Source organism: Eimeria tenella, genomic scaffold, assembly GCF_000499545.2.
Source record: "Eimeria tenella Houghton genomic scaffold, Eth_scaff12, whole genome shotgun sequence".
Taxonomy (NCBI): domain Eukaryota; phylum Apicomplexa; class Conoidasida; order Eucoccidiorida; family Eimeriidae; genus Eimeria; species Eimeria tenella.
Window position 1 is genome coordinate 136918 of NW_013541485.1, and position 60948 is coordinate 197865.

At 51.8% G+C, this 60948-nt stretch overlaps 9 protein-coding genes across 9 annotated transcripts; 6 read left to right on the plus strand and 3 right to left on the minus strand.

Annotated features, from left to right (window-relative positions):
• Window positions 1-1648: 1648 nt before the first annotated feature.
• Window positions 1649-6814, minus strand: ETH_00026915 (uncharacterized protein; the record flags this gene model as incomplete). The annotated part of the gene is made up of 1 exon (XM_013373085.1): window positions 1649-6814. One exon carries the CDS (start codon window positions 6812-6814, stop codon window positions 1649-1651), a length of 5166 nt encoding a protein of 1721 aa, XP_013228539.1.
• Window positions 6815-7957: 1143 nt separating this feature from the next.
• ETH_00026920 (uncharacterized protein) lies at window positions 7958-13472 on the plus strand (the record flags this gene model as incomplete). Its single annotated transcript, XM_013373086.1, has 7 exons — window positions 7958-8403; window positions 8804-9005; window positions 9108-10794; window positions 11388-12061; window positions 12186-12452; window positions 12582-13009; window positions 13235-13472. 7 exons carry the CDS (start codon window positions 7958-7960, stop codon window positions 13470-13472), a joined length of 3942 nt encoding a protein of 1313 aa, XP_013228540.1.
• Window positions 13473-19581: 6109 nt separating this feature from the next.
• On the plus strand, window positions 19582-22162 carry ETH_00026925 (uncharacterized protein; the record flags this gene model as incomplete). Its single annotated transcript, XM_013373087.1, has 5 exons — window positions 19582-19807; window positions 20908-21011; window positions 21194-21303; window positions 21574-21738; window positions 21856-22162. The coding sequence occupies 5 exons, from the start codon at window positions 19582-19584 to the stop codon at window positions 22160-22162; spliced, it is 912 nt and encodes a 303-aa protein (XP_013228541.1).
• Window positions 22163-25111: 2949 nt separating this feature from the next.
• On the plus strand, window positions 25112-25882 carry ETH_00026930 (uncharacterized protein; the record flags this gene model as incomplete). The annotated part of the gene is made up of 1 exon (XM_013373088.1): window positions 25112-25882. One exon carries the CDS (start codon window positions 25112-25114, stop codon window positions 25880-25882), a length of 771 nt encoding a protein of 256 aa, XP_013228542.1.
• Window positions 25883-27410: 1528 nt separating this feature from the next.
• ETH_00026935 (actin-like family protein ARP6, putative) lies at window positions 27411-29162 on the minus strand (the record flags this gene model as incomplete). The annotated part of the gene is made up of 3 exons (XM_013373089.1): window positions 27411-27800; window positions 28069-28209; window positions 28314-29162. The coding sequence occupies 3 exons, from the start codon at window positions 29160-29162 to the stop codon at window positions 27411-27413; spliced, it is 1380 nt and encodes a 459-aa protein (XP_013228543.1).
• Window positions 29163-38855: 9693 nt separating this feature from the next.
• ETH_00026940 (uncharacterized protein) lies at window positions 38856-39815 on the plus strand (the record flags this gene model as incomplete). Its single annotated transcript, XM_013373090.1, has 1 exon — window positions 38856-39815. One exon carries the CDS (start codon window positions 38856-38858, stop codon window positions 39813-39815), a length of 960 nt encoding a protein of 319 aa, XP_013228544.1.
• Window positions 39816-45402: 5587 nt separating this feature from the next.
• ETH_00026945 (uncharacterized protein) lies at window positions 45403-46608 on the plus strand (the record flags this gene model as incomplete). The annotated part of the gene is made up of 1 exon (XM_013373091.1): window positions 45403-46608. The coding sequence occupies one exon, from the start codon at window positions 45403-45405 to the stop codon at window positions 46606-46608; it is 1206 nt and encodes a 401-aa protein (XP_013228545.1).
• Window positions 46609-46782: 174 nt separating this feature from the next.
• On the plus strand, window positions 46783-50062 carry ETH_00026950 (PPR repeat-containing protein, putative; the record flags this gene model as incomplete). The annotated part of the gene is made up of 7 exons (XM_013373092.1): window positions 46783-46900; window positions 47268-47431; window positions 48081-48215; window positions 48368-48532; window positions 48679-49414; window positions 49528-49715; window positions 49943-50062. The coding sequence occupies 7 exons, from the start codon at window positions 46783-46785 to the stop codon at window positions 50060-50062; spliced, it is 1626 nt and encodes a 541-aa protein (XP_013228546.1).
• Window positions 50063-51443: 1381 nt separating this feature from the next.
• On the minus strand, window positions 51444-60566 carry ETH_00026955 (uncharacterized protein; the record flags this gene model as incomplete). The annotated part of the gene is made up of 1 exon (XM_013373093.1): window positions 51444-60566. One exon carries the CDS (start codon window positions 60564-60566, stop codon window positions 51444-51446), a length of 9123 nt encoding a protein of 3040 aa, XP_013228547.1.
• Between the last annotated feature and the right edge of the window lie 382 nt (window positions 60567-60948).

The window sequence follows — 60948 nt, forward strand, 5'->3', positions numbered from 1 at the left end:
CGCCCGACTTCAGCAGAGGCCCTCAGACGCTGATATTACAGAGGAGTAGCAGCGCGGTTGAAAATTTCGAAGAAAACGAGGCCGAAAACCGGAGGACCAGTGCAGTGGTGGCAAAGAAGAAAGGGGCAGCACATCAAGAAGCGCCCACTTTAAGGAGATCTGTTACTCCTCTGAAGGCTCGTTGGCATTCAGAGATGGAAACAATTGCACAAAAGACAAACGATGAAGAGAAGCGAAAGGTCAATTCAACTACGGTGGGAGCACCTGGGCACTCATGTACTCCTGTGGCCCGTGTAGTTGCGGCAGTGGCATTTAACTGCACAGAATGGGGACATCTTTAGTATCTTTTAGTTATAATAAGCATACGTATGCTTTCTAAAGAAAGGGCCGGACACTCCTCTACAGGTACGGCTTGCACCCCTCGGCGCCTTTGCCAGCCCGTGCATGCTGGGCAGCGTTGATCCACAGTCTACCGCCTGTGGAGCTGGTAGACAATTCAGGCAATAGACTGATTTTGTCACTTTTCTCCAAAGGCTTGCAGGCTTTTGCTAAATTGCCTGATGCCTCTCCCACAACGCCGAAGGTCTTGACCATGCAGCCAGTCGCCGTTTGTTGCATAGTTGTATTGGCCAAGGGCGCGCCCTGCAGTGTACATGCTTGTTAAAGGCGCATCAGAAAGATATGCATGTCGGCGGAAAAATGGGGGACTCCACATTTGCGTAGAAGTTTGGGCCTTGGACACGCAAAAGATTTTTTAGCGCTGCAACACGTGCCAGAAGGCACAACATACGTTCTCGCTCGTGTTGCAGCGCTGAAAATCCTAGATATGAACGCAAGATGGTTTACGTTTTTATACGTAGATTCTCTGGGGTGTACGGTGCTTCACGTGTTCTTGCATTTGCTCTCAGGCATGGCCGGAATGCAAGGTCAAAGCTTGCAGCCAATTTGTTACTGTCAATCCAGCACCAGTTACTGTGCCTAGCAGTTAGAATTTGTTACAGGACTGGCCACACAGAGCTCGGAAGGAGGCTGTCAACGATCTGACAAACTGAGTGCTGACTGATCTCCGTACCTAGAGGTCAGACACAAACGGCGCCATTTTGGCTCTGGCAGTAGATCCAATCGTGGAGGTCTGAGCATTGCATCTCACCCACTTTTACTGCTGAATTTGTTTTATTTACGCAGATGCCGCGTAATCGAATACAGCGTTAAGGAACATGCATGCGCGGGAACTCGCCGTAGGGCGCCTGCCCACAACTCCGTATCTACGAGACAAAGGCGTTGAGATAGTGCAAAACGAAGACTAGCTATGTGGGGCGAAATGCCGTCCCAGCTGTTGGCCGGCGGTGTATCGCGGAAATCCCGGCCCACAAGCAGGCCGAGGTGCACTTCTGTGATGAACCCTTTCTTGTATGCACAATGTGTTCTACTTGGAATAGAACATGGGAACAGCAACTACTTGCTCAAATCCCCTCAAAACAAAAGAAGAGTCTTCGGAGCATGGGGGCGGGTGGAAAGGCTGCAGGGGAGGGCTTCTTGCATCAAACTAGTGGAAAGAGGGGCGCTACTGCCGTCCGACATAAAAAAAAAGGCAACTTCAATAAATAGAGTTCATTCAAAATACACGAAGTAAACAGTGTGCCTGGCGTCAGAGTCCGCACAGGGCGCCAGCATGTTGCTCTATCCAGAACTCGCAGGCTACGTCCTTAGCTGCCTCTTCCTCTGCTGCCTGAGCTTTGGCTTGCAAGTGGCGGAGACGCACTACTGCAGTGTATATACAGCTGACCCCTGCAATGGCTGCGTGACTGCCGGCGAGCTGCCTAGACAATATACGGAAACGGCATCCCAGAGCCTCCATCAGTTGCCGTGGCTTCAGCCCAAGACGCCGCTGCAACACCAACGGTAGAGCAAGAGGCTCTATGAGAGCTGCCCCTATGGCACTCTCATCGTCTTCAGAGAAGGCCACACTAGCTGCGCCTCCTGCTGCTGTTCTTTTTCCCTTTAGAGCCTCAGGAGGGGTCTCTGGAGGCAACTGCGCATCCTCATCACCAGAGTCCGCGAGACACCCCTGCGGCACCCGCAGCAGCAACTGCCCCACTTGCACCGTTTCATACGAGACTGCAGCAGCTGCTGATGCTGTGCACTGAGAGCCTCCAACGCTGCCCCCTTTCCGTCGCGCTGGCGCGCCCCCTGGTCGGCCGGAACGGCCAGTGGGCTGCGAACTGGTGCCGACGCTTCCAGTTCCCTTCGCAGTAGAGTCAGATCCGGAAGCACCCCCTCCTAAAGAGCCTCCTGAGGCAGCATGGGTGGCTCCTACTGCAGCAGCAGCGCGAGCGGCTGCGCAGGGTCTCGACTTGCGCTGCGCAGCCACTGCTTCGTTGTTGATGAACACTGCGGGGTTGAGGGGCCGGCGCTGACTGTCGAGGGGAGCTACAACCATCCAAAAGAGCCGTGCGAAACGCTTCCATGCTGCAGCAGCCTCTGTTGCCGGTACCGCATCCCCTGCTGCTGTCAAGTCTTGAGCATTCATTTCTCCTGCTGTGGTTTGTGGCTTGGCGGTAGCTAACGAATGGGGGGTGCAGGGGGGATACAGGCCTTGTAGTGTGGGCAAAAGAAATGAAAATAAAACGCTGCAAGGGTGCCTGAAGTCTACATACGGCGCGCCAGCACTGCGGTTGCTGCTGGTGCTGCTGCTGCTGCTGCTGCTGCTGCTGCTGTTGCTGTCCTTTGGCAGTGGTGGTGCTGCCGCGTCTGAAACGATACTCCCTTCGACTGCAGCCTTTGCAGAGGCAGGGGCGGCCAAAAGAGAGCTACTCTCGGCTTCTTGCGACTGGCCTTGTTGTAAAGGCCCTTTGTCCCTTGTTGAAATATCTGCTGTTGCCGGTTCGGCAGAGCGGACACTTTCACCACTGCTGCTCGAGCTATCACTGCCGCTGCACCAGCTGCTGCTGCTGCTGCTGCGCAGATTGCTCCTGTGTCTCGCCCAAGGCTTCTTCCTTCGCAGTCTGTAGGCACGACGGGTTCCCCACTGCTGTGCTGCTGCGTCCAACACCTCTCTACAGCTTCTTAGCTGGGATTCAAAAGCGCACCGGTGAATAGAATGCAGCAGGTGCTGCTGCTGCCGCTGCCTCCTCAGACCCTTCTGTAGCTGGCTCAGCTCCTCAGGGCTCAGAACTAAAGAACTCGCAGCATGCAGTATTGCCGCTACTGCGCGGTCGTCAGTACGCGTTTGGCTGTTACTTGTTTTGTCCATGGAGCAGCGGCAACTGCAGCTCTTGCTGCTGTTTGCAGTGTTCCTGGATGCTGCAGTTTTGTCCTGTTGTGTCAGAAATCCTAGTCCCCTTGAATAATCTTCGAGTTCATTGCTCAGTTGGTCTCGTCTTTGCTGCTGCTGCTCCTTTTCGTTCGACAATCCTTGAGAGCCCTCTGCCTCTGATGCCTCCACGCTGTTCTCGACGGCTGCATGCGTCTCGCTACGTGCATAGTCAAGGGCTTCACACTTAATAGGAACACTATGGAGGAGGCAGTCCTGCTGGTGGCGCTGTTGGCACTTTGCTTCCTGCTGTTGCTGCGGCTGGAGGACGCGCTGCTCCAAGAAGTCCGCCAGGGTTCGTGGCCGGAGTAAGTTGAGCTGCGGGTCTGCTAGGAGCTGCTGCGGCAGCAGCAGCAAAGGGTAGACGTCGTAAGTCAACGGTGGTGCAACAGGAAGGGGCAGCAGACAGGATGGGCTGTAGGGAGGATCACAGGGAGGCGGCGCGTAGCAGAAGGAAGGCCCGAAATTCACACAGCAGCTAGCACCTCCCATGAGGGAAACAGCCGGAAAGTACTCGTCTGCGAGGAGGCATCCTCCATTGCTGCTTCCCTCAAAGCAGCAAAGGCCAAGGGGCCTTCCGTTGACCGTGAACTGGACGTGAGACCCAACAGGAGCCTCCCGGAAGCCCTGAGTTCCCTTATTGCTCTCTGAAAGCCCCGCTGCGCTGCGGAGGAAGCCCTGGGCTAGCCTATCCACATCCATTAAACAAGATACTGCGTACGCGTCTCCTGCCGGCGCTGCTGCTGCTTCTCCACTTGTCCTTGCTGAAGCAGAAGCAGCACCGTGTGCTTTGGCTGCTGCTGGCCGAGAGCCTGCAGCTGCAGCTTGGGGCTGCTGCGGCTTCGGCTGCTGATCTTGGTCCGACTGCAGCAAACGAATGCAACAGCCCACGACGTCTCCCTCCTTCAAGGGTGGGAAGCAACAGGGCAGTTCTACCCCAGCCCAAGCGGCCTTTCCCCGTAGAGTGAGAGCCACAGAATCCCTTGTGGCCCCTAGAGGGGCTGAAGGAGGGTGCCTCCGAGTGCTCCAGCCTACCCGCAAGTCGCACTGGGAAGACGCCTGTAGTTGTCTCTGCTGCTGCTGTCGCAGCTGCTGCTTCGAGAGTCCGTCTTTGGATTGCAGCAGCAGCTGTTCCTGCTGCTGCTGAGATGGCACAGGACCTACTAAAACTTCAAAATAAAACGAACCTGCGGATGCTGCATGCGTTGCCAAGACGACGCCGCAGCCCAAATCAATGGAAGCCATTTGCCAAAAAGAAACTCCCTGCGGCCTCCCCATGCTGCTTCCCCCACTGCTGCCGCAGATGTTACTGATGCGGACACTTGGGTGTCTGTACTTTGCCGAGAGGCGAACTCGACGCATGGCTGCCTGCATCAGGGGCAGCGTCGAAGTCTGCGGGGCATCCATTCGGTCCCCTCTTTGGTGCGGCTGCAGTTGCTGCGAGTCCGCATCTATCATTTGAGGTTGCTGCTGCCGCTGCTGCCGTTGTTGCTGTTGCTGCGCCCTCAGCCATAGCCCGTCAGGGTCAAATGGAATATCCCCGAAAGCAAGGCCTACGAGTCTTGCCTTAACCGCAGCAAAATCTGCAAAGATCCTCCCGCTGCTGCTGCTGCTGCTGCTGCTTCTGCTAAGTCCCCCCTTGCTGCGGCCGAAACAGCGCAGAGACTTCCGCAGAAGACGAGAATCAAGCTGATGCGCCTCGTCCTGCAGCGGCCTGAGGCCCTTCTTGCGCGGACGTGGAGGATGATGATGGGGGGATGAAGAAGTGCCTCCGGCAGCCGGAGTTGTTGCATCTCTTCCTTGTCCCAATAGGCTGCGGGAAATGAGAGCCGCCAGAAGCGGCAACGGCTGCTTCTGCTGACAATGCTGTTGCTGTTGCTGTTGATGCTGCTGCTGAGGCAGCGACAGGCGCAGCGCTGGAGCTGTACGAGCTCTTGTACGCGCAAAAGCGGCGATACGCTCCAGGTATGTCTGCGGCCGGTAGGGGGCACGAGGATCAAGGGCTGTTTCCAATTCAGTTGGATCCCTCTTGCTTCCGGTGCTGCTAACTGCTTCCCAGCTAGTGGTACTGGTGCTGCTGAAGCTGCTGAAGCTGCTGTTGCCGCTGGCGCAATTTGGAGCGTCTGATGAGTCCTCTGTTGTGTTAAGGAGCGCTGCTAGTGCACAGGGGCTCGCAAGTGGTGTCATCAGCGCAGCAGGAGCCGCTGCTGCGGCTGTTGCAGCAGCAAATACGTCGAGGGCTTCTATGCCTTGGGGCGGATCCTGCAGACGCATAAGCCAGTCTGCCTCCATTCCAAGAGCCCTGCGGGGCCTGGGCTGCTTTGCAAGTTTCAGGTAAACATCAGGCAACAAATCTCCCGCCGCTATGTCGCTGCCGCTGCTGGCGCTGCTGTCGTCGGAGAAATGCTGTTGCTGCTGTTGCCGGTGCTGTCGACGACGGCGTAGGGCGGCACCTATCGGGGGCCCCTTGCTGGTGGCAACTGAATACGGGGAACCTTCCGCAGCGTGATGTTCCCTGGGAAGGTCAAATGCCAACTTCAAGCCGCTGCAGCGGCTGCACTTTGTGCTACTGCTGCTGTGGCTGCTACTGTGTGCAGGCGTGTTCCAGGTGCCGCTGCCGCTGCCACAGTGTTCCGTGCTCGGCTGCTCCTCGGAGCGGCTCTCCCTTTGCTGCTGCTGCTGTTGCTGGTCATGTCTTTGCAGACGAGGAGCTTTGTGAATTCGGGCTCCCAAATCGACTGAGACGGCTCCTCTTTCTGCCAGGCGCCTTTTCTCGGGGAGCCCCCGTGGCTCTCTCGGAAACCCTGCCAAATCATAAGGATTCAGAAAAAGCTCTCGTTGGGCAGCTGCTGTCCACCAAAGCGCTTTGCCACCAGTGTTGCTGCTATCGCTGGGAATCGTGCAGTGGTAATGAAAGGCTTCGGGGTGCTTCAGAAGGTCCAAGCGAAGCTGCGGCTGTTCAGGCAGGCGGAGCAGCTCTTCCTGGCTCTGCGCAGGGGCCGCCACCACCTTGGGAAGGTGAAAATGCCGGTTTCTGCACTGAGTGCAGTCAGCTGCACCGAAGCCGCCGTCGCTGCTGCTGCTTGGGGGCGACGTGGAGGCCCTTGAAGCCTCAGGGCTCGCACTGCTCAGGCCCGTCTCAGCCTTGGGCTGCACAAGGGCTCCGCTGCTCCCCACAGGACTGCTTTGCGACGGCTTGCACAGCGCCGTTTCCTGGGACTGCGCCTGTTTTGACTCTGCTGCAGACTTTAGGGGCACATGCGCTTCCGGCTCCAGCTGCCTTTGCTGGGGCTCTTGCCGCTGCTGTTGTTGCGCTGCCTGTGGCTGTCGCTGCAAACTTGGTCGATGCTCAAGCACGCTTGTATGCTGCTGCTGCCCAGGGAACTGCATACTGTGCTGCTGCTGCTCCTCTGTCTCTTGCTGATTCCCTCCTGGGGGACCAAGAGCAGTTCCGTAGCCCTTCGGAGCTACACCCGCCACCGCAGCCGGTAAATCTTGCATGCTCTGCCACGTCGTTCTCGGTACTTGTAATACTTTTGCTGCTGCTGTGATTTTTGCTGCTGCTGTTATTGTTGGTGCTGGTGCGGCTGGCGTCCCGCCGTTATTTCTGTTGCTGCGGGTACGTACCAAGCAGCAGCTGCCGCTTACTCTGGTTCTCGTATCCTTGCGGCTGTCAACGTGGCTGCTTAATACCCATGAAGTGAAGTGGGCCCGAGGTTTGATAGTTCCGTTCGCTGCTGCGGGTGCAGCAGCAGCGGAGAGCAGGCCGCGCTTAAGGGATACAGCGGAGCCGCATTGCGCGAATTTCGTCTATAGAAGGACGGAACCACGCGTCTGCCACATTGCTGAGCCTCTCCCCCTGTTGTCGGGGCCTTCCGTGCTGTTCCTGGGGGGCCCCCTAGTGGTTTTGCTGCGGTGAGGCTAGTTTGCTACTGTGGCTCTTCAGTTAGGGGTCACTCATATGCAATTTATAGTGTAATTTAATCAGCGGCAGATCTTTTACAGATCGCGTTTCTGTGTTTAAGGACTAAACAGGGACTTCTATCGCTGCACAGCTGCATGCTTCAGTCGCTGTGGGATGTGGCTGCTGCCGATTCGCAGGCCCCCTATCCATTTATCTCTACTTAAACTTCAACCTCCCGGCTACTATTGACATTTTGCCTACCGTAACAAGGAAAATGAAAGTGATCATTTACTTGTCTTTTTCAATCCGAGCATAGCCTCTGATGGCCGACGGCAGTTTCCGGACCTGGCCAGAGGCATTCCGGAGGTGGTGAGGTCGTTTGGCGTTCCGCACAGTAGACCAAAAACGGAGAGATGAGAAACGCCTGAGGGGCAGCAAAGTTACTTTCTGATAACAGCAGCGGCAGCAGCAGCAGAGGGGCCAACTAGGGCAGCGGCGAACAAAGCAGCAGCAGCTAGCGCATTGTGTCATCCGCTCCTAAAGGAACTGTTTTCCTGCCACTGTTTTCCTGCCAAGGAAACACACAGTTTAGCCCCTGCGTGGCCCTGTGGACGCGTGCCCATGCATTAAGCCATGGGCTGGTGCCAGACTCCTGCACCGTCGAGGCAGCACCTAGTGGGGACCAGCCTCGAGAAGACGCGGAAGCAGCAGTCGCAACTCGAGTGGGGAGTACAGCAGCAATGGCCTCTCTCCCGGCTGATACCGCGGCTGGATCGACCTTTTTTGAGGGCAGCCATGAAGAGGACGAAGAGAACAAAGCCCCCGAACCAAACCGCAGCAGCGATGCAGATGACCCTGGCATCCTGAAAGCACCCCCGGAGCACCTGAGGTTCACCTCCTCGTCAACTCAAAAGGCATGCATGGTTTCCGAGTCCTTTGTTTCTCGTTCGGCAGATGAGGGCTCTTCTGTTTGTCTAGCCCTGCGTCCGGTGCACCCTGACCGAAATGGTGGAGGCCGGTGTCCATATACGGCTGCTCCAATGCCTTCACCTCGCCGCGAAGGGAGCCCTCTTGGAGATTTACGCATTCGAGCTGTTTCAAAGGTTTTTTTGCGTCTTGAAGAGGCCCCCAGGGCAGTCCGCGACCTCTGGAAAATTTCTTTCGAAGGCAAACAACTGCGCAGGAGGTACACAGTTACTCAGGGCGTTCTGACACCTAGCGCCCCCCCCATTGTCCGGAGAACCACATTGTTTGTATTGGCTTCTTATCGTGCCTGCGAGGCTCAACAGTCCGTGTTGCTGTGTTTTGTGCACTTAAGCGAGATGCGCTGCAAACATTTGCCGGAGAGAGTTTTTTTTCTGTTTCTTGTTGCACATTGGATCCCGTGCCATTGTTCTTACCTCTTTTCTTTGCATAGTGCAACATTGTTTACCTTCTTCAGCACCCATTCCCCTGTTTGAAATTTCGCGCAGCTTGTTTGCTCCGAGTTTTTTTGCGTCCCCTTGCCCGAGTTCCCCTCTGCGCTATGACCCAACGCGCTTACTCGCGTAATGCTTTTATTGCTGTGGCTTCTGCCACTGCTGCAGGAAGCTTTTATTTCAGATAGACCTCAACGAGGTCTGCAGCTGGATATCAGTCCGGTTGGAGACCGATTTACTACCCCCTTGTGGGGCCTTGGCGGATTCCTCGGCCTACGCTGATGCAACTGCAGTGTACGGACAGCTGGTGCCGCAGCTGCTCTGGGCCGCTGCAGTGGCAATGTCTGCATTGATCTCTTTGACGCTTCAGGTAGGCAGTAGTGTACTGCTACGAGGCCTGCTACCTTGTCGCTGAGTTGCGGCGCTTTTCCATATGCTGGCGTGGGCGCTTTGAGTGTTGCTGTTTTCCCAGGAAGCAACAGCTCTATGGGCGCGCCTGCAGCTTCTTGCATTAGATGCCACAAGCATTAGCGCCGTTGCAGCAGCAGACAACCTCAAGTCGGGGAATGCCAGTGCGATCAGACGCCAGGAAGGATTTTCTGGTCTGTGCGGCCGCTCCCGAGTCTTTGGCCGCCGCAAGCGCCGTAGATCACAGCACCAGCAACAACAGCAGCAAGGCCACGATGACCAGCAGTTTGCTGGGGACACTTCACTACAGCTAGCAGATGTTGCAGAAAGCGGTGCGGAACCAGAATTTTTGCTGCAGCGTATCAGCAACGCTCGCAAAGAGCCCAGGGAGGTAAAAGGGCCAGCTGCGCTTACCAGGTATGCCAGTGATTCGTTGCTTTTGCAAAATTACCCCTATAGCAGCATTAACGGCACTACAAACAGCAGTAGCAGCACCGGTGTAGTATCTGAATGTGTGGTGCCTGTCCCACCTTTTAGGTACCTTGGCTCATTTGACAAACTTCAGAGTGCTACACTTTTGAGTCCTTCGGCTGCTTCTTCTCCATTCGCAGCCCTGCGTCAAGATTTAATGCAGCTCGGGGCCTTGAGGTCACCTGGAGGAGGTGGAGTTCCCCTTAGAGGGGCTTCTTCTACTGGCTCCAGCACTACAAGCCTTGGTGCTTTCGCCCCTCATCATCTTGCGGCCGCTGCTGTGTCAGTTGCAGAATCGCCCTCCAGCAAATCTAAGCAAGCAGGGACCAGCCGTCCTGAGCACTGGGCGCTGATGTCGTGGCAGTCCGCAGCAGCGGCAGCAGCTGCTGCTGCTGCTGCAGTAGTGCAGCAAGGCTTATCCCGGCGTAGCTCCTTCAGCTCGGTAGCAAGCGACCTGCTGCCCCCGTCCAGCTATCAGCAGCAGCAACATCATGGTTTGCTTGCGCAAGAGCCGTTGAGCTTGGAAGTTGCCGTGGGTGCCGCTGTAGATCCGAGAGTTGCTTCTCCCTTCAGACTGCAGCAGCATCAGCAGCGCTCGCTTTTGCCATCCGAGCCATCATCCATAGACAGCGAGAACAGCAAACGAACAAGGGATTCGATGCCAGCTATCAGGACGCCTGATGGCTGGGCCGCGGACCCGTCGCTGCTAGAGCAGCAAGATGGGGACCTTGGGGGCTGGCACTTTCCAGAAGAAGACTCTGGGTGGGCCCAAGGCAAGGGTGCTGAGGCAACAGCAGCAGAAACACCCCAGACACCAGTATCAGACACTGGCGAAGTGCAATTGGCCCTGGCAGTCCCTGGAGATCTGCGGCTGCAGGAGCTCGTGCAGCGGGTTTGGGCGACGGATCGACCAAAACGGAGGCCGGGATCGCACCAAAAGGTTCAGCTAGACAAGATAATTTCGCGTTCTGCTTTGAACGAAGAAGCAGCAGCGGCAGCGAAGGCAGAAAAGAACAGGAACAGCGCTCCAGGCACGGGTGTGGTGCCGGAGGAACCACTATCGGCCTCGATGCGTTTGCTCCAAGAGGGCACGGAGGACAGCGAAGCTCTCAAAAGAAATTTTCGGTGTTACTCGGGGATGCTAAAGAGACAACTGTGCCTACGTGCCCTTCTGCGGCAGCATCAAGAGCAGCATCTGCTTTCGTTGCAGAAACTGCCTCGCAAACGGCTCGACAGTGGACAAGGCCCGACAGCTGGAACGGGGGGAATGACTCTGGCGTGTAGGCGTAGAGCCGTCACTGCTTCTCTCTGCGTTTGTGGCTTTTTGTTTCCTTTAAGTGCTAGACGTCACTTTTTGCGTTTTCTTGCATCCAGAGCTCAGCCAGCAGCGGCTGGTCGTGGCTGACGATTGTTTCTCTCCTCGGGAAGAACCGACTGCTCCACTAGCATTTGACCTAGCTTCCCTCCCTGTTTTGTTTTTTTGTTTTCCAGATGCTATCCGTACTTGCCTGTCGGTACATCTCCGTGTTTAATAGTCCCCTCATGACTCTGTGTTGTCGTGCAGTGCTTAATACCTATGTCTCCCCGTTGCGTGTCTTTTGCTTATTGCAAATGCACGTTTGACACCCTCTAGGCCTACTTCGGTCCCCGCACTTTTGTGCACGTTTGTAGCCCCGTTTGTGCGTATGATGAAGCCACTGCATCCTGCCCCTGCTTTTTCTATCCTGCTTAATGAGTGCGCCCTACGGTTTTTCTGACAGGGCTCTCTATGCGTCTTGTGTTGCCGCTAATGAGTACTTTGGAACTGTATTGGGAACTTCAGCTTCCGTATAAATGTGTTCCTCTTCTGTATGTGGCGCGCGATCTGCTGTAGTGCTATTGTCAGGCGCTCATTGCCGACCTCTACTGCCCTCCGCAGCGGAAGCAGCATCAGCGGCACTGCGTGGTTGCTCTCTAGGAGGTCCCGTGAAGACCTTGCAACAGCAAAAACAATGCGAGTTGCAGAAGCACACTGCTACTGAAAGTGTGCAGGCGCTCACAGCGCGCTGTGCGGTGGGTAGGCCTTGGTTCCGGGAGACTCCAAATGGTGTTGATAATTCTCTGGAAGCCACACGGGAAGCTTCAGACGCAGCAGCAGACGCAGCAAGGACAACAGCAGACGCAGCAGCAGCAGCAGCTGCAGCTGTTGCTCGTCGACGGAGATCGTCCTGGCTCGACAGAGAAAACGTCCTTAGAGGCTTCGAAAGTCCGCTGCCCCCAGCAGAGTTTAGCGAAGGCAATGAGCCTGAGCCCTGGGTAGACACCAACTGGGAGGATGCCGCAGATGAATACCATCAGCAGGCGCAGGTGCACCACCAGAAACAGCAGGAACAACATAAACAAGGACGTGCGAAAGAGTCTTTGGGCATCTTTGCTGAAGAGCCACGACGACAGCAACAAGACCCCCATGTAAACGAAACATCACTTAGCCCCATTCACGGAAACTCTCAAGGCCTCTATAGGAAGAAAGACGGAGCCATTATAACTTTGTGGCCTTCTGCTGCTGATGTAAGTTGCTATTGCTGCCTTTGTTGCTGCTCTTACTGCTCTGGGGTTCTGTTCATCGTGGATATGGCACCCTGCTGGTGCTGCTACAATTTTCGCTGCTCTTGGTGCTGGTGAGTCTGTGCAGCTGTTCGAGTTGGTGGAGCGTCACTATGTGCCGGGCGCTGCTGGCTTTGCGTCACATCCCTACAACACTCCACCTCCACCGTCCGCTGCTCCTTCTCCAGCTAGTTTGTCAACTCTGTTGAATGGCCGTAGCCGCCGCACTGCAGCGAGAGCCTTTCGGGACGCATTGACACTCCACTCATATGGCCTGTGCTTTCTTAAGCAAGATATGCCTGAGCCGTCAGAAAAGGACGCTTTAGGGTATCCGCCTCTGCTCATATTTTCACAGGTACGTTTTGGGTAAGGGGACTCAAAAGGGTTCACAGGCCAAAAAAATGTGCATGAATGGAGGATACGAAGCATTATGGCCCGGCTAGGGACCAGGCTAGTGTCTGTGCTAGCTCTGCTACTACTTCAGGATGCTGCAGAGGCGAGGGAGCTTCTCGGTAGTACTGCAAAGCGCGCAGCTGCAACAGCAGCTGCGACTTCTTACTCAGCTGACGCAGCGCAATCACCAGCACCAACGGCAGCCGCAGCAGCAAATGCTGGTGCTGATGCAGTGACCGCTTTGCCGAAAGGGACTTCTGTCGAGCCCTGTGCTTTCCCTCTAGTTAACGAAGGGACTGCAGGTGGTATCCCTAGTGTCGCGACAAAAGTCACAGCAAGACCCCAGGCAGCTGCAGTTGCTGCCCTGGCAGCAGATGCTGCAGCAGCAGAAGCAGCAGATACGGGAATGGCCCCCATCAGCGATGAACAGCTGGAGCAGGCTGTACAGTGGCTTGTGACTGGGCTGTTGGACCGGCTCCAGGAGCAGTCGCGACTGCATGCCCATGAATTGGTCCACTGGTCAGCTCATCAACTAATTCTGAGTTCCCCAGGGACAGAAGAAGGAATATAGACCAATCTTTATTGCCCAGCTTCTATGGCTCAGTCTAGCGATGGGGGCTAATTCGGTGGTTTTCCTGACGTCTGTCGCCTTTTTCTAGAATAGCAGGTGCCTGTGTAATCACTACTGTGTTGTTTAATTTCTGAATAGCAGTAGTTCGGTGCGTGTTTTGGATGCCCTTGCAGGTTTGTTCACGAATTGCTGCCTTCCAGTGATTTTGCACACGTCGCAACCCCTGCAGCATGGGAGGCGAAGGCGGTATACGCAATTTGCACCCTAATAGACGAGGGTGTCTTTGTAGCTTCTGCTGCTGCTCTTGATGAGGCTCCTGTAAGGATGAAGATCACAGACAGGGTTTTTGGGGGAAATGCCACGGGACTAGAGTGTCCATTCTGGTTAGAAGGTGTCGCCGACGTCGACTAGGCACACTCCACTGCCGTTGTGAGCGTTCTTTCAATGTCTTTTGTCAAAGTTAGCCATACATGCGGCAGGTGAAGTTGTAGTGGCGTCATCTTCTCGCTCAAGGTCTGGCCACGCCAGGGCAACAGCCTGCGCTGATCAGCTGTCGTTGTTGCGATTTGAGGAATAACTTTGTAACTGTAGGGATCCATTCTTTCAGGCCTACTTAACGTTTATATTCAGGTGCACTAAACTTACGCATATCTCGTTGATCAATAAGATTACATGAGCTAGTGAGCTCCGCGGATCCTTCAACCACGCTCCTGCCTCTGCTAGACTTGGTCAATAAGGTTACCCGAGCTTGTAAGCTCCGCGGGTCCCTCCACCACATGCTCCTGCCTTTACTCAACTTGGCCACTAACTGCTCGATGTTTGCCCTGCCAGCAATCAAATCACAGGGAGTTCTCAGCGCATATGTCGATTACGCAGTCAAGTAAAGGCGAGCACATGTAGTCCTGAAGAACCAGTTTCCCAGAGCTACGAAGCTGTTCCCCCCACACAGGCCGCATTTGCCAGGAAATAGATGCCTGTAGCAAGAATTATGCCTACATGCGCCGTGATTGTAACTGCATGCGGATCTAGACTATCGGGCATGGATACCGTAATTTTTTGTTTTGTTGCACATGCGCCAAGGCTGGCATGCGCTAACTTGAGGCGGTTCTTACCGTTGTGAACCAGCCCCTAAAGTGTACATCCCGTTGAACATACTAGAGGGCGTAGGAACAGCGATTAACTGTGGAGTGTCCTGAATGCGCCGAGAGACGTAGATTCTCTTGTGCTTAAGAGTACCATTTCCTGATATTTTTGGGTCCAGAGGACAAAGGTAATATCCTCGTCTCCTTATGAGCATGATTATTCGAGCTGTTCTCGACAAAGGCGCCAACAACGGTGCAGGGGAGACACCCATAAGCTGCGCCAGTGATACCGTCACAGCAGCAGGTTTTGCTTGTGCTCTTCACGGCAGTCCAGTATTGTGGTGAGAATGAGCATTGTGCTCTTACACAGTCTCAGCATCTGTGTAATTTGCCACTTTCATTACGTATTAGATCTTGGCGCCCTGGCAGCACGAGAATAGATGAATGGCCGGCAAAAGACAGGTAGCTGCTTATTTATCATTCAAGTTTGAACAGTTCCACAGGGGTAAAAGCACATACATAAAACGACTGCGTCTGCCGGGAATCGAACCCGGGTCACCTCGATGGCAACGAGGTATTCTACCACTAGACCACAAACGCAGCGGAGGAGGGTGTATACGTCACACACAGAACAAAATATACTCTCACCTTCAGGGCAGTTTCCGTGGCATTCCAGAGCATTCCTAGCGCGAAACTGTGTGACTAGCGGAAAGAGGTGTGGCCGTGTCCAAGTGGTTTTCAGGCAGCAGAGGATCGCCGCGTTATGAGGTCAAAATGGTAATAACAGACTGAACGAGAAAACAGACAGGAAGAGTTAGTGCTTGCGGAACAAACCTGCGTCTGCCGGGAATCGAACCCGGGTCACCTCGATGGCAACGAGGTATTCTACCACTAGACCACAAACGCGTTAGACGGCGCGATTTAATTTCAGTGCGGATACAGTGGTTCGCCTTCAGTTGATTAATTTTACAGGGAATGTTAGTTAGTCTGCCGGACAGACGCGGTCTGCTCATCTCGATAGGTTGCCAATACCTAGCGAGTGTATCCCCTCTGTCTAAAATTTGACGAAATTGCATTTACGCAGGAAACGACCTTGTTCTGCACGATGGCAACGACGTGCTGGGCCACATGCTCAAGCCCTTGTGGAACTATCGGGTTCAATCGACTTTGAGAGGCTCACAGAAGCTTCTGCTGCAGCACATTCATACATTTCTCACTGTGTGAAAATATTCCAAGGCCAAGATCATGCGTCAGAAGCAGTGAAATCGGGTGAGTTCAGCAAATTACGCAAAGCAAATTGAGAATCCTCGTGTATACCAACAAAAGGCTGCTTGGAACAGGGCCCAAACTGCGTCTGCCGTGAATCGATCCCGGATCACCTCAATGGCAAAGAGGTATTCTAGAACGAGACCACAAACGCTCCGCATCTCATCTGCTCATCAGTGACTCTAGCAGTGAGCCTAGCAACACAAAATGCGCAAGTCCGGGTAATTCGCGGCTGCGAGGATCAGATCCGCTTCTTCCGGGGATCGCACCCGGGTCACCCCGACGACAACGAGGTATTCTAACACCAGACCACAAACGCATTCGTGGGTCGAACGGCATCAGTGCACAGCGTCAAATCTGCATCCATTGCACACAACCACCTCCTTGGCCTTTAGATAGATAGTTTAAGAATGCGTCTGCCGGGAATCGAACCCGGGTCACCTCGATGGCAACGAGGTATTCTACCACTAGACCACAAACGCCTCATGTATCGCTCGTTCCGACGTGCGTGCAGTATTTAGTGTTTTTCTACAATAATCAGCGGCTTCGTCAGTGTAGGTTTCGTGTAAAGCATGTGCGTCTGCCGGGAATCGAACCCGGGTCACCTCGATGGCAACGAGGTATTCTACCACTAGACCACAGACGCATAGTAATGCGCTGTCTTTTTTTGCTTCTCTGCAGTAAGACGGCATCGGTATTGTACGTAGGCTGTGCTGTTGATGCGTCTGCCGGGAATCGAACCCGGGTCACCTCGATGGCAACGAGGTATTCTGCCACTAGACCACAAACGCTGACGGGAAACCGTGAAACTGTCCATGCATGTGTTTCACCATTCCTTGACTGCACTACCTAGTCGTGGATTCATTGTTTAATGCCCTTTCATTTCTGATAACTTCGTCATAATTGTGACTTTGCTAGGTAGTTAGGTGCTCAGTCCATGAAGCCTAGTAGTTGCACCTAATGATATACTTGTATGTAACCCGACCACTGTAGCATGCTTCTGTACGTCTTTCTTTGTTTGGTCTCTAATTAGTTGCAACTATTGGAAGATTCCTTCGAATTTCCTCGCCCCTTAATCTTATCCGTTTAGCGGGTGCGTGACTGCCGTTGATTTTTGTGGTAATAAAGCAGTATCTCAGGAAACTTGTCATCTGGATGCTTACCGGACTTTGAGACAGCATGAGGTGGTGGGCCGGGGGATACGCAAAGACCACATTCCTTCTTGAAAATTCATAAGAGGCGAAAGCATGTTTCCGTAGCACTTCGTTCCAATTATGCTTAGATGGCGCGCAGTTTCAGCATCTCACATGGAGTTGACCTAATTTAGGCAAGGACAGCCAGAATGAATTCTTGATGAGGTGCGAATGTCGCTATGTTCGCACCCAGCATAAGCTTGAACCATTTCATATAAGGGTACCTAGAATCTGTTTCTTGAGTACGAGCTTATGAATGACAGCTAAAGAAGTGAAGTGCCGTATGGACTGCCCAACTTGTCTACACAGGCATAGCAGTATACCTAAGCTCTATAGCTCAAGGAAATTTGCGGCATGTGGATTCAAAGAAAAAGTATGCCAATTAGTGTGAAAGGGCCCAAAAAAAAGCTAAAATTTGTGACGTTCTGTAACATCAAGTGCAGGAAACTTTAAGGAACGTGCATAAAGATGGTCAGGCGGCGTGTTCTTCCAGCAGCTTACTGAAGGCGCCTGTTGTAGATTTGTAGTGCCTGAGAAAATCCCGTATCAAATTTTAGCGGCCAGTAGATCTTGCTATACTTTGGTAAGTTGTACATGCCCTTCCTGCTCTGTACCTTCCTACTGGCGTTGTAAAAATTGATGATTGAATCATGCGGTAGCGCCGTCATTCTTCCTGGTAAGCCGGTGTAGCTTTGTAGCAAAGTGTACAGGCACTCTTTCGGTAGCACAAGCAAAGAAGTCGAAGTTTCCAGTAGAGTACACGTCAGCTCATCAGATAAATTTGCCGTGTTCTCTAGTAACTAGTTGGATGTCAAGACAGGTTACCACAGAATACCTGCAGAGGCCCAATCACTAGCACACACAGAACCCTAGTTGCTGAGATCGGGTGCCCCAAAGGCTTTCTTGAAAAGCTCCTTTTCCTTCCTGGAGCGGTGCCCTGTACTGCATAATTGGTCACCAGCACACACAGAACCCTAGTTGCTGAGGTCAGGTCCCCCAAAGGCGTTCTTGAAGAGCTCTTTTTTCTTCCTGGAGCGGTGCCCTGTACTGCATAATTGGGGCGCTGGGCTAACTTCGCTACAGTTGGTTCCTAATGGTCCCTTTCTCTCTCAGAGTACTCGCGGTTTTATTCGCTCTTCAGGGATTTATTGGCCTGAACTATCGTAAAATGTTTACAGAGCGCTGCTGCTTCTGCAACTAGAATATCTGCGCGCTGTGGCTCTGGCATTCTGCCAGTCTTACGGAATTTTCGAGCTCAAAGTACTATATCCCGCGGGAAGCTTATAAATTCATGGGCTAGCTCTAGTCCCCTATAGCCACACTTTATAACAGCATTGCCTAGAACTAACTACATGAAGTTTGAAGAGTAAACAACGTTGCGGAAAGCTCTAAGGTGCCAAAGGCAGGGAAGCTCCCCCTCCTCTGTACTAAGCATTGGTGAGACAACAGGATCCCACAGTGCAAGCATTAAAAGGAGCATTTAAAAGGTCCTTACAGCGGTCGAAAGTGTTGGCTACCAAGTTGGTGACCTGCGTGTAGCAATCCATGTATCAATAACTCATTAGCATTGCGGGATTGCTTGGCGGTAGCGCTTTTGAGATGGCCGCTGCTTGCCAGTGACGCGTGAAGATGCAACAGCGGTTCTGAGCATTTTCCCCCTTAAGCACCTTATCGGGCTACAGATCATCTCCTCCATTGAAAGCGCATTGAAGTAGGCCATATAAAGGACAATCCTCGGCTGCAGAGCGATTCATGTTTCCTCACTCATTTGCGCTCTATAGGACGGGGCTTTGGTACTTGCATGCCAGTCACTGCGTTGCCTCGCGTCATGAAAGCAACGTTTTTTTGGCCGTACAGGACAGGGGCCTTCCCCCTCTAGCGTAACAAGTGTGACGTAAAAGGCAGAGGGTGCCTGTCGGGCACTCCAGGAGTTGGGTAACTTAGAACATATAGAGCAGAAATGGGCATATACGGCTTGGCGCCGTCAAAAGCATTCCGTAGTAGCTAAGGGCCTGAATGAGTGCTTGAGCACATCGGGGCCTACTGCCTTGTTCGCTCCTCCCTATAGTCAAAGCTAAGGCGAGATATACCTACATTTTGCGAATTCAAGGGCCTTAAGAGGTGCAGCAGCTGGGAACGTCTGGAGTGGAATTATTGGATATTCTGTGTTGTAGGGGACTGTGCTTATTTCAAGAGTAAACACTATCGCCTCAAAGCCTGCTGAGGTGCAGGGTTCACACAAACACGATATGAAGCACACCAGAACATTATCAACTAACGCTCAAAAGATGACTCCAGTGTTCAGCATATTACGCACAGCTCATGGTGGCAGTGCCGTTACGATGTCCACTTGTAGCGTTACCTATTCAGTAGGCTGAGCAACCTCCCGGTGCTCCCGCTCTTGGACAATGTTTCTAAATTTGGTGCTAACCGTAGGATTTTCAGACTGCTCCTTTCCCCCTCAGTGGTATCCGTGTTTGCTATTCATGCTTTGTAACGTCTTGCCTGCGACTGGTGGTCTTTCAACACAGAGCCGCCCACTGTGACCTCAGTGCCAGAGATTGTTAAAAGGGAATGGCGCCCTTTCATTTGTTTTCATTCCGGAAGCAGCAAATTTCGTATCTGTTTGTTCCAATTGCTGTTTTGAGTGACCTCTCACCCCAGCAAACCGGCACCGTCAAACTCGAAGCTGGGCGGCACGGCACGGCACTAAGCCAAATGAATCTCTGTCTCGAAGATTACTCCAGGCAATGCGAGCGAAAATCGACCAAATATTTGGACTTTTCTGGGAGCCATCAAGTAGTCCATGGCCCAACCAGCCCGCGCCAGCAGCCAACCCAGCAGCATTAGATTCAGTGCAGTGGGCGACGCAGATGACTGCATAGATAAAGTCTACAAACCTAAGATAATTCCACGTTTTCCCAAAAAAAGGGCAACGCAGCTGGGAGCCCTATCCAATGGTTCACGGCTTACGAGGTTATGAACATTCCGAAGACGGCTGCTATGCTGCGGGGAAAGAAGGCTGGGGCTTCTTGGGGGGCATTACGCGCAGCCGCCAATTGGGTGTCCATTCGGTCAAAGTATTCGAAGTTGTGGACTCGGCATGCCAGTGATCTTGTATTTGTGTCGTTCGGCTTGCGTTTCACACGCGTTTTGAGCTTGGAATTGGACGGCTGCCTGCGTGGTTCCGTGGGTGACATCCCAGGTGGGCTGCCCGCCAGCCGCCGTTTAACTGGGTCCCGCCGGAGTTCCGCTCGGCATTTTCATATACCTGCAGAAAATGAAGTCAGAGTGGAAGCAGCTGTTGCTTATTGCAGGTGCGCCTTACACCAGCAGCGATCCCCACGTCGCAGCCGTGTAGACTGACGTGGCCTGAAGTGGCGACCAGATGTGTCGTGTTCTTTCGCAGCTTTGCGTGAACGTACCTCCATGAAACTGTACTATTGACACCTTTGGCAGGTTCCTTGCGCTAGCATGCGTGGAAGCTTGCTTTGACTGTATGTCGTGTGCCGCGGCGAGGAGCCCGGGCATAGGCAATGTGTCGGCTATGTCCCTGCCTGCTTGAGGCGTTTCTCCCGTGCAACTAGACTTTTTGACGTAACGAGTGTAGTGCTTTTGGGCTCTCTCCTAATAGAGTGCCGGACAGGGCCCTCATAAAGGAAGAGCGCGTACAGGCTGTCAATGCAGCACGTGGGCTATAAAACGAGGTTGGGCTCGCATGCTGTGCATTGGACGCATACTCTTGAATTTTTAGTGCATTCACAGGACTCATCACTGCACAAGCGCTCAAGAGTAGTGGGCCTGTATTCACATGAGGGCGTCTGGTCTTCTCTCGAAGCGCAAGGGTTCATGCATTGGCTACAGGAGCATGTCCCTGCTGTTGTTAAGTTGCTGCAAAAGCAGTTGCTGGCACCTTGATGACATAGAATTGGGCTCTGAAAGTTATGAGGATACTTAGCGTGGCCGTTTTAGGCAGCTGAAGCCAGCAACTGCTGTTCAAACGAAATCGCTTGATTGCCGCCGGCACCCGTGGGAGTCCTGCTTTAAGTGGCGAATGAAGTTCATTGTTAATTTGCACTTTAGGCATTGCTTTTTCGCCACTGTGATGATAGCATTGGGCTCTGACTATACTGAGGATGCTTTTCTTCGCCGCAGAGAAGCGAGTGACTGACCCAAGTGGCGTATTCCTGTCACGTATTTCGTGTATTTCGTCTCTTTTGTATTTGCCTGTGTCGTGCATACGGTGGTTTGTCCGCTGTGAGCGGCTTCTACACTTTACTCTGTCCTTGGAGTTGCTACGTGCAGGTGGGGCGGCGGCCACAGGCGTGGCGTTGTACTACCTCCTCAGAGATGACGGATCAGGCCGCAAGGAAAAGGAGTCTGAAGTGAGGAAGTTGAGCAGGAATGACGTAAGGCGCATTACAACACCGGAATGCGTGTGTGCAACGGACTCCTTATACTGCCTTCTTTCGATTCCGATCTTTGTGGGCGGTTGCTCTTCCTCCACCTGTGCTTCACGAGCCTTCGCCCTCGTAAACTTTGCTTTCTCCATCAGTTGGAGAAGCAGTGTATTTTGCTGCTCTCGTGTCAGGCAACAAAGGAGCAGGTGTTGATGGTTCTGCGAGATATTCTAAGTACCCAAGAGAAGATGAAGGGATTGATGAAAAAGTTCACGCAGAAGTTTTTCGAGGAGGAATGCACGTAAGTGAAGGGTTTAGTTGGTGGGAGGGCCATCAGCTGCGTCTTACCCCACTCATGCAATATCTGGCATTATGGTTGCCCTTGCCCTTTCATGTTTCGGCACTGCCCGGATGGTCGCCATCAGCTGCGTCTTAGCCCACTCATGCAATATCTGGCATTATGGTTGCCCTTGCCCTTTCATGTTTCGGCACTGCACAGATGGTCGGTTCTTTGCCGCTTGCCATGAATTTGAGCCACATATAAAGCCACGTTTCTTGTTACTGCATGCAGTTTTGAGGAGGCGTGCGCCATGGTAGCGAAGCAGCACCCGGAGGATCCCCTAGGCCGTTATGGCCTGACAATGGCGACCTTTGATGGGCTTTTAGACAAGTTTCAGCAGGACCCAGAGGTGAAGGAGGCCGTACTGAGCATAATGGGCTCCGCATCAACTCCAAAGTAGGCGGCGCCAACGATTCATGCTGCTTTTGCTTACTCGATTCGCAGTGGCGTTATAGTTATCTTGGTAACAGATACTTCATATCTCAGCATTCTAGCCATTTGGTTTTGTTGCAGCCCCACCCCGGCGGCCTATCAGATATCAACGGATCACCTGATAAAGGTGCACGAGTTTATGCGGGACGAGCTGCAGAGTTTGGCAGCAGAGGCAGGGTCGTGGCCGAAGGCAGACATCAAGGTCATAACACTGGCTGCTCAGGCTTATGTTGGCGCAAAGGTACAAAAGAAATTCGGGCTTACTGGAGAAGATATAGAAGGAGCAGTGCTTCTCAATCACAAGGACCTTTCAGCGAATGCGAATTTTACTCTTGTGAACATGGCGATCCAAAAGACGATGAATGACCTGGTAGACGCAGACGCATGATCGGCCAAAGACGAACAGAGGGCATTATACAGAGCGCCTGTTGCGCGTACCAACGCGGCGGGTATTGTGGCGGTGACGTAGACGTCGTTTCCAGTGGAGTGCGGTGGCCTTGGATTCACACTATTGAGTAATGCCAGGGTCGAGGGCTTGGTGAGTAGGACATTTAGGGTGCTTATTTATTAGGGGAAAGGTTCCTCAAAGTTGTTTCTCTTTAGACCCACTTTTGTCGTCCCAGTGCAGCAGCTGCTGCTGTAAATGCAAAACATTGCAGAATGCAGAGGCAGCAGGTCGCGACATCAGCGAATGTTCAGACGCGAAGCGGCGCGAATAAACTGCTGCAAGAAAGGGTCTTCTTTGGCACCGTCAATTTCCGTAAGTGCTGAATTTTATATGTATTTAGGGGCATCTGCGAGCCTCTAGCTCTGTTGCTGCGCCATTTGTGGCCCGCTGCACCAGATGTGCACACGAGTTCCTCAACAGTGGGCTGTATGCACGTTGAGAGCATAAGCAAGCGTAGACATTTAACCCAGATGTTAACGATTGTCAGATGTTTCCAAGTAGGAAGGTTAGTGAGAGACCGGTGCCGTAGAGCGTTTCTGCGGCTGGGTAGTTGACTGCACTTTCAGCCTGCCAAGTCACGGTACCAAGTTACTGTAGACTGTACTGCGCAACTTCACGAGCGTCTCCCAACAGAGGTCTCGTTAAGATCGAACGAGCGCGCATATGCTCCATATTTTAGCCTGTGTAAGTTGGTCCTTGGTTGCACAAATGTCCCCATGTACGCGTACCGGACTTGGGAGCGGGACCGTAAGAATCCTTCAGATGGCTTCTAATGCACAAGCCCAGCTGCTCTAAGGACAGTTGGTCATCTGTAGTGGGTCGGTCTGAGAAAGGGGGATCGCCAAATTGCTGGGTTCCGGGTAACGAGCTCTTGGGGGTCAGGCATTAGCAGGTCGAATCCGTACAGTTTGCAGGGTGCTGCGAAGTGCCACCGTTCGCCAATGGAGCCGCACGCAGCTGTTATGTTTTACACCTGCCCAACTGTGTCCGCGGATACATCACAACAGTTGCGTGCGGCTCCATTGGCGAACAATGGCAGTGTCGTCTTTCCTGTTATTACCTTGATTCAGAGCTAGCACTAGTTAGGGGTAACTCATTATTCTGCCTACCCAGCAAGATGGGCATACTAACTGCCCCGAAATTTCGTTTCAGAGTAGGGTGTAACCACACTGCATAACATTCTCAAGTGCGTGCCGGATTGGGAGGCTCAATGTTGAGGTACCAGCGTTTGTAGACGTGAGATTACTATTGAAGCTTCTTCGAGGGAAGGGGTGAGTAGGGGCTGCATTTCTGTGCACAGGAAGCTAAAGATGGCTAGGTAGATGGGCAACAAGAATTGGTGAGGCCGTGATCATGGTATCTCGCCCCAGTTAGGGATGTTGAGGATAAGCTGAAGAGATTTTCTTCATCGCTGAGTGCTCAATGGAATCGCACCGTTTGTTGGATGGAAACCTTTTTGGGTAAGTGTACACGCTCTGGTTATAGAATGGTGCATGAGCCAAGTGATGCGGCTTCATGTACTGCTCCACTACAGTAGTTTATCTGCATGCGCAGTTGTGTATGTGTATCTGAAACGACTTCTCGAAAACTAAGGTGCGGGGGTATCCCGAACGCGTACTTCAGGTGCGGATGAACAGATACCGAACGCGTACTTCAGGTGCGGATGGACAGTACATCAGAGCAGATATCGTTACATTGGAAAAAACTGTAGACAAAATAGGTGCATAAGAGTGGCCGCACACTCAGATTTGGCAACTTTTTACTGGATTAGTATAGGTTGGGAAGGAAGCACTGCTTGCTAACTTGTCTGGAACTCCAGAGGAACGTTGCTGCTACACTGCGAAGTTCGTTACCTCAGGGAAATCTTGCCCAAATAAGATCTACAGAGATCCTAAATATTTACAAGTTAATCAAGGGGTCACGTTACCCCCTTTGGGACAAACGCATCAACCAAAACCACCAGAGTACAGACCATACCTTCACAGCGTGTGGCTGCTCCGCAAGACCGTAATACTCCCTCATATACTTACATGCCAATTCCTTGCCTTTATTTGATGCATGACGTCGTCCTTTTACACATTTTCCTCAGGCTTTTGTGTATTGGTATACTAGCGAGCTACGACGGGCAAGCGGCCCCTACAGCGTATGGTGGTGTACAAACCTGAACTCCGTTTTCTGCACAATTCCGTGGGATATGTTGAATTTTATTGCCTCTTTCGGGGAACGCTGTAAAACTGAAGCGTTTTAGTTGACGATATTGCGCATCCTCCTTATCGTCATGGGGCCTTCAGACTTGCCAGCACAAACAGGTTTCACTATAACGGTGCTTCTCTCGGATTCCACACCTGCCACTGTGCTTCACTTTGCTTGACCCCTATATTCTTGAGATAAGTTGTATTTCTTTTGGTCTGTGTAGTGTAAGACTGTAGTTCAGCTTTTATGGTGTGCTTGTTGGAGGTTTTGAGGGCCGCTGCTTGTGATGTTCACTGCTAAGCTCTGACCCGCACCTCCCTCTCAACTCTTCCACTCTACATATTGTGAAAACTTTCCGGTTCTTTCTAAGTCTACTACTGTGAGAGGTGGCACTGCAGTTTTCCAGGCCATATAACAAAACCTCTCTGTGTGGGGCCCCCTGGGGCCCCCAAGACATAGTACGCGCCAGGCATGTTTTCCGTGGTCCTTGTGCAGCGGCTGCTGCGTTTGGTTTTTATGGGAGCTATTGCTGCAACGACAGCGAGGAGTCTGACTCAAAGCAAACACGTACGCCTCCATTATTTGGGATTTGTAGGGATCTGTCAATACAGGACAGTCTCACTATGGCGGCTCCCACGGGTCTCCTTGCTGCATGATTTCGGCAAACGTGACACTTATTCAGGCCTTACAGCCTCAATGGGCTCGGTGCCGGGCGCTCACTTGAGCTCTGGCGAGTTGAGCTCACTGACTTTTGTGGAATGGGGTAGGGGCCCTACTGCCCCTGCAAGCTCTGAGAGGCTACTACAGCAGCACGGCAGGAAAGATAATATCAGTCCGATTTCTGGCTTGTTGTTTTGCACAACGTGGGACCCTCGATCTAAGGCGCTAATATCTGCTCTTAGGTTGCTGGAGGAAGAGGCTCGACGGGCCCGTAGGGCTCTCCATCTTTGCGAAAATGGGCTGTTGCAGCTACCAGTGTACCCTCTAATTGGAGTACGGATAACCAATAGCCTTGTTATAGCAAGGAGTAGAAGGGCACTCACAAAACAGCGGCGGATGGCATGCAACATGAAACAGCTACGCCACAATGAAAGGGCCTTGAGATTCATGCTGCAGCAGCAACCGCCTCTGCAGCTAAAGGGGCTACCAGCACTCCAGCTGTACACCCAAAAGCAGCAAATCCAGGAGCAAGGCAGCGCTGCTGCATGCACGGTTCCGATGCAGAAGCTACTTGAAATTCGCTCTATGGGGCCTCGAACTCTACAGCGATTAGGGGAAGACGAAGGCGCCTTACTTGGAGCCTGGGGCCCGGAGACGCCTCCGAGCAACCCATCAGCAGCAGCTGCCCTTGGGGCTTGGTTGCGGCGGCTGGGCCAGCTATACGAGGAAGAGCTGAAGATAGTGGTACAGAAGCGGCTTCAGCAAGCAGAGGACGAGTATCCTATCTACGCTTCTTACAGTCCGTAGACCAGAAGCTTTAAGGCAGTCTCAGGACGTAGGCAAGGCGGAAGTACGTGCAAAAGGCGTCCCACAGCTACCAGGGAAACAGCTCAGACACTAGGACTTAAACGGCCGACCCAAGCAGCGTTGAGGGAACAACCGTACAACCAAAGACCCAACAGTTTTGAATGAACGAAAACCCCGGCGGTACCAGCAGGAGCTGTTAAGCCTCTGGGGATGTTACAGGTCAAGTAGTCTATTATCTCTGCTCTCGAATTCCCATTTTTGCTAACTTCCGTTTGAGCTGGACAATGCCAGAAGCTTAGTTGTGCCCACGTGTAGGCGATACAGGCAGAGGCCGCCACTGGATTTGTCCGCGGCTCGTGCTGTACACCATAAGTTTTAGAACAGCAAGTCCACGAGCATTGGTTCCTTGTTCATACTAAAACATAAAAACATCATTTGTCTACTTCGTTTTGTCGTGAAAATAGGGGCCTTGTGTCCTTGGCAGTCTGGCAGCTCCCCATCAGAGGGGTGGCCAAACTAGTTGAATAGAGCGAGGCAACTAGCCAGACGCGCATACACACAACTGCACGGGTTGCGTCAGATAAACCCAGTCTCCAAAAACTGCTGCCGGGACACTGAAAACTGCATGTATACCCCGTCATCATGTGCCCAGTTGCTAGCGCCTAGCCAAGCGCTGTGTTGAGGGTCCTCGTGCTGGTAGATGTGAATTTGCCAGTGCTGTAGCAACCACATCGGGAGACAAACACGCAGGAGTGCGTCACATGTAACGTAGTATCGCCGAATGTGTCAGGCATGCAATCCAGGAACAGGTAATATGCGGGCACAAGAGCCTGGAGGTGCTACCGAAGGTAGTCAGCTTAGCACATCCCCTTACCTACAGGCATTGTCCAGACAACACGCGCGCACACGGGATACAACAGGTACAACAGGCAAGCAGGCGCAGGTAGCGGCCAAAAAAACTTCAGGAAAAGATACGGACGGGAGAAAGTAGGCGTGACGGGATAACGCAGCTCGCACAAATCCACGCCCTACCTCCGGCAGCAATCCGCGTAGCTCGTGCCATAGTCTTTCTTTGAAGCCCCAAAATTTGGTACTGCCGCCAACAAGAAATATCTGAGAGGAAAGAAAGGGCTGGGCTTCCACAGGCGCCTTGCAGATCGCTCGGTACACCAGCTCCGCCACCCCACACTCTGAGCTGCCTCCGTCTGATGGAAACGCAGTGCACTGACGAGCAACAAATGACTGCAACTTAGGCTTTTTCACTTTCCCCTTTCCTCAGACACACAGAGCACTTGAGCCAGCAGCGGCGATTCCCCTCATTCAGAGTTTTCAAGAAGATGCGACCATGGAATACACACCTATTCGCATCTCAAAGGGACCTACACCAAGCACGCACATCCCAAGATACGTAGACACCATACTCTTGACACACTTCAAACGCTTGAAAAGGATGACGTCGGACTGCATACGTGCCTGTCATGCATTGTGCACAGGAAGAGTATGTAAACGCACATAACAAGAAATGAATTCATAGAAACGCATAAACAACCTTGTCCTCTGAGGTGAATGGCAAAGGATTAAGCAGGAGCGAGGAGCACTCAAATGCGGAAGTTCCTTGCTTGCCTTGTGGCCTAAACAAAATTTCCGGCACCACCAATCTCTCTGTCGAGAGCTTCACTGTGGGCCTTGTCGGAAGGCCGTGGGGGGCCCAGGTGTCATCCGTGGCCCCCTGAACTACCCCAGGCGGTTCCGGAGCTGCCGCCGTTGGAACGGCCGGCGTAGCTGAGGCTGTATCGCGATTGCTGCTGGTGCTGCTGCTGCTTTGGTGTATCTGGGTTTGGTTCAACCCCTCCAAAGAAGACAATTCTGGAATAGGCGCAGGGGAATGAGTGTGATAATAGGTAGACAACTGGGCTTTCTGCACAGCGGCAAGACCACAGAAACCGGAAGCCCCTTGGAGAATTCTTTGGCTATGCTCGGGGGCAAGTTCCTGCTCCAAGCAGCCTGCAGTGCACTTACGACATTTGTCTGAAGCGCTGATTGTCCATTAGCCAAGGCACGTCAGGCAGCTAAAACAGCTTTCCCGTAAGAATAGCGTTGCCCAAATGAATTAGAGAAACTACCAAACGAGTATCTACAACGCACTTCATCAGTACTAAATGCTCTAGATGCATCTCCAAGCTCACTGTAAGGGAATAATCCGGAGTCTCTCTCTCCACGAACAGAGGCCCGCCCAGGCGTGCCGTGCTTCTGCCTCCTGGTAGACTGCTCAGCTGTTTCAGGACCTGCATGAGATCCCCCGCGAAGAAGCACGTTTCCTCTTTTAGCTGCACCGACAGAAAACGCATAGAAATGGTTCGCGCAGTGCTCTTGTGAGTTGCGTCCTCATTTTTCTCATCGGGAAGTCTAAATCCTCCCCTACTTTGCTTACTTTCTGAGCGAAGAGCTCGTTCTTCTCGAGACTGAGACCTCGCGTTAAGAGCAGGTTCTTGAGGTATGCATTAGCGTGTGCTCCTCCGATTTCAGAGCGAAGGGCTGATGCTTCCAAAGTGGAATAATTCACAAATGGGACAGCATGAGACAAGCTAAACCCTACGTCTACAGTCAGTCCAAAGGGGTTTCGTCCAGGGCTCACCTGGCCCACGGAACCCAGGTCTGTTGCTGCTGCTCCTGCTGCAAGCCGCGGCGAGAAACACGGATCCGCCGAAGTTGTTGCGCCAGTCCCGCCGCCCTTTGTTTTGGTAACAAGGGCTCCGCGTGCGCCTGGAGTACCGACAGAACTCCCATCAGGTCCGCTGTAGCACGTAACCCCCATGCGCTTAGCCCTGGGAGGAGCGCAGATGTCTTGGGCACCCCAGCCCATGCCCCAAAATGCATAAGGGATGACAGCCTGAGCTGCTACTATGGCTAAGCGCTCAACACCCAGATCTTCAAAAAGGATTTCGCTCACATGGTGCCTTAGGGGAGCTGGAGTGAGGAGAGGCTCTGTGAGGGCGACACCGTTGAGTTCCTTAGGGTCTGCTCCCAAATATTTGCGGCTAAAGCTCACGTCTATCAGGTCTCTTAGCATCTCCAAATTCGCCCAAAGGCCACCTTGGCTAGGGCGGGAGCAGATGTACTCCTGGAGGCAGTAACACTCCTCCGCTAGATACAGCTGAGGACGCCGGCGTACAGCTCCGGCGCAGGTGGGGAGCACATACCGAGCCCTGCCTTCCCCAGCCCAGCCAGCCTTAATCGAGCCAGTGCCTAGGTCCAGCACAGCCCTTTTGCTGTTCTGCATCTTCCATCTCCGACAGAACAGCCGAACTGTAAAGATTCACAAGTCGGGAAAGAGAATTGCTTATTGCTTCGGGGAAGAGAATTTCTTATTGCTCCATGAAAAAGACTTTTCACAATATCAAGAAAATGATGCAAACTGCCGCTTTACATGTCATTCAGTCAACGTGGTGGGAAACCTTAATGGGCGACTCCCAGCTTTGCTCCAATTGCACGATGGCACTGGGAAGCTGCGCTGATCCCAGCGCCTGCATCGAATACTGTACCAACAAGCACCTTACAAAAGACCTGAAAATCAAGCCAAGAATCCCGCCTAGAAGAACCCATGAGTGCTTGTATGCGGGAGTACGCTAACCAGCCACGGTGCCGTCTTCTTTGCTTGAGGTGCGAGTTCTGACTAGCTTGTGAATCATTGGAACAAGCTCAAAAAGTAAAAGAACTGCGATGTATGGAGCTGGTGCTGTCAAGATATTGTGAACATAACGTTTCCCCACTAGACATTCGTTGCTGGAAATGAGTCTGGAGCAGTCCCAACCGTAATTCTGTCTTTCCCGCCTTCCGTTTTTTTGCATGGCACAACTACAAGATACTGATACGTGAGTTTTGCATACCTGGTATGAACAAACATTCCTTTCTGTCGTTGGTGTTTTTATTGCCCGGCGCTGCACTTAAGAACCCCACCCCGAGTAAAAGTGTCACCGCCTCACTTCAACCTTCAGAGGAAATTTTTCGCACTTCGAGCATATTGTGGGGAGCTTTAAAATGCCCTGACATGTTTTGGGTCTATATTTTTAGAATAGATTGGCTCTTAAACGGAACGCTGTCGTGTCATCTAAGTCCTACACTTTCTCTCTGAGCTCGCCACAGCTGCCTAGGAGACTCATCCAGAAACAAATAATCATGCTGCGTTCCAGAAACACCGTATTTCTCTCTCAGTGTGTAAATAATGGAAAGAGTTTCTCGGTGTTAACGGCAAGCAGCTGCAGGTCAATGGCCCCAGAGCTGATTGTTGAGTTTCGCATTATCAAGTGTTTGAACGGGAACAGTACCTTGAATGGATCAAAATGAATAGCTAATCTTAATTCCCGAATTGGTGAGATCCATTACAAAGACCTTAGCGCGTCTCATGGCCTAGTCGCAAGGAGTAGGCTACATGGCCAAACGTGCACGTGGTGTATGCTAACTACGCGAATAGTAACCCAAAGCCGCAAACTCCTGCTACAGGCTTTATACGGACCACTATACTGAATATGCGGTGAAGTTGAGAATCAAACACAGTAAAGGGGCAGGGGTAATTTTCGGTATAGGCAAGAGGCAGTGCTACGAGGAGCCAATATTGCAACTGTGTTCGCTCCTCAAGATCGGCGTAAGATCTTCGACATGGGTCTGGTTCATGAGATCGTATCACTCACGGAAAACTGCGAAGGTCCTACCTCATGGAACAGTAGGCCAGGTGCAGACGCAAGACCCTGGAGGCTTTCCCCGTAGACTGTGTTCAACTTGCATGTATGTGCAGATATTAGTCTCTGCTTGCTGCGTGCCTGAAACAGTGCCAAGACCTACTTGAAAGTGTTGCTTGGACTCATGATAAGGGGGGCACAGAAACCACTGAAACTTATTGTGAGATCGTCTCACTAAGAGCGTCGACCCGGGAGCCACTGAAGTTTCTTGCAAGACCGTCACAGTAGGAGCATCAACACCCCATGCTGTTATCCCTTCCCCTGAAAATCTCTTATGCACTCCATAGCGATATGTAGTAAGAAACAAGTTTCTTTTTGTTAATTGAAACTGCTACTTACATCAAATATCATGGTGTGAAGCCCATTTTAGTGGTCCTATAGCATCAGCATCACAACTGGATAGAGGAACGCGGATCGAGAGAATCAGCACGAGCAGCATGTTGCAACAATCAAGTTTCCCGCGAAACCATCTGAGTAATTGTGGGTAGATTCGGTTCCCTGGTTCACATATATTTGATAGTGATGCGCTTTGCTTCAGAAGAAAATGGAACCCCCTTGGGATAGTAAACCTTGCCAAAATTAGATAAAGATGCTAAGCAAAGGAAATACCTGCATACTTGGGTCTAACATACCATTTAAAATATTTGACCGAAATTGGCAGATTTGAAAGAATATATTTGTTGCTGTGGAGCAACAAGCAGCCTCAGCGAGAGCAGAGAAGTTTCGTTTGGTCCTAGATTGCTCATCCAACGCAGGTACCAGACCTTTTATCAAGCGTGTGCACGCTTGCCAAGCTCCAGGACTGAACTACCCTGCGTAGAGCGAGCCATTGAAGTCGTGGAGGCCTAATTGATTCTCGTTCAACGCATGCACTGAAACTTTCACGAAGTTTGTTTAGAAGTATGCTGGTGCCGAAAGAGAAAAGAAGAAACGAGTTCAATACTTTGTAGTGTGCCGAGTAAAAACACGCACTTTTTTGGAGCCGAACTGTGACAAAAGAGCCTGTTGTCCCCATATGATGTTGTCTACCTCCGTTCGGATTAGGTATGGCATTTGTTGGAATGACGCACGATACATCACCCACCACATGTGTGTATAAATGGCCAGATGTTCCCATGTCTGGAGTGCAAAAGGGCTTAACGTCATGGACTGCACTTGACAAGCAGAATATCAGGCGCAGCAGTGGCTCAGCCAGTGGCTAGTAATTGCAAGCCCTGTCACTGAGAATGACATCGCTGTTGCTGTAGTGCACAGGCACTACAACAGCGCTTGAGAGGGACCGTAAGAAGATAGCTAGCTGGCGACCTACAAGAGGTCAACACGCTGAACGAGGACAGGACCTTCTAACTAGTATCGAAGTAAGGCAGTTTATCAGTAAATTAGCAAGTATACACTAGACGTGTCTGTGAATACCTGGAGACTGAGGCCGGCGATAGCGCCAGCACCGGTGTAGGACCCCTCCCCACGGGCCAAGGAAGCGAGAACCCTGAGTGGGGAGACTTTTTAGGAAAATGGAATCGAGAACATGGGAGGATGAGTACAATTAATGATATTTGGTTATTTATTTCATAAGAGATGCGTCGAAAGTAGATGGCTTCTTTATAGGCGCCCTATTCGTGTGCCAGGTAGCAGCGTAGTCGCGGCGATACGCGCTGTGCACTACAGTTGCAACCCATTAAGCTTGAAAATCTAGATGCACGTATCGTTGCATCAATGCAAGTAAAGAAGGATGCGAACTTCCACCTGCAGAAATTTTCGACTCCGTCGGGTGTCAGGAAAGAAGCCAGGCAGTCTTCTTTGTCGCTAGCAGAATAGGAGACGCATAGAAATATGAATAGCTTTGAGCCGACTGAATGCTGGAGAGGTCTCTGCGCGTCTCATTAAAGGTTATAAACGAAATCGGCGCAGGAGTGAAGCAAGTCAACCTCAAAGAGAGAGGGAAAGAATTGTTAATGCCTGCACCGGTGCCGGTGCAGCGCACCGCGTTCTCTGCAGCGACTACGCTGCCGCCTGGCCCACAATTTGGGCGTTCTATCAAATCCTCTCTACTGTCGATGCATTGATCGCGTAACTTCTACCGATTTATTAAAAGACCGTTTTGGTTCAAGTCCTCAAAACCATATTTCATAAAAGCCACTCCTCGTGGTTCTTGCTTTCTTGGCCTGGTGAGGATATGACCGGTGCCGGCGTTGTCGACAGCCCCAATCTTAGGATATTCGCAGGCATTTCTAGTTTACACATATTGTTTTGCCGTGTTTTACTAGTAAGAAGTTACAACGCCCAATCAGCGTCTCAGTCTCTTAACCGCTTATAGGTCATCAGTTAGCTATCCTCTATAGGTCACAAGGAAGCCCTATTGTAGTGCCTGCGCATCACAGCCGGCGCTATTGTCAGCCCCAATCTCCAGGTGTTCACAGACACGTCTAGTGTATATATGCTAATTTGCTGATAGACTGCCTTACTTCGATACTAGTAAGAAGGTCCTGTCCTCGTTCAGGGCCTTGACCTCTTGTAGGTCGCCAGCTAGCTATCTTCTTCCGGTCCCCAGCAAGCCTTATTGTAGGGCCTGTGCACTACAACTTCCCTTCTTGCCGGACTGAACAGGCCTACCCAGAACAGATAAATTTTGCCTTTTCAATCTCTATGCTCTTCTGAAGCTAATGCAGTAATCGCATGAGGTGCGCAAGGCTCCCTCCCCCCTCGTCATTGAAGGTTGCCAGCCCTGCAGGCGGCGGAAGGTGACGGACCCAAACCTCTACACCTCGGGAGGAGCATTTTGGTTTCGAGCCTGCAGACTTCTTCGCTGACAGCGGCACCAAGCGTGAAGCAAAGCTGGGCAGCGTGTAAGGTGGTGAGCGGGCTCCCATGTGGCTTGATCTCCAGGAGTCCCGCACCACTTGACGAGGTACTGGGCTTCGTCTCCCGATACCCTTTGGTCCACAATATGGTATACCTCGTAATTCTCAGTTGGATCGCCACAGCATGGCACAGCCAGCGCTGCAAACCAAAAAAGGCATCCACCAATGCCATGAAATATTCCCTCCAACCGCTACTACAGAACGTCTGAATAGTACTCAGGCAGGTGAGGGCGCTAGGATGAAATATTTGGAAAAAGGCATGGCAAGAGTCACGTGACATTAAGGTAGCTGCAACGTTCCAAGACCGAATTCGCGTCAGCAGCTCGGATTTGCCGTTGCCAAGGAACGCCGCGAAACACCGCAGCTCACTAGCTTCATTGCAGCTCGATCAAGTCCGGATTTTTAGAGAGGCGGCGAGAAATCACTCTCGAAAGAAACTATTCTATTTATTCCTCACTTGCTTGTTGAGACGCGCAAAAATTTCCAAGATAGTCGCCAGCTACACCCATCACCGCACTGTTGCCGGCATGGCTCCCAGGGGCGCCAGAATTTTAAAAACAGGGGTTGGTGAGTTCCTTCGAAACAACCTGAAGTCTCTTATTGTAGGCTTTCTTCAATATCAGAAGGGCTACCCACAGGGATAATGGTACGACTGGAGAGGTCCGAGAGTCTGCTGGTAAGATGCGACATGAGTTGGACTCGCGTTTGCGACGATGGCCTGGCAACGTTGTACTTTATGAATGTGCTCTGCATTCGCTTTGAAGAAAGCTATAAAGGTAAATGAAAGGAAACATGAAACTATACGGAAAATTTGCTGTTATCCAGGAGAACTTCATGGGAGTGTTGTCGCCTCAGCGCCAACCGGTGACGTTCTACGGTTCTGCCACATTATTCTCCGTATCCGCTGAGCGACACTTCACCAGTGCATAGACATTTTTTGGGATTGAAATTTTTACTTATCTAAACACATAGTTCAAGCCCCTATTACGGCGAATACTCTTCTGCTGGCAAGCCAAAATTTCAACGCTCTACCTCCCTTCTTAACTTCGAACGGCAATGACTCATACTAGTATACAATTTGCTCTGTAAAACAGAATGCTTGGCCAGTACAAGCCTGCAGAGTCAGACAAAATGTTGATTCCCCCTGAGGGGCAGGTGCATTGGAGCCTGAGAACATAGTGAATTTCGTGAGAAATGGCTTCACTTACTGGCTATTCGCCTCACGCAATAAACTCACCGGTTGTTTTATTAAGCGGTACCGAGAATGCAGTGAATACAGTCTTTGTACAGCTGTAAGGATGCATATCGTGAAGCATGGCTGGGATTTAGCACAGAAAATAAGTGATTTTAAAAGATGACTTTTACAAAAATTCTCCGTATAAAAAGGACGTATAATAGAATCATTTACTGAGTTACATTCAGCCGCGCACCGTAGATATACATGATAAATCTCAGCAACAGGTGTGAGCAACGCTCGAGCCGGAACACTGGACAAACATACAGGGAAATCACAAGAATCAGATAGCCTGGAAAAAAGCATCAAAAGGCGAGGAGAAAACCTCTGGATCCTAGTTTGTGCTTAACAACTTTACTCGGGCACATGGCGTTGATCCAAGAACCAGTCCACAACTTGAGCACATCTTGTGAGAGACTGGAGGAAATCCAGATACTAAGCGATAAATATCAAGCGGTCATCTTCCAACAGATGGCTAGCACGATCAAGCGACCGCAAAAGGTATGCAAGGGCATTGCTGGGGATGCGCAGAGGGAAACACTATCTGCTTATTTGGGCTTCATCAAAACAGATGAACACTAGTAGTGCGGCGTGCAACTTTTCCTTTAGTGGACAACATGACCGGCAAACGCTTTACAAAACTACGTGAGATCCAAACCCAAAAGGATGCGTCAGCCGGGAGTCGAACCCGGGTCGCCTGCTTGGAAGGCAGGTATCCTAACCGTTGGACTACCAACGCCCCAGGGGGGCAGCGTTTCCGATACAGTATATACTGCGGTTGGCGGCTCGGTGTACGTTGCAGATCGTGTACGAACCCCAGCTTCTGCTGGTTCTGCCGTTCTACTTCAAGGAGTCCTTACTCATCCAACAAATTTTCGCTGTTCACTTTTTTAGTCTAGGTGTCTAGTTATTAGGCTGTATACTTAGTTGTTTATTTCTCCCCTCACGTTTTCGTCACTTCTGAGTATTCCATATACAATTTTTTCGCTTTTTGATTGTCTGTTTTTATTATTCATTCGTTTTCCGTCAACTTTTGCACGTTCCATTCCACTGCTAGTTCTGAGGCATTTCGCACTTCATTTTGTTCTTCTTTAGTCCCTTGATGTCCGATGTTTTTCTTTACATTCCACTTATTCACAATTTTTTTTGCGGTGTTTAGTTATTCAAGCGTGCCCATTTTTCTGTGCAGCTGAATTCCTTTGTGTCAGACTCACCCTTTTGCCGTAGGGTCACTTTACTCAATGTGGCGAAACGTTCTTCGGTGTTACCCAGTTCTTGTAATCCACTCTATTTGTCCATAAACATTCACTTTTCCTCGTTTTCTAGGCAATAACGCCTAGCAGCGTCACTTGAATGTCTTAATATATGGAGCAAACGGGCAACTTCCACTTGGTAAATGATAAAATGTGTGCATTCGAGGCTAATGAGAGTGAGCGGGACCCGGTTTAGGAAAATGTGAATCAGGCGGATCAAATTAGTAAGCAGCACAGAACAGAATCGTTAAAGAAAGGAAACAACGAAAAGCAAAAACTTGGAGAAGGCGTTAGTTGGAGTTCAGCAGGTCGGCTTGATTATATACAAAGAAAGAAAAATGCAGCTTAGGCTGTGAAGAGACTTATGCCCCAGGCTTAGATTACTTTCTGCAGCTTCCTGCAGCTTCCACTGGAGCTTCGGTCGCTTCCAAAGGGGCTTCAGCAGTTGTTAGCATTTGTCACAACGTCATAAGCGAACGAATCTTCAGGATCACAGAGCAGCTCCTGACTGAATGGAATATTGAAACAAGTGTCTCTCTTGTCCGCTTGGCCTGCAGTTTTGTACAAATTCCATGGAGGAAATCTGATGGCTTCAAGATATGATTGTTAGACCACAGAGGCTCCATCTGGCCCTATGTAAGTGTCTCAAGGGAATTTAGCGTAGATCAGTTAGTGAGGGCGTTACCGAGATAATCATGTCAAGAAATGCCACATACCATTCCGCCCATGCTCTCTCTAAGGCAGGAGGTGTCATGGCAACGACGCTCAAATTTTAAATGATGTTTGGGGGGCAGTACAGTGCATCTTCTCAGCTGCAAACTCTCAAGGAGTAAAAAGCGGATATCGCTTAGCTTGGAGTCCGCGTAGGATTTTTCCTGCGAGTTAGCATACACGCTCTGGTGCTTTTGCCCGGGAGCAGAGTTTTCGAAAGAGCTGAGTGAAGACAGAGACAATGCGACAGACTAATCGCGGACAGTCTCAATATCAGACACGGCAAGGGGCCTTGAAGCGACTACGGCCTCGAATGAAGCTATTTTAGTAATAAGCATTTGTAATGCATGCCAACTCAAAGGTGGCTTCGACATTCTCTCGCATGCCTACATTTGCTGAGAGTTTAAGCTATCTCCTTGCGCCTTCGGGCTTTCTGTCTGCAGATGGCTACAGTTTCTGTAAAGCACATGCAAAGGCACGTGGGGTAATGTGGCACTAAGGTACGCCAAAAGCTGTGAAAACTGGCAATTAAACAGAGAGGCCAAAAAGGAATCCCACAGTTTCGGCAGCGGATGCCTTCATGGGCTGCCACGCCCATCATTCTAGTTCCATTGGTATGTTGTTCGTGCAATGCCGCACAAAAGCGCTACCCAGCTTTTCATGCTATAGAACACAGCGCACGGGCAAGCAAGATGATACGTGCTTCACACTGGATAGGTTCATGCAGTAAAGAAGTACAGGAGTGAGTGTCCTGAGAGCGTCAGCTGGCGAGTCTCTGGTGCATTTGAGGGGGTGAACGTATTTGTGCAAGCGCTCGTGTGAACATGAACATTCCCATTTCCAAATGTGGTGGCCATTAACACAGGCTCGAGTGCAATTGTCCAAATGTAGGCACTGTTCCTTTGAGGCCAATGATTTCTAAGGCTACTTTACTCTGGCTGGGCTGGTCCGTTTTGGAGAGAGGTGATGTACGAATGTTTTGTGGCAACGCTGTTGTGGAGGCAGCTAGAAGTGCTGGACCTTCTTAGCATCATGGGACCACCCAGGTAGAGGTGCGCTACAATGATTGTCATATCATGGGGCTACGACGAGAGAATAGGCGGATCGCCAGTGTATCATCAAAAAATGCAGTGGCCTTGAAAAATGTTTTTGTTGTAATGAGTTAAACATATCGATGGCCTTCTAGTCGCGCATAAAGTGCTTCTGCTCAGTGAGGCGTACCGCCTTGTCAAGTAACCCAACCCGCCAACACTGCTGCTTTCAAATATTGCAGATATAGAGAAGCCTGGGGCAGCACTGTACGGCGGCCACGGGTTATTCGAGCTTACATCGGTTCTGGCACCACTCTGCGAGGCTCGCTATCACTCATATATCAAGTAATAAGGACACAGGAGTGTTACAGTGCCACAGAGTGTTCACGCAGCTATACGGATGAGCAGAACTTTGAGGTCTGAGTATGCAGAACACATATTCTGGTTGCACTTAACTAGCATACAGTGGGGGCTGGAGGCGTTTGCAGCCTCTCACGCAGCTGAACGTTCACTGGGGTATATGGCCATAACAGATTCAGGAAGAAGCAAAAGCATCATTCCAGAAGGATGGTGTAGTGCACAGGCACTACAACAGGGCTTGCTGGTGACCTATAGAAGATAGCTAGCTAGCGACCTACAAGGGGTCGCAACACTGGAGGAGGACAGGACCCTCCTATTGGGATCAAAGTAAGGCAATATGACTGCGAATTAACGTGCATACACTAGAGGTGCCTGAAAATGAGTGGAGACTGGGGCTGGCGATAGCGCCGGCACCAGTGCAGGCCTCCTCCCCACAAGGCCCGAGCACCCCAAGTGGGGCGAATTGAACGACAACAGACTTTGGAAAAACTTAAGAATAACTGTATTTCGATATATATAAGCTACTGTTTCAAGGAAATGGGCCAACGTTAGGTGCCAATCATAGGCCCTGCTCGAGGGGCAGGTAGCAGCGTAGTCGCAGCAGTAGGCGCTGTGCACAACATTTGGGGGCTGTTCCGGGATAGAAATCTTTGTTCTTTCCGGACTTGGGAGTAGTATTTCTACTGAAATAGTATGTTTTAATAACTCACGCCTAGAAATCTTCGCTCAGTAAGGGATGCACCTCCGCAAGGGACGCGTTATCGGCCCCACACCGCAGGAGACTTCTACAATGTCAGTGAACAAAATGCCGAGCGGGACGCCGGCCCATCATCCCCATGCTACTCCGAAGCCCACCGTGGCAGAGCGGCCGCATGGGCATAAGGAGGCGCCCCCGCAGGTGATACCTATGACCAATGTTATGCCAGGGGACAGTCCCTTCGTCACGTGGGACCAATTCCAGTCTGCTATGAGTGTGATAAGAACTGTTATTGGGGGGACCGTGGAATCCGGCACAACGATTCCCATACTACCAGAAGACGGCAGCACTATGCAAGCCTTTCTGCTGCGCATCGAGCGCCGGTACAATCAGATGAGATTGGAACCGCGCGAGTGGGGAAATGCATTTATTGACCACCTTGTGGGCCCGGCTCTAACGTATTGGATGTATATACGGAGAACTATAGACCTAAGCGACTGGGAGACAGTACATCACAGGCTTTTGGAGCGGTTTGACAAAACAATGTCGCAGAGTCAATTGTTAACGGAGTTGGCTAAAGTACGGTGGAATAGTAACCCGAAGGAATACGCGGACCGGTTTGCGGCTGTAGCGGAGCCTGGTTTGGGTGTTTCCCCCGACGACCTCCGTGACTATTACTGCACCGGGCTACCGACATACCTCCATCTTCTAATAACCAATAACGGACAGGTGGAATATCAGTCGTGGGAACAAGCGGCGACAGCCGCAACACGGTTCTACGAGCCCGAGCAGAGTGTGCTGGAACTCCGAGAAAGGACCAGTCGAGCCATTAGAGCTGCTATCCAAGCTAATGGACCCCGTGGGTGCCAGGAACTTGAAAATCGACCTGGAGGAACCCACGCGAACTGCTTTGAGTGTCAGGGTCGCGGGCATCCGGCACGTCTCTGCCCCAGCGAAGGGGAACGTACCAAATGTCCGGGGGAAATATGCAAGAAGTGTGGCGGTGTGGGACACTATGCTCGGGACCTACGTATGAACGAGGCTTTGAAATAACTGTCCAAATAGCATAAAATGTAGTTATTTCTAGTTTTTCAAGTCCATTTTCTTGAAAGTCCCTCATTCGAGGTTCTTGCCTCCTTGACCCTATGGAGGAGGCCTGAACTGTAGTGCACAGGCACTACAATGGGGCTGGCTAGTGTCCTAGAGATGATAGCTAGCTAGCGACCTACAAGGGGCCGCAACACTGGAGGAGGACAGGACCCTCCCAAGGGGAAAAAAATAAGAAAAAATGTTAGTTAGTTCTAATGAATACGTGAAATGTGCGGAAATTGTGTGGAGACTGGGGCTGGCGGTAGCGCCGGCGCCAGTGCGGACCTCCTCCCCATAGGACCTAGGAGGTGAGCTCCCAGAAGGGGGGCGAACAGACCAGACAGATTTGAAACACTTAAGAATTGTCGTATTTCGATGGAATAAAGCTGTAGAGTCCGAGAAATGGGGCTACGCTAGGCGTAGTTTGTAGACCTGCTCGAGGGGCAGGAAGCAGCATAGTTGTAGTGCGCGGCGCCTACTGCTGCGACTACGCTGTTTCCTGTCCCTCTACAGGTCTACATTCTACACCTAGATTAGCCCCATTTCTCGGTCTCTACCGCTTATTCCCGTCGAAATACGACGATTCAGGAAGTGTGTGTGTTCACTGTCTTCGATTCGCTCCCTTCTCGGAGCTTACCCCCTAGACCCTAGGGGGGAGAGGTCGCATTGGTGCCGGCGCTATCGCCTGCCCCAGTCTCCACACGATTTCCGCACAATTCACGTTTTCACTAGAACTCACTAACGGTTTCCTTATTTTTTCATGTATTGGGGTGGGCCCTGTCCCCCTCCAGTGTCGCGGCCCCTTGCAGGTCGCTAGCTAACTATCATCCCTAGGACACTAGTCAGCCCCATTGTAGTGTCTCAGCACTACAATAGTCGCAGCAGTAGGCGCCGCACACTACATGCATCGGTGCCGGCGCTATCGCTAACCCCAATTTCCAGGTATTCACAGACACGTCTAGTGTATACAGGCTAATTTGTTGATAAACTGTCTTACTTCGATACTAGTAAGAAGGTCCTGTCCTCGTTCAGCGTGTTGACCTCTTGCAGGTCGCCAGCTAGCTATCTTCTTACAGTCACCAGCAAGCCCTATTGTAGTGGCAGTGCACTACACATGTCGCCATCTACCCCGGGAAGAGCTGCTTTTCGGGACAACACCGGAATAGCAGACTCAGTGCTTTTCTTCCAGGGTCTACTCGCATAAAATTGGGCATGCAGGAACAAATAGAAATGCTCGAAAGTCGCAACTTGCTTAGACCGAAATCGCAACTTGCATCACGGGTTAATTTTATGCCCGAGATACCACACGTGCCTACATACTGCCTCTCGCGAACATTGACACGAGGATCGGCTTATGTCCAGAATCGTCGCACCTTCAAACAGCGACAAATGAAACTGCAAACACACGGTGTGAACGTGCACTCTCTGTCCACTAACAATTCCAATGGGATTAGCCATTTTTTTCTCACCACGGCAACTCAACTCAGTTCATACTGCCGTGGCTCTCATCGCTGCATCCATTGCAGCTGCATTCTTTACAGAGGCAAAGGGGCGTTCCCAACATTATTTTGCCTTATAAGCCCTGATGCTGCAAAAGAAAAGCATGGCTCATGATTGGCTAAAGCAGCTTCTGCCCCTGCAAGCCTGCAATGCATTTGTAATTGACTAGGTCAGTCTACGGGCTCCACGATTACCCAAAGGAAAGGGCAACTCGATGCAAAAGTTGCATCGGTCCCTCACGAAAAACGTGAATTCCATCAATAGACCCACTAATCCCTTTTTTATAACTTCCACAAAGTTTTTAAATATACACAGACTGGATTGTTCAGGATGTATGGCTTGAATCCTTGTTGTCCAGAAAACCTGCAGGTGGTGACTGAATATCTTTCTACGCGCTTTAATGAAGTGCATTACTGGCTTCCTGACTTCGCGCTTTCGGGCCGTTGAAACCACAATAGGAAGATAAAAATGAACCTTAAAATGTCAAAATATTTTTGAACGCAAGGAGAAGAATAGCAGAAGCTTATTCATCTTCCGGTCGCGCCTTAGAGCAGCGGAATTCAATTCGTTTCCTGTTGAGCTCACTATAAGCATCACAACTCAGTAGTGCAGCAAGCGTCATATTGCAGGGCTACTCGTACTCTCACATACGATTTATCTATGTCTTAACTTATTTGTATGTAGGCGTTCAACAATGTTCGAGCTTTGATAGGTTCTTCCCCGGCCTGCCCGTAACAAGCAACAGTTTATACTATCAAGGACACTCAGGCTCCATCCTGCAGCAAACATACATTAAGAAACATGTGAACTACATATAGAAACCTTTAGTAGCCTTACAGCGAATTTCTGTGTAGACATCATAATGGTCCGCGTTGGGTCCGGTGGCTGCCCCCGTGTGAGGCCTCTCGAGGAATTCTCCTACCCGCTTTAGGCGCAATCCTTTGCTTGATGCAAAGCAAAAATGTGTTCTGGCGCCCCTTTTGCAATACGTCAGCTGTAAGTCGTAAATTCCCAATGCAGCTCAGAGACGGCCTTCATGGTAACATGATAACTGGAAGAAATTACCTTGCACATAAACTTAGCTCCCGACCCATCAAGCCTCGTGTGCTCTCCAACGAGCCTAAGGGGTTGGGCCTGGCAAGAAAAAATGTAACATTGCCACGTCCAGATGCCGAAATATCGGCTAGGGAGCAAATACATCGCAGTGGGAAATTTGAGACGTCCACTTCGCTAGAGAAGAAGTGAGCCATTTTACTTAAAGAATCCACGGAGCGAAATGGCTCATTTCTTTTCTAGCGAGGTAGACATCTTCAGCAACTGTGTGCTTTCCTCTTCTGTAGCGGAGTAGTGCGCTCCCTCTCCAGCAGGTCTGGTCCCCTGAGATTAATTTTTGGTATCTGCCTACTCCAGTTATTAAAGAGCGCTTTCAGTGCTTTTAGCATGTGCTGCACATCAACTGGTACCATATACCAGCTCGGACTCACAAACGGCCCGACGTCCTGTGGCCTCGTGGGCGTTCCCATGTCTCACCAGGAAAAATTCGTCATAAAGTGGCTTTGATATGCTTTTAAATTAAGGAAGGAGCGAAAATAGCACTGCCATCTATCTTAGTGTAGGAGCTACGCTGGCGCATCAGCAAAAGTATCCATCAGGCAGTATCAGGAGGCACCAAAAAAGCCTTTAAATCAATCAGTGCTCCAATATAGCGCAAGGGAAACATTAGGCAGTCCTTGCAGTGTTGGGTTTCTTTGTCACGCCCGTGTCGACCATGTGGGAGTGTACTGATGCAGGATACTGCTGAGCGTTCGATCGCATAATCAGGCTTTGACTAGATAACTTAGCCCCTGGACAAAGTGCTAGCTCAGCTTTTCGTTGGCTCTGTAAGAGCACCAAAGCCCTTTTCTCGTGTAGTGCAATGAGATGAATAGCCGACAGCAATGCCACCAAGCATGTGCGTACGTTGCCTGGTGAGCAGCTATGACTAGCTCTCCCCTGCCGCCGTATATACCTTTCCTTCTAACAATTGTGAAGCAATATTCTTCTTGGCATGGTCTAAATTTTATGTTGCGCCTCCGTTGCTTGACGTGTCTGCATCGGATGCAGCGAACTAAGAAGATGCGGCGTTCACCTCAGGACCTAAACTGGCGCGGAAAAGAGGAAGTAATCCACTCCCATGAAGATGAAAGGCAAACGCGTCATCTGATCTTTTGGGTAGTTGTTAGATACGAGCAACGCAGTGGGGCCTAGCGAGGATAAAAGATCAACAGTGCACCGCTCACCCCAGCATCAGGCAGCAGACCCTCTTTGATGCCATGTGAGAAGATGAAATAAAACAGTGAACAAGACGAAGAATATAAAAGCAATAAATTGGCCTCTCGACTGCTTTTGCAGCTAAGCGTTTTAGCCTCTAATGTGGCAATAGAACACCTCGAAATTCACCTTTTTCCCAAGCGTCTCCAATGCGTGTCCTGCAGGGCCTTTAGCACTATAGTGATATTCTTTCATGCCCACTTCTACTCTTTTCAGTAGCGAAATTCCACTGTATACAATGCTGAGCCGTGATGCGGTTGTGTAGTACCATTGGTTGTCAGTTAGGCATGGCCCTCAACCGGCAGCACGAAGAACCTAATCCTGCTGAACCAAGCAAGGTTCCCGCCCAGAAAAGGCAATGCAATTCTCTCTTTATTCTGAACCGTCAGCCGCTGTTAAAATGAAACACTCGTATTGTGTCCCTTCAATCAGCGTTGATACGCACTATGCACGTTACATTTTCTGCTGAACACCTATAATATATGCTCTAGAGACACTATTAGCGCACAGCAATTTCCAGTTGTTGGGACCAAGCTGCGATAAGAAATTATAAAACTGTAGTACAGAATAAAACGCACCCAGTTTAAAGATATTTTCACTGAGTGCAGCCACGGCAGTGCTGCATCCCTTGATTCCCTTATTCTCCTTGGGTTGCCGTCTGGGGTTATCTATGGAGCGCCAGCCTTCCCGCTTCCTCAAGATAGTCCTTCTTGTTCCAGCGGAGTACTCTGAAGGCTTGCAGTGAAGTGCGAATGGTGCCTTGAGGACAAACAGGTGAGCCAGTGCGCCGTTACCAACTGTACAGACAGTGTGGATGGTAGAGGAAGGGCCGCCACCAAGAGAAGCCATGAGGCATAAATGATCAAATTGGATATCCACGCAATAGTATGAAGTAGAACAGGAATAGTACAGAACTGCTTTCCAACCTACAGCGAGGACAACAAGCCCACAACAGGTGTACAAGCCTATTTCAAACCGCGGGGGAAGACGTGGCTAGTGAGCAAAAATTGACATTATGCGCAGTTTATGAGAGAAAAAAATATTTATTTTGTTGAATCTGATGCTTTAGAGACAATGCATCTACGAAATAGCTGACGTTCCACGGTAATTCAACCGCACGTAGCACTCACAGCCAGTCTCGGGGCGGAGCCGACTGCTGTCTTTGCACGGGAGACCGCACCGATAGCAGCCCAGTATGGACGTAGGCGACAATAACGCAAACAGAAGACCATGTTGAGCGTTTAATTTGTAGAAATTAACGCAATCAGGAGCTATGTCTGCGAGGGTGGAGAGACGGAAGCGGAGGGCCTTGACTCATGCGCGCCCCCCACTACACGTCCCCCTAGTAGAGAAAGAGCTGGGCCTTGCGTAGAAGGCAACACATGCGATTTAGTTTCTATTTGATTAAGGCGCTTCTTCCTCTCCCCTAGCCCCTTGTGTGTTTTCTAGAGCTGGCGCAAGCAACGCGGGAGGCCAGAGGGAAGAACCGACTGGCGGCGATCGTGGCCCTCCCAGGTGAGTCTTTGCGTGTCCCGCGTAAGTGGGCCTAAGCCTGTAGAAGCTAAAACGCATTATTTTCAGATTTCTCTGGGGCATTCATAGTCTCTTTTTGAGGTCTGGACAGTCCCCTTTCCAGGGACACCCTTCCCCGCGCACCCCCCTTCCCAAGGCCCACGTATATGAACATTAACAAGGGAAAGACACTTGTCAGCCTACCTGGCCTGCCTCTTTTCCTCTCCTGATGTCGGCAGCCGCCTGTTCCTCCAACGGCAAATGTGGTGTAAGTGAGGAAGTGTTTCGGGGCACGAGGGTACCGCAGCTTGCTGCAGCAGCAGTGCCTGTGCGGCCACGAAACATGGGGCCGGCCTCCCTTACCTCTGCAGCAGATTTTGGAAAAGGGTCTCACCCAGTAAGCTGTCTCTCCCTGCTGAGTAGGCCTCCAGAACCCGCAGTGGAGCAGGCAGCAGCCGAGAAGGCTGCTAGCGAGCGTAGCAGCTCCACCACAACTGCAGCAGAGGGCCCTCTTTCTGCCGATGCTTGCAACTCGACGTCATCAGACTCCGCATTCTTACCTACCGACCAGGAGCATGATCTGCTCCGCTTGTCACTGGCCTTCACAGCCGCACGCGGCAGCCCATCAAAAGCAGAATTTCCACGTGGGGCTGCTTTGTCTCCTTCCTCATCCGCGGCTGGAAAGGCACCTGACATGGCGGCACTCACGGCCCAGCTAAAGTGCCTTGATATGCAAAGTGGCTGTGGGTCTGCATCCCGGGAGCATAAGGATCTGAAGTCGGTCAATGTTCCTCTACAGCTACAGCCCCCTCTTACTTCGCCCCAGTCGAATCGCCAGAAGGAATCCAGTGTGGCGTCCGTAGAGGCAAGTGCCTGGGCCCAGACGCCGGTCAAAGAAGAAGACCTAGTGGCTTCCCGAGCACCTGACGAATCCCGCCCGCCGCAAGAAGTCCCCCGAAGTAGAAATAAGTCATGCGCTTCTACTCCAGCGGGCGGGGCTGGCAAATCTCGTGCGGGAGATACAGAAGACCAGGTCTACCGACTGGGTTTACTGCTTCGCCAGCTTGGAAGACTGGGAAGGGTGCGATCGTGTTGGGAAATATGGCAGGAGATGATGAACACCGAAGGCAAGCCCCTCATCGAGGCCCCACGTGCCTCTCAGGCATGTGTGCTTTGCCTGTTGCTGATGTCTCGTAGCATTGCATTTGTCGTAGAACGACCTGCCTGGTCTACGTGTCTGCTTTGCGCCGTAGGTCTGAAACCTAACGCTGTTTCGTACGGTTGTATCTTCGATGCCCTTGTAACCAATGGGGCTCTGGACTTGGCCTTGAAGCTGCTCGCAGACATGAAAGCTTCCAACCAGCCTGTCCGGCCCAACACGGTCATGTACTCCACCCTCATAAAGGGATGTGCACAGACAAAACAGGCAGGTTGACCGCCTAAAGGCCTCACCGCCACCTCTTAGCATTCCCAACCTTTTTCTGACGAGCCAGCATACGGTTAGCTTGGAAGCAGGCAGATGGAGTGAAGCGGTCATGCTACGCGCAGGAGACTGTTATCCCTCTTGTTGTATATTCAGCTAGATCAAGCCCTGAGTCTATTTGAAGAGATGGCCGCACAGGGGGTCGAAATAAACACTGTTACCTACAACTCCCTCCTCGATGTCTGTGCTCGAGTGGGGGCAATGGACCGCGCGGCTTCACTGCTGGATGACATGCTGCAGAAGGGTAAGCGTCGGCTTGAAGATATGACTTGGCGTCGCATGCGCACTTCAGCAAACGCTGTACAAACAAATGTTTACGGGCGTTCTCATCAGTGCCATGGGGCTCCTTGAACTGGGACAGACTAAGGAGGCCGCAGCACTACGCAGTAATGGAGGTGGCGACATTACTGCGTACTACGTGTTGTACGTGCGGAAGTCTCGGCTTTACTGCACCAAGTTACTGTGCAGGTCTACATACTTTCATGCGTAATATTCACGATGGCGTGATGTATGCATGCATGCATCGGAGTTCATTTGTACATGAATTAGAAATCCTGCATTTCAAGGCCCAAGACAGCACCGTATGTTTTTGTTTGTATGGTGCATTTTAGGTGTTCAGCCAGACTTGATCACATTTAGCACCATCATAAAGGGATACTGCGCCCACGGGCAGATGGACAAAGGCCTCCTCTTGCTCAAGGCAATGAAGCAGAAAAACATAAACCCAGATGGTGTCCTGTATAACTCGCTCCTAGATGGATGCGTGCGCTCTGGTGTACGTTATAGCTGGCCTCTTTCTACTTCCTGCGCGAGTAGTCTTACACGGAGAATTTCATACCCTGCCGCCTTCCTGTTCTTGACGTTTGAGTGCTGACGCAGTGGATCTAGCTCCGCTAAGGGTCTTAACGGCGAGCAAGAGTGAATGGTTGTGTGTATGGTTTTGACGTGCCTGGCTGCAGCGATCTTCCCTCTGCCTGGAGCTGTGGCAAGAAATGCAAGCGCAGCGCATAAAGCCTTCAAATTTCACACTAAGTATCTTAATTAAACTACATGGTCGCATGCGCCAGCTGCCCGTCGCATTTGAACTGGTCAAGCAACTCCCCAAGATGTACGACTTCAGAATTAACGCCCATGTGTATACTTGTCTAATGGCCGCATGCATAGAGAACAGACAGGTTCGTTTCCAGCACTTCTCAGGATCTTGGACACGCCTGCTAAAGGTATTCTGACGTGCTTCTCAGCTGTCAAAGTACATTTGCCCACGTGTTTGCCGCTAGGCAGTTCTCAGGGCTGCCTACATGCGTGATGAGCGGGATGCCATCCTATAGTATGGCATATGTTGTTGTGTGGTTGCACTTCGCCCGCGTTGTAAAGTGCATGTTAACACTGAATCTACTTCTGTTGCTGCCTGCGGTGCCTTCCAGTACAGGGCGGCTTACAACGTCTTGCAGATTATGCGCCGAGAAGGGGTAGCAGCTGACAGTAAGACTGTGAGCACCATTGTTTTCGGTTGCCTCAAGGGGAGAATGCATGCCCAGGCAGTCGAGGTTGTATTAAATGTAAGTCATGTTTTTACGTGGTTACATGTTTCCCTTCCTTCTATGTGGTCGCCGTCCCGTTTGCACTCCTGGACTTCTCTCCGTGCTCAGGCAGCTTGAGGATGCCTTAATAGTACACGCCCTCCGTGTGCTGCATGTGGGAGCCTATTCAGGCCCTCGAGACTCTGCGTGATGCGAACTCCCGAGGTCCAGGCCGCCATCCGCCCCGTGGCCGTCATGCTAACGTCGGGACGAATCGTAAACAAGACCTCCCGGCGATCGACGAGAAGACCGTTCGTCTTCTGGTGTACCATCTGAGAGAGCAACATATGCACCACGTGAGATAACTGAAAACCTGTTTGGGGTGCGGTGTTCATTTTCCTTCTTCATTCTGATTACCTGCGTTGACGGAACTTCCGTAGACTCCGTTGGTAGACCTTCCGCAAACGTTACACGTTCGAAAGTGCTTGCGTTGCCTCTACAGGAGTGTACTTTGGTTCTAGACACGGCGGTGAGCGTCGGCCTCATGAATCGCGCCACAGCTCAGTCACTACTCTCAGGTGAAGGAGCCTCCGGTCGCAGGAATCCCGTCATCTCGTCCGCTGCCCCCAGTGGAGCGTTCGCTCCACCGCAGCCTCTCAGCCGCCAACAGCACGTCTTAGCCAACTCCCCGCCAGTAGGCGCATGTCTCACAGGGATTCGCGGAGGTCAGCAGCAAACAAACTCGCACTGGAACGAGGCACGGGGAGTCCGCCGTCTTCCTTCTGGACGTCAAGGAGGTCCCGCTCACCGTAGCAGCCAAGGCGGGGCAAAGGAAGGACAGCTGTTCCCCGCTGAGGGCTATCTGAGATTTAGCACAACTCAAGAGAACACGATCGGCTCCGTACAACCATGGTACATCGATCCGCCGCCCTCCCAGACCCTTTCCCCAGATCCAGTGAGGCCTCAGGCGGTGAACACGCTGCATTCAGGGGCCGAAGGCAAACAACGGCCCCTCACGTCGCACCTACAAGACCCGCTGCAGTTCCATACTGCTGGGCTTTTGGGAGATCTGCCAATGCAGCACCTTCTGCACCTGCCGATCAACGGAAGCATTCTAACCGGAGGGAATGCAGGGGACTTATCCACTTCCATAGCTCCCAGTGGCCAAACGCTAACTCTGGGGGCTTCACCTTACTTGACTGAGGAGGGCATTTCAACGCAAGGGGCTAAATTGCACTGTAGGTGCCGACTTTTGCCACGTAGAAGGCTTCCTGGTAAAGAGACGGGATTGATTTTTTCATTTGCTGGGCCATTTTCCCGTGCGTCTGCTTCTGTATGGCTGACTTCGCAGCTTCTCTCTCCGTGGATTTGTATGGACCCGGGAAGGTCAGCGAGTCTAGCTGTATTTGGGGCGCGCCGGCTCCCGGGGATACAACACCGTCAGCAACGGGCTGCGGCCTCCTTGCAATGCCATCGGCCGTGGCCTGCCCACCGCCCCACGCGGTGGAGGTACCCAGCAATAGTAACGCTCTTCTTGGGGTAGGTCAGGTGCAGCACGTCTTTCTTGCAGGGCATAGGGCTAGGAGGTTGGCTATCGAACGTGCCAGGGATAAGAGAACAAGGGGAGGAAACCCTAACGCTGCATTAGTGATGGGCCGATACTTCCGAGTCGCCTGAGGCCCATGTGTAGAACGGGGGTCCCTCCCGCAAGGCTGATTCGACTTTATGTATACTTTAGGGAGAATAGTGTTGTTTTTCTTTCTCAGGCGGGAGGTCCATTTTTCAATGAAGATTACCACCTTTCGGAATTGCCCCTCTCGTCGCCTGGTTTCCCTTGTGAGGGCTCGCTACAGCCCTCGTGCACTACGGCTCCTTTGTTTCAGTAAGGCCTGGCGTGCAACTGTCGTAGTTCTGTTCCCTCTCCACACTGCTTGTTTCTGGGAGATTGCAGCAACACTCTACAGTGTTTAAGCCCTTCGGCGTGTCCGGTGGCTTCGCGCTCGACCTGTTATTCAAGGAAGCTCGGAGAAGTCTGCGAGAGAGGCTCGCCGTTTTAATAAAATGGTACTCGTTCGCCTTTTCCCCGGAAATGATGCACCAGTGGGCTGACTGAGGGGGCGGAGGGAAGCTTTTTTGTTAATGTTCCCCTGACGCTCACTGCAGAAGTTGGAAGAACCTCCGCAGGGCGTTGGCCAGCATCCGGCCAGTCTCCTACGTGCACGTATATCGACTTCCACGTATCATCTCCACGTCTCTTCCGCGCGCTCTATTGCCACTGTGCCGCCTACAAGTCTTCATCGCTTCAGTCAAAGACAGAAGGTGGAGGAGTTTTTTGCTGCACTCAGAATCCCGTCGATGTAGGCCTATCGGCCTGGCCACCATCAAAGGGATGGTGCCGGCCAGCGGAGCGAACAAATAGGTGTCGCAACCAACGGAGCGCATCTGCAGTGTGAAAATTCATGCTGGACGAGACCAGTACACTTGCACCAATTCTACTCAGATTTCGCATGCAATCGTATCGTTCCAACGTCCCACTACTTGGCTAGCGCCCTGAATGAGAAACGCAAAACTCAGGGTGCATGCTGTAACCGCTGCCAACGTAGTCATACTACACAGAGGTGGGCGTGCCACGGCAGTAGTGTTCCTGTTCGTAAGGCGCTCGCAGTATCCACAGACAGACAATGAGCTGGTTTCGCGTTTCATATTGACTCCTAGGCGGAGGTCAACCGTCACGCGATATACTTGGTAGCAATTGGGAGCGGAAGCTTGTGGTACTTCTGTGCCCTGACTAACATATTTGACTACACTTAAAACCCGCGAACATTGCTTGGCACTTAGCAGCATGGAGTTACCGTAGTCACTAGTCTAGTCGAGCTAACGACGGGAAGGAGGCGACTCCTGTGGTGACTGGAGCAAACCCCTGTTCGTACGTATTCACACGCCAACGTAAAAATGTAGCGGAGGAACACTACAGAAAGTCTAAAAGTAACCGCAGTGTTAATTACCATCTCGCATCATAGCGATCTCCCACCATATGAGCACGTTCAGACAAACGTCTTTTCGTGACCGAAAAGGCTATCTACAGAAAAACATTCGTCGTGAGCACTGAGCCTGGCAGTGGTGCACTTCGTAATCGAACGCGGCGTATTGCGTATATCCGACGAAGGCGCGAAGCTGCTGCACGAGTTGCTCAGATTTAGGAAGAAATGAACTTGCGGGTTTCTGTCTCCAGCACAAACGCTTCAGTTCTCTCCGGCCTGTTTGCATTCAAAATCCCCAAAAGAAGCCGGCTACAGTGCTGGCGATGCCGCCGTCAGTCTCTTCATCGTCACTTGATGAGTCATTACTCTGGTCGTCCGCTCCGTCCACAGTCGAAAGTTTCAACGGCGGAACATCGCTGTCTTTCGAGGCTTCTACCGGAGTCTCAGTGCCTACAATTAGCTCGAGTAAAGATGGACGAGGCGCGCTGGACGTCGTCGGCTGTGAGGTGTCCTTGGAAGCATCAGGAGAAGTTCTTTCACTATTTCCAAACAAACTGAATCCCCACCCACCGCTCGTAGTCGGTGCTGTAGCTGTTCCGTTTGCATCTGCTTCGTTGGCAGCACTCTCTGCCTCGGAATGCGGGATGGACCTCTCGTCTGACGAAGCGTCCTTCTTTCTCGTCTTCTTTTTTTTCTTAGTGCTTTTCGCCTCCTCCCTAGGAGACTTCCCACGCTTTGATTCGCTCTGACTGTTGGTGGCAGCTCCAGAGATCTTCGATTTCTTCTCCTTCTGTCGTTTGTCCCCCTCTGGAGTTTCATTCAGTTTGTCAAATTCACCCTCCGGCCGCTTTCCTGGTTCTTCCTTGTGCGACGTTGCAGATTTCCCCTCCTCTGTATCATTCGGCTCAAGGTTAGGAACTTCCTTCTTCTCCTCGCTGGTCCCGCTAGCAGCCGCTGCTGGTGGATCTGGTCGGTCAGCCTTCGGAGCAGGAGGCGGGAGCCCTGGCTTTCGTTTTGTCAAGCTCATAGTTCTTTTTGGAGCTTTACCAGCGACAGCAGCCGACTCCTCAGCTGCTGTCACCATCTTTTGCCGAGGAGAGACTTGAGAAGCCGAGCCTCCCTTCTTAAGAGCCTCTAACTCCTTCTGCAGCTTCTCAAGCTCTTTCTTCAGGGCGACGCTGTCCTTAATTGCGTCCATTTTCTCCTTTTGTAGCGTTTCCAGCTTAGCCCTTAGCGTCTCCACTTCTTGCGTCTTTTCCTTTATTATTTTGTCCTTCTCAAGAGACTCTTTTCTAACCTCCTCTAACTGTGCAGTTTTCGCCTTGAGGTCCTCTTCCCGCTTCCTTAACTCAGCAGCTATGTCGGCGGAAACAGGACCACCAGCCTTCAGCTTGGCGATTTCAGCTTTCTGTTCCTCTATCAGAAGGCACTTCTGCTCAATTTGCCTCTGGAACTCAGCAAGACGCATCCTGGCATCCTTTATATCCACTGAAAGGCCAGAGGACCCCGCTGCAGGACCCTCCTCCAAATGCCTATTCGAAGTTCCTCCTCCAGCTGCGTCATGATCTGGACGCTGGGACGCGCTTTCCTGTGGCTTGTCAACCGCCACTTCACCTTCCCTCGTCTTGGCACCACGAAGAGACTCTGTAAAAGGCGCGCGAAGCCGAGACAGCTCACTCCTAAGCGCTTCGTTTTCCGCCGTCGCCTTCTGCAGCCTCCTCTGTAGAAGACCTAATCTCGCCTGAAGCTTCTGTTCCTCAGGACTCTTGCTATCTTGTCCTCCACCACCGAACCACGACAACAGACCAGCGGGTTCGGCTTCGTTGTGCTGAGTAGGTGGTCTTGTGGCAATCTCGAGCTCCTCCTTAGTCTCCTGATAAAGTTGCTCAAGTTTTTCTAGCCTTTCCTTGGTGGTTTCCTCCTCTTCCTCTAGGTTCGCGATCTGCACCTTCTGCGCTTTGTATGCCTTGTACAGTTTATCCCTCTGCGTTTTAAGTCCTTCATACTTCTTAGCCCAGTCACTTTCAGGGTGAGCATCCAGCAGAGCCGAAGTGCTATGAGTAGTGAGACCTGTCTCCACTGTTGAGCCGTGGTTGATGTCATCAGTTTCTTCTAGTGCAATACCCGAAGCAGGAAGAGCCGCGGCAGAAGCAGATTTCAGCACAAAGCTTTTCCCTTCCATAGCCTTAGCAACAGCCATCCCTCCCTTATCCTTGCCTTCTTCCGAAGGATCCATGTTGCGAGTCTCACGCTTGGCTTGGAACGACTCAAGTCTCCGGCGCAGGGAATCCCGCTCCTTCTCCATCTCAACAAGGGCATTGCATTTTATCACGAGATTCCGGATCCGCCGCTTCGCCCTATGTAACCGTTCTGTTAGGTCCGCCACAAGCTCTTCGGCAGAAGACATTTCAGCCCCGGAGTCCCCGTCTTCTGTTTCTGCGTCCGACTTGGACAGAACTTCCTCAGTCAGAAGACTCGCCTTATCAGGAATTCCATCGAGATGCATTGTTCCTAAGGCGCCTGAATCGTGTTGCTTGGTGTCTTGAGGCCGCTTCTTGGCCGCCTCAGTATCCACAAGGCTCGTCGGGGGCCTCACTTCTCCTCCACCTTCAAGTGCTTCTGAGCTTTCATCTCCACCCTTCGCTTCTGTATTTGAGCCTGTATGCGCTTTAGTTGGAATCGCAAACTTCGCGGGCTTCGACTTGAGCGGTGGCGCCCCCTTAGGCTTCGTGCTGGGAGCCCCCTTGGCAGCTGATGACCTCAAGGTGCGAAGCTCCGACTCCAGTGCAGCAATTCTTTCCTTCAAAGCATTTCTTTCTCTGCGTAGTGTCTCCGCTTCCTCCACATCGAGGCCTCCTTCTTTGCCGGAGTCACCCTTCGTGATGTGTCTGTCAGCCTCTTTCTCGGTCCCAGTGGCTTTCTCCTGAGCCCTTTGAGCCCTGAGCTGACCTCGTAGTGTCTCAACTTCCTTTTGAAGGGTATTTTGAAGATTCCTTAACTCGTCGGCAGCAGCTAACTGTTCTCGTAAAGACGCTACTTCCTTCTCAAGCTTCTCTTTTAACTCCGTTGTCAGCTCTGCCCCACTGCCTTCGAGCTCTCTCATCGGATATGCTCCCATAGAAGGAACTTTTGTATTTTCCATGGACTTGAGCACAGATAAAGCCCCTTTCTTAGGAGCCGTGATATTTCTCGCTGAAGAGTCTATTTGAGATTGGGACGACGGCCGTGTCATCGCTGGTTTGCCATCTTCCAGAGTGGCCTCCTTACCTGCACAAGAGCCTATTCTTTTCGGTGGTGAGACTTTCTCGGCAGCAACTGTTTCTTTGCCTTCTTCTTCTACAGCGTCTGGATCTCTATGCCTAGGCGACAGTACTTCCCTTCCATTCATTTTTCCAGGTGTGTGGTCGCCCTTCTGCCGAGCTGCGACTTTGTCTCTTGGCCGCCTTCCTGGTTCTTCCTTGTGCGACGTTGCAGAGTTCCCCTCCTCTGTATCATTCGGCTCAAGGTTAGGAACTTCCTTCTTCTCCTCGCTGGTCCCGCTAGCAGCCGCTGCTGGTGGATCTGGTCGGTCAGCCTTCGGCGCAGGAGGCGGGAGCCCTGGCTTTCGTTTTGTCAAGCTCATAGTTCTTTTTGGAGCTTTACCAGCGACAGCAGCCGACTCCTCAGCTGCTGTCACCATCTTTTGCCGAGGAGAGACTTGAGAAGCCGAGCCTCCCTTCTTAAGAGCCTCTAACTCCTTCTGCAGCTTCTCAAGCTCTTTCTTCAGGGCGACGCTGTCCTTAATTGCGTCCATTTTCTCCTTTTGTAGCGTTTCCAGCTTAGCCCTTAGCGTCTCCACTTCTTGTGTCTTTTCTTTTATTATTTTGTCCTTCTCAAGAGACTCTTTTCTAATTTCCTCTAACTGTGCAGTTTTCGCCTTGAGGTCCTCTTCCCGCTTCCTTAACTCAGTAGCTATGTCGGCGGAAACAGAACCACCAGCCTTCAGCTTGGCTACTTCAGCTTTCTGTTCCTTTGATGGATACCGCAGCAGCTGTGTAGGCTCTTTGCTGTTCAGGCTTTCCCGTGGGACGTCTGCTGGTGGAGGCTCAGTACTAAGCAAAGGCTCCATCTGAGACTGCGTTTTGGCGCCAGTAGAAACTAATTTCTCTTCTAATACTCGCACCCTGTCCCGAAGCTCGTCGCGCTCCTTCAACACTGTCTGCAAGTCTCCAGAGGCTCGCAGAGTTTCCCTATCACGTTCTTCTAGTGCATTTCCGCTTCCAGGCTCTGCACATTTTTGCGCCCTGGTCTGCAGTTCGGTCAGCTGCCTTTGCAGTTTCTCCATCTCCTTCTGAAGAATCTCATTCGCCTTCCGCGCTTCTTCGCCAGCAAGAACCTCCCTCCGCATCCGTTCAATCTCGACCTCGAGCTTTTTTGCGGCTTCAGCCTTTGATTTGAATGTTCTCACCTCCGCCTCGAGTTGTGCTACCCTCAGCTGCGCTGATTCTGACTGAGTTCCCTCAGGGACCAATAAGGGCTCCACGGAAGGCGCCTTCTTCGGTGGTGCTGGGACCTTGGTGTTCTCGGGTAACTTCTTGGGACCTCCCACCGACACAGCCTTTACCTCCGTGGTAGCAACAGCGCCTTCATCTTTAACGGCACGGGCCCCTCCAGTGGACGCTGTCGCTCCTTCTGCATGTTCTTCTGCTCCCCCTGAAACAGTAAAACCTTGAGAAAGCGGTATGTCTACGGAAGACTGGGGAATTGCAGGTGATGCCTTTCCCACCGAATGCCCTAGCTTCTTGGGCAACGCAGATTCAGCCTTTCCTTTAGACGATGCATGAAATCGCTCTGGAGACGATGCCACCGGTGGGCCTTTAGCAGGGATTTCCTCGGGCAGGAATGCCCCAGAAGACGCCTCTAAGCCACCGGCCTTCGCATCCGCAGGGATTCCCTCGGGCAGGACTGCCCCAGAAGACGCCTCCAAGCCACCGGGCTTCGCATCCTCAGCCTCTGCAGCAGGTTCGGGCGCAGATGCTGTGTTCTCTGGTGAAGGTGTCGGAGAAGAAATTGCTGCGTTCTTGCTCTGCAATCCGCCAGCAAGCTTTTTCGTTACTGCATGGCTCACACGCTTCGACAATAAAGTGCCAGCCTCAGCACCTGGAAGTGCATTCTTTGTTTGGGATGCCTCAGGTCCTGTCTTGGCTACCTTCGGAGGCAACGCCTGAGGCTTCACCTCTGCAGTGAGTCGTTCTAAGGCTTTTGGCACAACCTGCTCTGTCGCCTCATCCTGAATGGAAGTGCCTTGGTCATTAGTTGTAACAGACAGCGCCTTCAGGGGCTTCGACATAGGCGACGGCGGTCTCTTGGTATGTGGCACAGGCAAACGCCCTGCGGAAGACTTCATATCTGCGGTAGCCTTTGGCTCCTGCCGTTCATCTACATAGTTCTGTGCCACGGTGCGTGGGGCCGCAAGTTCTTCCTCAACGGCTATCACCTGCCTGTTCAAACTTTCTCGATCCTTAGTTACCTCAACAGTTCCATCAGCCGTCATTGGTGCACCGCGGCTGCTGCTCGCCCGAGCTCCGATTTCTGGAAGTGCCTTCAACTCCTCTATCTGCTTTTTCAGCATTGCATTCTCCTTTCGAAGTTTCTCGGCCTCCTCTGTGAGCGCTGCGTTTTCATCCTTGAGTTTCTGAAGGGCGAGAAGCTGTTGCCTCAGCATGGTAACTTCCTGCTCCAGACTGTCAAGGTTAGCCTGCGCCTGCGCAGTTGCAGCTGCAGATTCTTCACCGGCTGTTGAGACTTCTTGTGCAGGTGCCTTTCTTAGGGTAATCGAGGAATGAGAAGCATCTTTACGCGAGAGGGGCATTTTGGTTGCGGGACCAGCCTCCTCCCGACTTTCAGAACTAGATGATGGCGCCTTATGAGCATCTACAATGTTCAAGAGCTCCTGCTCCAGTGTCTTTACTTTCTCTGACAAGCTATCGCGTTGCTTAACTACATCTGCGTAGTTTCCAGAGGAGGCTGAAGGGGCGGAGTCAGGTAACTCAACACAGTCGTTCCCTTCACTGGAGGGTCCTGGACGCTTTGAAGTGCCTGCAGCTGCCTTAAGCCTAGCCTGTAGCTCCTCGTTCTCCCTCTGCAATGTTTCATTAGCCGCCTTCAGTTCCTCTCCTGCCGCGACCTGCTTGCGCAGGTCAGCCATTTCTCTCTCTAGCCTCTCTTTCGCCTCTTTGGAAAATATCTCCTCAGGCAGCATTGCAGACTCCACTGGAGGAGCCTTTTTCGGAGGAGCTGGGACCTTTGTTGCTTCGGTAGGCCTCTTGGTTACTCCAACCGAGGAAATCTTTGCTTCCTTTACGGAGGCAACAGGCCCCTTAGCGAGAGCGGAACTGGCCGTAGTCGCGCAAGTTGCTGGTCCTTCTGCAATTCCATTGGCTTTACCTGAAACAACTGAATTTGCAGACAGGGCGCTGGGTATCGATGACTGCAGTGTTCCAGGCGACTTCTTACCCACAGCTGGTCCTAGCTGCATAGAAGGCACAGCCTCAGCCTCCACCACCGCTTGTTCTTCAACAGTAGTGGAACCCTGCAGTGAAGGCGCCGACAGCGTGGCCTTCATTACCTCCATTGGCAACGTCTTCGGCAACTCCTTGCCCTCTGAGAGCCCTATGGTCTTTGGCGAGGCGCCCTCGACTTCACTGTCTGCGCTATGCTGGCTTTGACGCCGTGCCGATGTGTCCTGTGAGGGCTTTGCAACGGATGCCTTTACTGGTATCGGTGGTAATGCACTCGGCTGCTTCCTTGAAGCTGGGGGCCCTGAATATTTTAACAACGAAGCTTCATCACCAGACTGAGACACAAGTACAGTAGAACCACGTCTGCGTGCAGTTTCCGCGGGGAGCCCCTTAGTTGGTGTCTTCGGCTCTCCGCTAGGCAGCGTCTTCCCACTCATGGGAATCACTACTTTCTTTGGGAGTGCAGTTTCGGCCGAACACTTCGTCTCAGGAGGGACAGTATCTGCACTGGATTGAGTGGCCGCCGGCAGGCCTTCAGACATCCCCGCGGGGAAGACCCCGATTCGCGCTTTGGCGGGACGAAGTTCCGAGACTCTGGATGGCCGGTTTGCACCCACCTCTTCTGAAGGAATGTAAGTGTCTGAATTAAGTGTTGCGTCAGCGGAAAATAGACCCAAGCTACGCTTCGGCACCGGCGGTTGTGGCTTGTTGGACTGTGAAGACTTCACGGTCTCTGAGGATGACTTGGAAGGTGAGGTGCATTTAGATTCCGATGATTCCTGAGTGGGGCTTTTCACGCTGCTGTTCACGGCTGCGAGTTGTTCCTCGAGTAACCTAACCCTTGTTTTCAAAATGTCCCGCTCTTCAGACATTTCAGAAAATTTGTCAGAGGTTGGCACTGGCCCAACGCTGCCATTTGTTTCAAGGGCCTTGCACGATGCCATCTTGAAGCCAGCAACCTGATTTCTTAGAGACTCGTTTTCTTTTTGCAAGTTCCCCACCTGTTCTTCCAAATATATGATTCTTGCATTCAGGCAATCTCGCTCTTTGGTCAGTGCCGCATTGTCACTTATAGTTCTCTCGGTTTTGGGCCCAGTTATTCCATTGGCAGCAACTTTGCACGACCCTACTTTACTTCTGAGGCGCTGGGTTTCGCTTTGAAGATTCTCGTACGCCTTCTTGAGTTCCTCGCCCGCCAACAGTTTTGCGTTTAAAGCGGCAACCGTCTTCTCCAGCTGCGCTACCTCTGCTGCTTTAGCGTGAAGGCGCTTGATGTCCATCTCCAGCCTTAATGCCATGGCCTTGTAGCTGTCTCGCTCTGAGGTAAGCGTAGGTATATCAGAAGCCGTAGGGGAGCCGATACTCTGTGGTGACAATGCCTTTGCAAGTCCCTCGCCAGCCTTCGCGTTCGTTGCAGCCAGCTTGGAGCTCAATTCTGCACACTGCTGGTGCATGTCTTCAACTTCCTTCCTCAATTGTGTCGCCTCCCGAGCGGAGCATTTCATCGCCTCAATCTCTTGGGCGTGCTTAGCTTGCAACTGTTCAATGGCCTCTGCGTGGTGTGCCGACAAGGTACTCAGCTTGGTCTCAGCAGCAAGCAGGGCGTTTGCCGTCTCTTTCTCAAGACTGTTTTTCTCTGATGCGGCAGCATCAAGAGCACTCTGGAGCTCTTCCAAGTGACCTCTAAGTTTACTGCACTCTTCTTCGGCAAGTTCTGCCCTTTTCTGACTCTCAATGAGAGCCGCGCTGAGTTTCTGCTCCCCGTCTGTCGCACTGTGTGACGCGCTGTTGCAGGTTGAAGGGGCCTCTCTGATAACCCTCTTGAGCTCCTTTAGCTCAGTTTGAGCAGCAGAAAGGCGCTGCTCCGCTACGGTCGCGCGTTTCTCCGCCAGCAAGGCCTGCGTCTGGGCATGCCGCGCTTCACTCACTGCTTCAGCTTCCCTCAGCTCTGCAGCCATTAACCGCGCCTCCCTCATCTTCTTGTCGCTTCCGTCTTCAGAACATGTTTCCGCATCTCCCTCTGAGTCCGCAACTGCATAGGCCCTTGCCAAGTCCTTCGTGAATTCTGGCACCACGCTCCCCTTCTCCATAGCGCTTGCTGTTGCCACTCTCGCGCGCCAGAGAGCCACGAGGGCGGGTGCATCTTTGGCGTGGATCATTCTGGCGTGGCTGGTAAGCCATGCACACGCGTCAGCGAAGGTGCGGCTCTTCAACTCCAACTCTACAATGACCTGTCGGTCTCTTTCTGCCTGCTTCTCCAATCTCCTGTTGCTCTCTAGAGCCTCGGCGCGCTCTTTCTGGGCCTTTGCCAGCTCTGAACTCTGCAAAATTCGCGCATTCGAAGTTATGAAACTCTGTAAGTAGGAATTTTCCTCCATAATTCTTCGCATCAGACTTGCTGCCTCCTGCTCGTGCGCTTTTTGCCTGGGCTGTTGCCTCCCCTGCTGCACGTTCTGGCGCGTCCCATTAGCCTTCTGCTGGACTTGTGCTTTTAGCCATTGATTTTCGCTGAACAAACGAGAAGTCAGCAGCCGCAGGTGGTTCAACAGTGGCACAGCGTCTGATGACTTGACGATGGAGTCAAGAGAGGCGGCCAGCCACTCTCCTTTAACTGAATTTTCGTCAACTTTTCGCCAAGTCTGTGCATTTTGCAACGGAAGTGCAGTTGATGGGGCCCTCCGCCCCTCAACATGCGGCCTACTCTGAGGACCCGGCTGGCCCCCGTTCAAGGATGGAATGCGCACAGTCCGTCGTCCCCGCCCCACTGTTTGCTCACGGGGGACCGATGTACTGCGATCTTGTCGCTGCATCTCCTTGAGGAAATAGGGCAAGATGGAAGTAGCATCCACAGCCCCAAGGGCAGCGTCAGGCTGCCCCCCGGGGGCCCCATCTCCACTTTGCGCCTCCATAGGAACGCATGCGGAGATACAGAGAATACGTCATACCCCTATGATGTAAAGCTTCCCCTAGTAAGCCATTGTAAAATCGCGGAGAGCCGTGCAGGGCATGATCCCTCCATCTCAAGCGGTAAAGGTCCGAAAACGGACGTGGCTAGCGCACAAAATGCATGTAGTCACACAGGATTCACTAACTTTTCTAAAGCAGACCACAACGGGACAAGCAATGTGCTACGCAGACCCTCAGGGGTATAGGCCTAAACAGGCGCTGCTTCGTATTGCCAGTGCAATAGCAATGACAGCGTCGGAGAAATCACTGCAATAGTTGTTGAGTTGATATAACACAAAGAGCACCTTCAGCGTGAAAAACAAAATACTGCACAATTTATGAAGG